Source organism: Phoenix dactylifera, chromosome 1 (assembly GCF_051530095.1).
Source record: "Phoenix dactylifera cultivar Ajwa chromosome 1, Ajwa_hap1_PhDact_Kaust_v1.1, whole genome shotgun sequence".
NCBI classification, from domain to species: domain Eukaryota; kingdom Viridiplantae; phylum Streptophyta; class Magnoliopsida; order Arecales; family Arecaceae; genus Phoenix; species Phoenix dactylifera.
The window spans coordinates 33,855,411-33,927,499 of NC_143190.1; the positions used below are offsets into that span (position 1 = coordinate 33,855,411).

The window sequence follows — 72,089 nt, forward strand, 5'->3', positions numbered from 1 at the left end:
AATCAGATACTATTGCTCACAGTTTTATAATTGTTGGTAGTTTCTAGTTACTTAGTGGCATGTGGATGTTAATAATCTTTATATTTGGAGATGGTTTCATCTTTATTGTTTTAAAAGGTGTTGACAGGTGGACGTGGATGTAGATTTGCTTTTGATAATTGGCAGGCCAAAGTTCTAGTGCATGTAGACAATTTTTTTCTTTTTTTTTTTGCCAATCAACAAGTATATGCTTTCTTAGTTTTATGCTTTACTATTGATGGGTGGATGGTGACAATTTTTATGGTGCAAGGTCTATAGTGTGGTGTTTTTCTGCTGTACTTAATGCAATAGATATTGATAATTTTTATGGTGGCAAGTTTATATGATACATTGGTTTCATGCTTTTCTTTTGGTTGGTGGACACATTTGTATGTTTGTACCATACTATATGGTTGATGGAGTGGATGATGCTCATTGTTATCCTTGCAGATTTTAGTTTCTTAGTTTGTGTTAATGCCTATCATGTTTCTGTGGAGTGATTGATTATAACCCTATTTGATTTTGATGAGCTCAAAGCATTTGAGTATATCTTATGTTATACTAATGAATTCAATCTAGTGTTTCAGTCAAATATTTGTAAATTTATGTTCAAGTGTCTCTAGCTTTGGTTCAATACACTTTGGATAAGTAAGGAATTCAATTTGAACCAAAGTCCGAATCTCGAGTCGACTCCGGAAGATTACGAGTCGACTCCAAGTGTATCAGAAGCTCTGGCACAAGCTCGAGTCGACTCCTGCACATTACGAGTCGACTCCGACTGAAAACAGACAGCCGGACAGAAAGATTCATCTCAGAACCTGTCAACGAGTCGACTCCTGAAGAATTCGAGTCGACTCCGATGCTTACCGAGTCGACTCCAGCATAGTACGAGTCGACTCCATGGAATAACAGACATAAAGACAGAGAAGCCATATTGGACTCTGAGAGCCGAGTCGACTCCCGAAGAACTCGAGTCGACTCCGACGGTTGGCAGGTCGACTCCTAAGGAAGCAAGAGTCGACTCCCAGAGAAATGCAAGGCTAAAAGTCAGAGAGCCAACTTCGATGTCTGAGAGCCGAGTCGACTCCCGCAAAGTCCGAGTCGACTCCAAGGCAGTTCAACTCCAAAGACAGAAGACCGATATTTCGTGTCTGAGAGCCGAGTCGACTCCCGCAAAGTCCGAGTCGACTCCGAGACAGATCAAGTTCAAAGATAGAAGACCTGTCTTTCAGGCTCTGAGAGCCGAGTCGACTCCAAGGAAATCCGAGTCGACTCGAGGAAGCAAAACCGAGAGGATGAGTTTTGAAGCCTGAAGATCGAGTCGTCTCCAGAAGGGAAAGTCATCTCCGGACAATTGGCGAGTCGACTCCAGGTTCAGCCGAGTCGACTCCAGAACGGGACGGCACTCGATTTCAAATTTTGAACAGTGGGCGAGTCGTCTCCAGTAAAGCATGAGTCGACTCCAGCAACACTCGAGTCGACTCCTGATCGAGCGAGTCGACTCCGATCCCAACGGGCATTTTGTCAGGAGTTGCAGAATGTGCAGAACGGCCTTGAATCTGTGTCTAACGGCTATTTTTCTTTGGGAATGGCTTAAATAGCATGAGTGAACAGTAATAGAGTAAGAAGGAGAGACTCCATTCAAAGCTAAAGGGATTTCCACCAACCAAAAGCTCTCTAGAGTGATTACACGAAAAAGAAGGAAGAAGTGCATTGAAGTCGACTCTCCAACTGTCTTCCTCACATTCAAGGCTCTCCTCCTGACAGCAAGTCTACATCAAATTCAAGAGGAGTCAAAGAGTTTGAAAAGCCCCTTCCTCCATCTCCAAAATCAGTTTGAGGGCTTCTTACTCTTCCTTGCTTAAATTGTTTAAATACGCTTTTGAGAAGCTTCCTTTTTGTTTATGTCAAACTATTTGTTACTTACTTGATTCAATCAGGGGATTGAATCAAGGGTGTTAAGGTTTGTTGGTGAGCCAAGGTTAAAACCAAAGGTGTAAGGGTTTGATTGTGATCCCGGAAAAACAATCGGGTGGTTCTAGTCGGTGAGCCTGTGAAAACCGACCGAGTTCGTTGTGATCTCGTAAAACAACAAGTTAGGTTGTGAACTTGTAAAACAACCGGCTGTAATCCGAGGGATTATAGTGAACTCCCAAGTGAGGCTTGGGGAGTGGACGTAGGAGCAAGGGTTAGCTCCGAACCACTATAAAATTGCTTGTGTTTGTGATTGTTTCATTGTCTCTTCCTTTCCCTTCATCCACTGCATATAGCAACTAATTAATCCACTCGCAAAAGTTTTAATTAGTTACTCACAAAGTCTTTTAATTGCAACAATTATTTTAAAACCCAATTCACCCCCCCTCTTGGGTTGTCTATCTGGGCAACAAGTGGTATCAGAGCCGGAACTCTTTTACCAAAAGAGTAAAAGATCAAAATGACAACCCCATTTGGATCTTCTCATATTGAGGGCCAGTCCACCCATAGACCTCCATTCTTCAATGGATCCGACTACTCATATTGGAAGGCTAGGATGAGAATATTTATCCAAGCACAAGACTATGAGATGTGGACCACCATACTTAATGGACCATACATCCCATCAATTTTTGTAGAGGGTGTTACTATACCCAAACTTGAAAAGGATTGGGATGACAATGATATAAGGAAGGCACAACTAAATGCCAAAGCAATGAATGTGCTTTATTGTGCTTTAGACCGAAATGAATTCAATAGAGTCTCTACTTGCAATTCTGCAAAAGAGATTTGGGATAGACTTGAAGTGACCCACGAGGGCACAAATCAAGTAAAAGAATCTAAAATAAATATACTAGTTCATAAGTATGAATTATTTAAGATGGATTCCAATGAAACTATCACTTGCATGTTTACTAGATTTACTGACATTGTCAATGGCCTAAAAAGCCTTGGCAAAAATTATACTAACAGTGACCTTGTCAGGAAGATTCTTCGTTGTTTGCCAAGGTCATGGGAGGCCAAGGTGACGGCAATCCAAGAAGCCAAGGACTTGAACAAGCTTCCACTTGAGGAGCTTCTTGGATCCCTAATGACGCACGAGCTCACAATGAAACAACACAGCGAAGAAGAATCCTCTCATAAGAAAAAGGTAATAGCTCTCAAATCTACTTCTTCTAATAAGGATTTATCTTGCAGTAGCAGCAGTGAAGAAGAAGATCATGAGGGAGATGATGATGAGGCTCTTCTCGTGCGTAAGTTCAGAAAATTCATCAACCGAAAGAAGTCCTTTCATCAAAGAAGAGGTCCCTCAAGTTTCTATTACAAGGATAAAGGTAAGGAAAGGGAAAATGAGGAAATCGGATGCTACGAATGTAAGAAGCCGGGACACTTCAAAGCGGACTATCCTTTGCTCAAGAAGGCCAGCAAGTACAAGAAAAAGAAAGTCCTCGTCTCCACCCTATCGGACTCCGATTCATCATCATCATCATCGGATGAGGAACAAGAAGAAAAGGCCAACCTATGTTTTATAGCAAACGAAAATGAGGTAACATCTGAAACGCATTTAGATTTTACCTTTCATGAATTGTATGATGCGTTTAATGAATTAATGGATGAATATAAGACAATAAATCTTAAGAATAAAGAGCTAAAACTAACCAATCAATCTCACCTCCATAAATACGATAAATTAGTTAAGGATAAGGATTTTATCATTAAAGAAAATTTAGAACTTAAAACAAGCAAGCAAATGTTAATTCAAAAAACTAATACCTTAATTAAAGATAACGAAAAACTAACCAAAAAAATTTCTGAACTTAAAAAGGATAAACAAACTATTAGTGATAATTTCACAAAAGACTTAAATGCACTAAAAACAGAAAAACAAAAGTTGGCACTAGAACTTGAAAAGTACAAACCTTCTGTAGAAAAGTTTATATGTAGTTCTGAAAAATTGGAAATGATACTTAATAGTCAACGAGCTTGAGGATGATAGTGTTATTTTGATGATTAACAAGCAATTATCTAGAGTATATTAAAAGTTAAATTGATACTTCATTTATAAGTTCATTACTCTCAGTATATTTGTATGAATTGATATAGAGACATGTTCTTGTTCATTTGAATGAATCTAACCTTGAGAATGCAGCAAAGTGTGGATTGAGTCGACCCAAAGATTGATTGGGTCGACCCCGGCACATCAAGAAATCATTTGGCACACTCCTGCAAAAATGGCACAGATGAACAGTGAGTTGGGTCGACCCAAGGTAAGCATGAGTCGACCCAACCTTGAAGAACCTCAAAACAGGAAGAAAATAAGCTCTCTGGATTTACTGAGAGGGTCGACCCAAACAGTGGTTGAGTCGACCCAAGCTTGAGTCGACCCAAACCCTGAGAGGGTCGACCCAAAGGCAAGACAGAAAGACAGACAGAAAATGGTTCTCTGGAATTACTGAGAGGGTCGACCCAAGAAGAAGTTGAGTCGACCCAAGTGAACTTTGAGTCGACCCAAAAATTGGTTGGGTCGACCCATGAGAAGGAAGGCTGAAATTCAGGTTTCTGTGGTTTCTGAGAGGGTCGACCCAAGGAATGTTTGAGTCGACCCAAGTAAAAGTTGGGTCGACCCAAGGACAGGTTGAGCCGACCCAAACACGGGCTGAACAGTAACGGCTAGTTCTGCAGATGTACTTTTTGCTCTTCCCAAGGTGAGTAACGGCTAGTTTTTCAAATCTGACCATTGGGGCTTGTCCAAAGAAGGTTGGAAACTATTTAAAGGGGCACTATTCATCAGAGAAAATATCTTTTGGAGAGAAATATCAAGGAATACACAAGAAAACGAAAGTGCCCTAATCTCCTTCATCAAGAGCTTCATTCAACAATCAAAGAAAGGGATTGAGCAGTTTCAAAGAGGCATCAAGAGCTCCATCCTCCCTTGAAGAGTGAAGCATCCTTGACAAAGAAGAGCAAAGCCACTTCAAAGCGATAAATACTTTCTAACTCTTCTTTGTAGTTTATATTGTTTCATATGCTCATTTAGGAGTTTGAATCTTTTCTTTTTGTTTGTCAAACACTTTGTAAAGGTTCGTTGGTTAGCCCGCAAAACCAACAAAGATTTTTGGTGAACCCGAAAAACCAAAGTGTAAAGGTTCGTTGGTGAGCCCGCAAAACCAACAAAGATTTTTGGTGAACCCGGAAAACCAAAGTGTATAGGTTCGTTGGTGAGCCCGTAAAACCAACAAAGGTTTTTGGATTGTGAGCCCGAAAAACAATCCAACTGTAATCCGCGGGATTATAGTGAATTCCCAAGGGGACGCTTGGGGAGTGGACGTAGGTGCTAAGGAGAGCACCGAACCACTATATATTGTTGTGTTTGTGTTGTGTTTGTGCTTACGTTTATTCTTGCATCATCTTCTATCTTTGCACTAGTTTAAATCATTCAAATAGTTTAAGGAAGCATCCACCGCACTTAATTAAGAAAGTCCTTTTAAACACCAAAAATTTAGAAGAAACCAATTCACCCCCCCCCCCTCTTGGCTTGTCACCTTGGGCAACAAGTGGTATCAGAGCAAGGTGCACTAATAGTGCTCGTTGATCTAACAATCAAGAGTTAAAGATCATGACAACCCAAGTGGGATGCTCTATGAGTGAGGGGCAATCCACAAATAGACCACCTCTATTTAATGGCACAAACTACACATATTGGAAAGCTAGAATGAGGATATTCATTCAAGCTTCGGACTATGAACTGTGGCAAATCATCACTAGAGGACCTCACAATCCCACACTTAACATAGAGGGCACTATCATACCCAAACCAGAAATGGATTGGAATGAAAATGATAGAAGATTAGCACAGTTAAATGCAAAAGCTGTAAATATACTTTACTGCTCTTTAGATGTAAATGAATTTAATAGAATATCCACTTGCACCACTGCCAAAGAAATTTGGGATAGACTTGAGGTCACACATGAAGGGACCAATCAAGTTAAGGAGTCTAAGATAAACATATTAGTACACAAGTATGAACTGTTTAAAATAGAATCTACTGAGTCAATAACTGATATGTTTACTCGTTTCACTGACATTATAAATGGGCTTAAGAGTTTAGGAAAGTCTTATTCTAACTCTGATTTGGTGCGAAAAATTCTTAGGTCTCTACCAAGGAATTGGGAGGCCAAGGTAACCGCTATTCAAGAAGCAAAGGACCTCAACACACTGCAGTTAGAGGAGCTTCTAGGATCACTCATGACCCATGAGTTGACAATGAGGCAAAATTCAGAAGATGAGGTCAAGAGAAGAAAGCCCATTGCCTTAAAGACTACCACCCCTAGACAACAAATTGAATCGGAAGATTCAGATGATGATGAAGATATTGATGAAGAAGGGATGGCTGTGCTTGGAAGAAAATTCAGAAGATTTATGAGAGGTAAGAATAGACTAAATAAAAAGAAACCCATCCTCAAAGGTAACTCAAGCAAAGAGAAGGGTAAGGAGAAAGAAAAAGAAAAAGAAACTCCAATTTGCTATGAGTGTAACAAACCCGGGCATTATAAGATAGATTGCCCAGATTTGAAGTGGATGGCAAGAAAGTTGAAAAAGAAGAATTTCATGGCTGAATGGAGTGAAAGTGAGGAATCAAGTTCAGAGGAGGAAGATCATCAAGAGACGGCCCAAATGTGTAATATGGCCAATGACGATGAGGTGTGTCTTGCAGCTGATAAAATGGAAAAACGATGGTATCTAGATTGCGGCTGTTCAAGACACATGACCGGTGACGAAGATCAATTTGTCACCTTGGAACCAAAGAAAGGTGGAGTAGTAACCTATGGAGACAATGGTAAAGGGTATATCATTGGAAAGGATAAAATTTTCATTGCTCCATCTATTTTTATAGAAAATGTCTTATTAGTTAAGGGTTTGAAACATAACCTTCTTAGCATAAGTCAATTTTGTGATAAAGGGTTTAAAGTTACATTTGAAGCATCTGTATGCATAATCACTAATCCTAAAGATAATAGTATTGTACTTGTAGGACAAAGGCAAAGAAATATTTATTTAGTAGACCTTCATGAGTTAGGCAAGAAAAATGGTTTATGCTTAATTACTAATAAAGAAAAGAAAAATGAAACCAGTTGGCTTTGGCATCGAAGATTAGGACATGCTAGTATGAAATTAATATCAAAACTAGTTAAGAAGGAGCTAATAAAAGATGTGCCAAAATTGATCTTTGAAAAGGACAAAATATGTGGACCATGTTCATTGGGAAAACAAACTAAGTCATCTTTCAAATCGAAAAATGTAGTATCAACAACTAGACCATTTGAACTCATACACATGGATTTATTTGGACCTACTAGAACCACAAGTCTAGGAGGGAAGAAGTATGGACTAGTCATTGTTGATGATTTTTCAAGGTATACATGGGTTTCATTTTTGGCACATAAGAATGAAGCATTTTCAGAATTTTTGAAACTATATAATAATATCATAAATGAAAAGAAACTCACCTTAGTAGTAATTCGAAGTGATCATGGTACGGAATTTGAAAATCAACACTTTGAAGAATTTTGCACTAAAAATGGTATATCACATCAATTTTCAGCACCTAGAACGCCTCAACAAAATGGGGTTGTTGAAAGAAAAAATAGGACATTGGCAGAAATGGCACGCACAATGTTGTGTGAGTCAAATCTTCCAAAGTACTTTTGGGCTGAAGCTATAAACACTGCTTGCCATATTCTAAATCGAGTTTTAATACGACCAATAACTAAGAAAACTCCTTATGAACTTTGGAAGAATAAGAAACCAACTGCTAAATATCTTAAAGTTTTTGGATGTAGATGTTTTATCTTAAACAATGGCAAGGAGGATCTAAGTAAATTTGATGCCAAGTCAGATGAAGGTATCTTCTTAGGATACTCCACATCTAGCAGGGCATACAGAGTATTCAATAAAAGAACCTTAGTGGTGGAAGAGTCAGTCAATATTATATTTGATGAGCCTGATAGTGAGTCTGCTAGGAAAGAAAATATTGTTGATGATGATACAGGAATTATCGACTTTGAAAAGTTGAAAATTGATGACGTGCCAAATCAAGACACGGGAGATGATGGCGTGCCACCACAACCTCAAGACGTGCCAAAGGAATGGAGGTATGCACATGGACATCCTAAAGACTTAATCATTGGTGATCCATCTCAAGGGGTAAGAACTCGATCATCTCTTAGAAATTTAAATGATTATCTTGCTTTCATTTCGCAATTAGAACCTAAGACTTATGAAGAAGCTGAAAAAGATACTAACTGGATAAATGCCATGCAAGAGGAATTAAATCAATTCAAAAGAAGTAATGTATGGACATTAACTGTAAAACCAAAGCATAATTCAGTAATTGGAACAAAATGGGTATTTAGAAATAAATTAGATGAAAATGGTTTAGTTATAAGAAATAAGGCTAGACTTGTAGCTAAGGGATACAATCAAGAAGAAGGAATAGATTTTGATGAGACATTTGCTCCTGTAGCTAGATTAGAGGCTATTAGATTACTTCTAGCATTTGCATGTTTCATGGATTTCAAATTATATCAAATGGATGTGAAAAGTGCATTCTTAAATGATATTATTGAGGAGGAAGTATATGTAGAACAACCTCCAGGATTTGAAAATCATGAATTGCCAAATCATGTGTTTAAATTACATAAGGCATTATATGGATTAAAGCAAGCACCTAGGGCTTGGTATGATCGACTAAGCAAATTTCTGCTTGATAATGATTTTTGTAGAGGAAATGTGGATAAAACCTTATTTCTCAAAAGAAAAGACAAAAATCTATTAGTGGTACAAATATATGTAGATGACATAATCTTTGGTGCCACTAATGATACTCTATGCAAAGAATTTGCTGATTTAATGCATGGAGAATTTGAGATGAGTTTGATGGGAGAACTGAGCTTCTTTCTAGGATTACAAATCAAACAAACCAAAGAAGGCATTTTCATTCATCAAACTAAGTATACAAAGGAAATACTGAAGAAGTTTGGGAATGAAAATCATAAGGGAATTGGCACTCCAATGAATCCTACTAGTAAGCTAGACAAAGATGAAAAAGGGAAGAGTGTTGATATTAAGCTTTATAGAGGACTAATTGGATCCTTGCTCTATCTTACTGCTAGTAGACCCGACATTGTATTTAGTGTTGGAATATGTGCTAGATACCAATTCGATCCTAAGGAGTCACACTTAAGTGCTGTTAAGAGAATCCTTAGATATTTAAGAGGAACTACCAATATAGGATTATGGTACTCAAGAGACTCCTGTCTAGATTTACTTGCATATTCAGATGCTGATTTTGCCGGATGCAAATTAGATAGAAAGAGCACAAGTGGCACATGTCAATTTTTAGGAAATAACTTAGTGTCATGGTTTAGTAAGAAGCAGAATTCAGTGGCACTCTCCACAGCTGAAGCTGAATATATAGCTGCTGGTAGTTGTTGTGCTCAAGTATTATGGCTCAAGCAACAACTAGAGGACTATGGAGTTAAACTAGATAATATTCCTATTAAGTGTGATAATACTAGTGCTATCAATCTTACTAAAAATTCAGTTCAGCACTCTAAAGCCAAACACATAGAAATAAGGTATCACTTTATTACGGATCATGTGCAAAATGGAAATGTATGTATTGAGCATATATGCACTGAAAAACAATTAGCCGACATATTTACGAAACCATTGAGTGAAGATAGATTCTGCATGCTAAGGAGGGAATTAGGCATATGTGATCCTTTTTATTGAAGAAATATAAAAGGGAGCCAGTAATCTCATGATACATCCCTCTAACTTCTAAAATCCCATGAAACATGAGTCAAATTTGTTATCTAGAGATTCCTTACTCATGTATCATTGTCCCAGAGAGAATTTATAAGGATTGGAAGCAAGAAAAATTTTTAGAAGCAAAAAGAAAGAGAAATGAAAATGTCTGCACTTGGGTCGACCCAACCCAGAACAAGGGTCGACCCAACGTTGAGTCGACCCAAGAAAAATCTTGAGTCGACCCAACGTCGGGACCCCACTGTTATAAGGGGGCCCGAGAGCATTTCTAGGGCACTGTTTGCTCTTTGTCTTCTTCCGAAAAACCTAGTCCCCACTCTCCAATCTCCACTAAACTCCTCCAAACAGTAGATTTCCTAAAGATCTTGGAGAAATGGGACCCAAACGAGCCGTGGCCAAGAGATCCGGAAGAGTGACTCGGATCCAACGGGAGGAAAGGCAACCTACCGAGCCATCTCCCGTGTCTCCACGACGTGAGGCACGTGCGGAGGCCCCTCCTCCTCCTTCCCCCTCTGTAATACTTGCAAGATTTGCGGGGAGGCCGGTTACAACAGGGAGAAGGATCCATTCCGAGTTCTTCAATCAAGAAGGGTTTCGGATTTGGGAATGGATCCAAAGACAAGGTTGGGAGTATCTTTGCTCCCCAGATGTGGTAATCTACCCCGGTTTGGTACAAGAGTTCTATGCCTTCCTCAAGACTGGTTTGGGAGGGCTTGTTTCAGAAGTTCGAGGGGTTCGGATCCGTGTATCCGAGGAGAGCTTGAGTGAGCTACTTCATCTACCCTGCATAGGAGCCACTCCGGAAAAGCCAGAAAACAAAATGAGAGCTCTACAATTGATCATGGAAAATGAGAACTTCGATTTCTCCACGAAGGTAATAGCTAGTTCTCTTTCCGCTGAAATGAGATTACTGCTCAATATGATCAATAGGATTTTGTTTCCAAAGACCGGGAGATTCGATCTCATCACTGAGCGAGATCTAGCAGTGATGGAGTGTATGATTCGGGGGATGCCCCTAAATCTTCCGGCTATGATACTAAGACAGATGAGGAAAGTAATGTGCAGCAACAGGGTATCATTACCTTATGGTATGATACTCACATTGATTTTCCGTCAGCATGGTTTACCTCTCGAGGAGGAGGCATCCAAGAGTCTGCATCACACTGACACGTACACTGCACGGACACTTATACGCATGGGATATCAGAAAGTGAACGGGCAGTGGATTCACACTGGAGCAGGCATTCAGGATGAGGCACCAGAGGGAGATGCACCAGAGGATGAGGATGAGGAGCATATGGATCATCCTACTGCACCCTCAGAGGCTGGACCATCGTCATCCGTTCCTCAGACAGATACGGATGACTTCTGGAGCAGGATGACTGAGCTTATGTCAGCTCAGGCGAGGACTATCACTGACGGGCTGACGAGCCAATTGGACGCCCGGTTGGATGTCATGTCTGCTGAGATCAGTGACCTGAGGCAGCAGATTGGAGCACTTCGGAGAGAGAGAGAGACCCATGGACCTACTGTGCCACAGGCTGCTGAGTCAGAGATTTTGGCACAGAGTCATCCAGCTCGTCGTGCTCCACGCCAGACACAGTCTCACCAGGCTCGACCTCCCCTCGCCACGTATACTAGGAGGATGAGGACTAGATCCCAGTCATTACAGTCTCCCTAGGCTGATCTTAGCATCTATGTTTAGAGCCTAGGCTAGATATCTAGTTCTCATATGTATCTTGCTTTTCTCATGTATCTTTAAATCTTGATTGAGGAACATTGTATTTATTTTCATTTTGGGCATTACTGTATTGAAATGTTCCTATTTTGATCAATGAAGATTGAAGTCTGTTGTTTGTTGCAACTTTCACATGTATCTTTTTGATGATAACAAAAAGGGGGAGAAGAAAAGAAAGAGTAATCAACTTGTAATCAACTTGAGAAGAAAAGAAAGAGTAATCAACTTGAGAAGAAAAGAAAGAGTAATGAATTTGAGAAGAAAAGAAAGTGTAATCAACTTGAGAAGAAAAGAAAGAGTAATCAATTTGAGAAGAAAAGAAAGAGTAATCAACTTGAGAAGAAAAGAAAGAGTAATTAATTTGAGAAGTAAAGAGATATTGTTCAGTGTAAACAAAGTAAGTAACAAAAAGGAGAGAAGTAAAGACATCAAGTAGAGAAAAAGAAATAAGAATTTATGCAAGAAAAGAGAAATGATGGGGCAAACAAACTAAAAATCATATAAGAAAGTTTATACATCTAAGGGGGAGCAATTTGTAACAATGAAATTGATTAAATCAAAAATCTGTATCAAAATTCAGAATTTGGCACATATAAATTCAAAATTTGGCACGCACCTTTCACACCCCGATACATAACTTGAAACTCACATTTTATCTCAAATTTTTGAAGTTTCATAGCTAATGAATCATAAATGAAAGGGGGAGCAATTCAAAGAGTCAAATTGGCAATATTTGAATGATATAGGGGGAGATTTCACTCTTATATATGAAAAGCTGAAATTCAGCAATTTAAAACCCTCTTATAAACTGATTTTAAAGACAAGTATCAATAGGCTTATACTCTTTATTTTGTAATCATCAAAAAGGGGGAGATTGAGGATGATAGTGTTATTTTGATGATTAACAAGCAATTATCTAGAGTATATTAAAAGTTAAATTGATACTTCATTTATAAGTTCATTACTCTCAGTATATTTGTATGAATTGATATAGAGACATGTTCTTGTTCATTTGAATGAATCTAACCTTGAGAATGCAGCAAAGTGTGGATTGAGTCGACCCAAAGGTTGATTGGGTCGACCCCGGCACATCAAGAAATCATTTGGCACACTCCTGCAAAAATGGCACAGATGAACAGTGAGTTGGGTCGACCCAAGGTAAGCATGAGTCGACCCAACCTTGAAGAACCTCAAAACAGGAAGAAAATAAGCTCTCTGGATTTACTGAGAGGGTCAACCCAAACAGTGGTTGAGTCGACCCAAGCTTGAGTCGACCCAAACCCTGAGAGGGTCGACCCAAAGGCAAGACAGAAAGACAGACAGAAAATGGTTCTCTGGAATTACTGAGAGGGTCGACCCAAGAAGAAGTTGAGTCGACCCAAGTGAACTTTGAGTCGACCCAAAAATTGGTTGGGTCGACCCATGAGAAGGAAGGCTGAAATTCAGGTTTCTGTGGTTTCTGAGAGGGTCGACCCAAGGAATGTTTGAGTCGACCCAAGTAAAAGTTGGGTCGACCCAAGGACAGGTTGAGCCGACCCAAACACGGGCTGAACAGTAACGGCTAGTTCTGCAGATGTACTTTTTGCTCTTCCCAAGGTGAGTAACGGCTAGTTTTTCAAATCTGACCATTGGGGCTTGTCCAAAGAAGGTTGGAAACTATTTAAAGGGGCACTATTCATCAGAGAAAATATCTTTTGGAGAGAAATATCAAGGAATACACAAGAAAACAAAAGTGCCCTAATCTCCTTCATCAAGAGCTTCATTCAACAATCAAAGAAAGGGATTGAGCAGTTTCAAAGAGGCATCAAGAGCTCCATCCTCCCTTGAAGAGTGAAGCATCCTTGACAAAGAAGAGCAAAGCCACTTCAAAGCGATAAATACTTTCTAACTCTTCTTTGTAGTTTATATTGTTTCATATGCTCATTTAGGAGTTTGAATCTTTTCTTTTTGTTTGTCAAACACTTTGTAAAGGTTCGTTGGTTAGCCCGCAAAACCAACAAAGGTTTTTGGTGAACCCGGAAAACCAAAGTATAAAGGTTCGTTGGTGAGCCCGCAAAACCAACAAAGGTTTTTGGTGAACCCGGAAAACCAAAGTGTATAGGTTCGTTGGTGAGCCCGTAAAACCAACAAAGGTTTTTGGATTGTGAGCCCGGAAAACAATCCAACTGTAATCCGCGGGATTATAGTGAATTCCCAAGGGGACGCTTGGGGAGTGGACGTAGGTGCTAAGGAGAGCACCGAACCACTATATATTGTTGTGTTTGTGTTGTGCTTGTGCTTACGTTTATTCTTGCATCATCTTCTATCTTTGCACTAGTTTAAATCATTCAAATAGTTTAAGGAAGCATCCACCGCACTTAATTAAGAAAGTCCTTTTTAAACACCAAAAATTTAGAAGAAACCAATTCACCCCCCCCCCCCCCCCTCTTGGCTTGTCACCTTGGGCAACAGAGCTGTGTTCAATAGAGCTAGTTTAGGGTACAAACCTAAAAATAAGCAAAAGCTCCTTAGTAATTTCTTTGTAAAAGCAGGGGAAAGCAAAACTAAGAAAATAACCTGTTTTTGCTGTGAAACAATAGGACATAAAGCTAATGTGTGTGATCATAGAAAAGAAAAAGCCAAAGGAAAAATTAAAAGGGTTTGGGTTCCAAAAGGAACCAACATTACTAACCATGAAGGACCCAAGAAAACTTGGGTACCTAAAATTGTATGATTTCCTTGTGTAGGAGTGTCTTGCAGCCAAGGTCGACAAAAACTGTTGGTACTTGGATAGTGGCTGCTCAAGACACATGACGGGTGACAAAGACCAATTCTTCACCCTTGAGCCTAAGAAGGAAGGTGCAGTGACATTTGGAGACAATAACCAAGGTCACATCGTTGGTATAGGTAAAGTACAAATCACCTCCTCAACCTTTGTTGATAATGTACGATTAGTAGATGGTCTTAAACATAACTTACTTAGCATAAGTCAATTATGTGATAAGGGTTTTGATATTTTGTTTAAAGAATCCTTATGCATCATAACCAACTCAATTGATAATAGCTTAGTATTCAAAGGAATAAGACGTGGAAATGTCTATGTAGTAGATCTAGATGATCTTGCTAAAAACAGTCCTTGCTTAGTTGCTAGTGATACTAAGGAGAATGATGCAAGTTGGTTATGGCACCGTAAATTAGGACATGCAAGTATGGATACAATATCTAAGTTAGTTAAAAGAGATTCTGTAATAGGTTTGCCCAAACTAAAATTTGAGAAAAATAAAATCTGTGAAGTTTGTCAATATGGCAAACAATCAAGGAACTCCTTTAAATCCATAAATTGTCTCTACCTCTAGACCTCTTGAACTACTACCACTACAGGAAAAAGGACCTTACTCGACGCTTTTGGGGAGCTTTGCCGACGCTAATTAGCGTCAGCTAAAACACCCCCGACGCAAAGCCAAGCGTTGGCAAAGCGTCGGATATACCAGAGTGGCAAAAGTTTTTGCCGACGCTTGAGTAAAGCGTCGGCAAAAACATGGCTTTACCGACGCCTATATAGCGTCGGCGATAAACCGACAGAGCGGTTTCCCCGACGCTTTTTTGCATCGGCAATTCCTGATTTACTGACGCTTGTATAGCGTCGTCGGCATTAACCTTTCCACGACGCTTTTAAGCGTCGAAAATTGCTCAATTACCGGTGGTGCCACGACCTTTTTTACCGACGCTTTTTTGCGTCGGCAATTCCTGATTTTCCCCGAGCGTTTCCCCGATGCTTTTTTGCGTCGGCACAAGCATCAGGGACCTCTTTACTTATGGACCTCTTTATTCCGTGTACAGAGAGCAAGGTGATATGATCCATAGGAGATATCCATCAGAATTCATCCCCAAAACACTGTTTTTTTTTTTTTGTTTGTTTCTTTTGGTGAGCAACGTTCTTAAAACACATTCATTATACTGCCAAATCAGAAAACTAACAGAGTACAGAGAAGTAATAATTAACCACATTTTCTGGACATGACAATCCTTCCTTTCTACACACCGCTTGATTACAATTCAGAAGTGAACAAGACTAAAAAAGTCCTATAGTTTAATCTATCTGACATCACCCAAGATACAAAGCCCCTTACAAAAGATAGTTTCAAAGACTTCACAGAAGACCTCACAGATAGAAATTATTCTCGAACTCCCGCGAGTTGACTTATATAACACTGCATGTCCATGTGGATATTTAGAATTCACACTTCTTCATTGGCATTGAGAGCTCTTTCTAATCGGAATCAGTCCAAGGCCTACACGAAAAATGAACCAAAAACCCACTCCAACAGCACTTGGTTTAGATCAGCTCGGTAGTATCACCTAATGGCATGTCAATTATTCTACCTTCACTGAACCAAAAAATTCATCCAAGAGCCAGGTCTCAAGCGAGGAGAGTGGCATGTGTGAATCTGAGATTGTACTGCTTTCACCTTGGAAGAAGCTTGTTTCAGACATCTCTGGTGTCGACGAGTCCACATTGAGCAATGATTCAAGCATAGTTGGCGCTGCAGTGAGATCATGGTTGGCTGCACTGGCTGATTCCTCGCTGGAGGATGAGTCAGTCCCAACCATATTGTTGATCGAATGTTGCGTAGACTCCGAATTGGTCTGAGCTGCTCTCGACTTGGGTGGATTCTTCATCCACCCTTCGAGCAGTCGTGATATGTTCTCAGTATTTGATGCATAGGGTGTCATCGATGACGATGTTGCCGGTTGGCTTAGTTTTGTAAAAGAGTAGCTGCCATTGGAGGGCTTCAATTCTGCTAGGCAATTGGGCTTGTCTAGCAGACAGTGCCTCTCTTAAAGCTTGCTTTGCCATATGGATGTCAGTTTGGAGCCTCCTCTCCCACTGGCCTTTGGGGACAGATTGATCACAAGAAAGCCCACCACTCATTGAGCTGCCATCACCAGCTTGGAGCTTCTTTAGTTTCTTCTTCAGATGGGTGTTCCAATAGTTCTTGACGTCATTATCAGTTCTCTCTGGGAGATAAGAAGCTATGGCTGCCCATCTAACACACCAATATAGGCATAAACCACAGTGAGCCTAGGACCAAAGTACTTCATATTATATGATAAGAACATATATTAATTTATAAGTTGACTCAAATTGTGCAAAGAAAGCTCATATATTCTAAAGTTTTTTTTTTCGGGATCTAAGGCATGTTTGCTGATATTTTACCTATTGCCAAGAAGTGCTTGGAGATGGATTATGAGCTTCTCCTCTTGTTCTGTGAAGTTGCCTCGCTTGATCCCTGGCCTCAGGTAATTAGTCCATCTTAGCCTACAGCTCTTGTTGCATCTCATCAGCCATTCAGCCCTACCAAACACAAGAGAGGATTTAATAAACGAATAACTACACAGCGTAAACAAAATTGGACACTAAAGACCACCTTTTTAGATCTAGAGTTGTAGACCCTCTGCATCCAAACTAAATTAGGGTCTCAATTAGTAACAAGCTCACCATGTGGAAGGAGAGATTGAAGAAGAAGTCAAGAGGATATCTAATCAACACACTAACACATCACGACAGAATCAAGAAAACTAACCAAGAAGAACTCAAAAGGATATCTAATCAACACACCAACACATCACAATAGAATCAAGAAAACTAACCAGTTCACGGAAGGCCACCCTTTTTGGTGATCCAAAACTACATAAAGCCTCAGCAAATAGCTAACTCATTTTGGATATGATGAGAGGCCATCCTGTCAAAAGGGGACGCAGAAGGGCGTGATAGAGAGGTTAGAGGAGCTTAATTACCAGTACTAGTAGGCACATCCCTCCAGTTCCCAGGGAATTCCTGATTTAAAAAAAAATAAAACAATAATCAGTATTATAAAATACAAATTACAAAACATATATTATAACAATATGAACCTGTATTACATTGATACATTGACACAAATACTCAGATCATTCAAAATATGAATATTGATATATCTGATTAAAACTCCATGTTTTTAACTCATGTATCAGAAAAGCTGCCATACAAATTACAATGTACTCTGAAAAAGCAGAAACATATACATATCAAACTCATAAAAGATAATCTAGAATGCATCAGGGACGGGATTCAGCTCCATCATCATCATGTCTACAAGCGTTTAAAGAATCAGGAATCTACAAAAAAAAAAGAGAAAACATAAAAGTAAGGAATAATGTGATACATTAACTCATATCATAATTGATAATATGTAAAGTATTGAAATATAATAAAGTTAATTACCTGAGAAGGTAGAAATCGTTGTAACATGGATGTAATATTCGTAAGCTGAGACTGCAAATTTGCTTGGTTTTGCTTCAGCTCTTCAATAGTTGCTTGAAGATGACGAACTTCTGCAGTGTTACTACCTTCTCTGGCATTTCTTATATATGTGCCCACTGAAGACAACTGAGTGGGGGTAACTCCAACGCCGTAACCCCGCACTCGACCATAACGCTCTGGGCCCATCAATTCAGTAAGCACTTGAGCTTCAATATGATTGTTCGCGTCGGATGATGATGACCCCCCGACGCGCTCTGAAATAAGATTTGTTGCTCTATCCTATATCTCTCAAAAAAAAAAATCAAATTAATGTATGCGAATAATAGAACCAAAAAAAAAATACAGCACAAGTCAAAGATGAATACATACAACTAAATCTCTTGACTCCTCTCGGACAAAGTTTTCATCTCGGTGGGTGTGAGTCATCCTATAAAACTCCACCCTACCAGGCTCCCTCCCATTATCATCCACCTACAACAAAAAGTATATTTCACGAGTATACATGTTATATGATAGAATAATTTAAGATAAATTTAAAGAGTTTCAAAAAAACTTACGAATTCAGCTCTACGCCTCGCATAACTCATGGAGCCTGAAGTGTGAGGAACAGCCTGCGATGCTCGAGCAGCTCTACCAATATTGAAATATGTCTTCCCCGAAAAACAATAAACAATGTAATTTATACAATGTATAAATTTCTAATCTATAATAATATTAAATACAATCTAAGGTATTGAAAAAATATACACAACCTGAGCTCTCTCGGAAAACCAGTAGTGGACAAGCTCCCTCCACTGATGAGAGATTACATCTGGAGGACAAACACGGGCCACCTCCTCTTCAGTCATGCCCTCGTGCTTCCAATCCGCCTTTAGCTTTGCTTATATTCTTTCCATTTGCGGTTGACGGACTTCAGCACCCAATCATGGCTATTTGCAGGAAAGACAAACTTTGTCTACATCAAAGTCAAAAATGTTATATCAATGTTAAATCAAAAAAATAATTGAAAATAGTAAGCAACTTCAATTCTTTACCTCAACAATTCTAAGAAGCTCAATCTTATACGAAGGAAGCATTTCATTCCATTTCGTATAGTTGAGCGGACACAATTGTCCCTTCCGCGCAACTGATCATAAAAAAGTGGATAAAATGCTTGCAGCATTCTTGATGGGCTGCCCTAGTTCGTTGCAATGGACGACAATCTTCTCATCCTCAGGTAGGCTCCATACGTCCCGTGCTCGAGTGGGCCCTCGTGTTCTTCTCACTCTCCCCAGTCCATCTATAAAATAAGAAGTCCATTAAAGGCAAATGATTTAAAATAGTTAGAACTGGAATGAACATCTAGCCATTAAAAGCAAATGATTTAAAGCAAAATAGTTAGAACTGGAATGAACTCATAAGTCAAGGAGCAATTGATCAGAGCGAATGAAACATCCTTGACTTATAATTATAGCATTCAAAAAATCAACAAGCCAGAATAAAAATATGAACATATTCCTTTGAGCTTAAACTTACTTTTCTTGAAAATATAATCAGTGCCAGCAAACCACATCCCAATTCTCTTTAGTTCATAATCAGTGGCAGGTTTGCTCTTTAGTTCACCATTGCTGTAGTCTCTGCAATCTACCTATCCATCTTCTTTCTTTATGCCAATAACAAGTTTGCTGATGCTATCTTCTGCGTGTGTTTTCTTATTCCCTGCTCTTAAATGAGATGGTGCATCCTGTTTCCTGATTCTTAAAGTGGTTACAGTTTACTAATTAACAAGCGCAACCATTTGAATGCTACAAAACCTAGAAGATTGGCGTCGATCTACCTTTTTTTTTCTGCTGATATTTCAGTGTCTTGGTGGCCAAAGAACCAATACGAGCGAGCTAAAAAATCAGAGGAAAGGACTGAGATATGCCATCTTTAGTTGCAGCGAAAGACCCAAAAGTGCATTCATTACGCACGGATGAGACAAGAATAGCAGAAAGTCCAAATAATTGAAGGCAAAACAGGATAGGGAAAAAGTTGGTAAAGCAAAAGCAGAAAAGTTGCCGTAGGCACATCTCTTTTCTTGTACCACATGTTGGTTATTTCCACAATAACAACTCTGGATGAAGTTTTATACCTTAATATACTGTAATATATATATATATCCCATTATTTATTCTATACTTTTTGATTAGTATGTGAGCTACCTATACACCAAGAAAAACATCAGTATGGGCTAACGATTTTCATAACAATTTGAAATCAAACCTTCTAGTTTGATAAAGAATTAATTTGTCCCAGGTTTTCTCATTCTGATTCTGAAAAGATCCACTGTAGATGTCATCTCATTGTGTGGAAGAAAGTTGGGTCAATTTTATACCAGGAATGATTATGATCACCTACATAGTAACAGAATTCTTCATAGTGGGAGAGAGGGTCAAAAAATTTTCACCTAGATATTACAGTGGATCATCAGTCAACAAATTTTTAGTCATAGCTTCAATCTTATATAAAAACAACCTCCTAAAATGACAGAATTAAATTGCTAAAAGTTTATTGCCCATTTCAGGTGATTAGGGGAAGGAAAAACGGAAAGAAAAGTTTTAAGACTTCTCTAAAAAATATGCCATATGTAAGGATGAATCATACACGTCTAATGTGAATACATCCAAAAAAGTCAAAATACTTCCAATATCCAAAATCATCAAATATGCCATATGTAATGTACTTTTTTAAAGGCAAATGATTTAAAGGCAAAGGATTGTAAATCAAATTACCCAGGACGTCCACGTCATCCGTGTCTGGACGATCTGCAGGTGGAGCGTGCTCCGACTGGGACCCGGACTGAGTATGGGGCTCATCGGGCTACTGGAAACGATCAGAAGTAGATCCCACGGATGTGTGCTGAAACTCAATATTTCTGAAACGTCTTCCTCGCGGCATATTGTAATCTAGTATGCACAAAAAAGAATCAATATTAGTCAAATATTAAAAGTACATTACTTTTAATATATAAAAGAAGCATTTGATGTAGGAAAGAGCTCTCCTTGTCATTTGTTAGGTTGCCTGTACTTGCAGTCACACATAATAAAGAACTCAATCAACAATATAAGCAAAAAAGTTACGATATCTGAAAATCCGGAATAAACACACAACAGCAAAGATACATGACAAAAGCTGAAGCCTCCTTTGTCAAACAGACACCTCGCCAAAATAGATATCTTGTAACAAGTGGGTTTAAGGAGTACTACCATCCTCACACATATGAAAAAAATATAATAAAAGTTGTTCTTTTTGAAGATCAACATTGGACTTTTGATCGAAAAGAATGCTAATTGTTTGTTAATTTTTGTATATGAGTCTTTGGTCCCACGGATGTGTGCTGAAACTCAATATCTCTGAAACGTTTTCCTCACGGCATATTGTAATCTAGTATGCACAAAAAAGAATCAATATTAGTTAAATATTAAAAGTATAGAAATAATTTATATTGCAAAATAATTTAATGCATAAAACTAATGTTTTACTTACCATTAAGAAACTAGCCAGCTCTCATTCAACATCCATCCTAACCAAACTAGTAGAATTCAGTTCATCAATTGGCGGAACATTAAAAGGCATACACTGAGTATAAGTCTCATCATCCTCCTCTGCTAACCCTTTTCCCATATCATACAAGTCCCTAGGTTTAGTCTTAAAAACAACAGACCAATCTTTATCTTTAGAGTCTTGCATGAAGAACACTTGTTGAGCTTGAGATGAAAAAACAAATGGGTCATCTTTCAATAGCACACCAGTATGTATCAACCTTGAAAAATTTACTAGTGTGAAGCCATTTATATCTTGCCTCAAACCTCTAGATGAGTTTATATCCACCCAATCACATCGAAATAATACTACCTTAAAGTTTCCGTAATAATCCAACTCATAAACATCTGTTAGGGCACCATAATAAATTTTTCCGTCCGCCTCAACCATAACTCCACTATTTTGTGTTTTTCTAAATTTTTCACGTTTTTTTGTATGAAATTTAAAACCATTTATAATGAACCCATCATATCTGTTGACAATATTATTCGGACCTCGAGCAAGGACTATTAATTCATTGGAACAATGTCTCTCCATCATGGTCGGTACCTAAAAAAATTTAAGTCAGATAATAATTAATTTTACAAAGTTCCGATCGTAGAATATAATAAAAGACCTAATAGGATTCAACGTCTAACCTGTTTTAATAACCATTCAGGAAATAACTCAACCAACCATCTTTGCTCAATCCTTGGGGTAGGATGAATGTTATTGTTGGCGCTTCGCTGAGCCACTAAAAAATCTCTGCATGAGAAAAAAATTATTTGTTTTGAATATTATATCTGATATGACAGTAAATTGTGATTTCTTATAACCATACTGACCTGCGATACTCGGATATTAAGTCACTGTGAAGTAAGACATAACGATGTGCCTGTGCCAATAATTTATGATGAACTACAGTACTTTCAGCTTTCCCCACAAATCTTCCATCAGATGAGAACTTGTACTCCTCTGCATTATGTATAATATCGTAATTCCTTTGTGGTCGATTAAAAGCAGTTCAACTCCTTCAAGGTATCTCGAGCAGAATGTCAAACACTCATCAGCAATATATCCCTCCGCAATCGATCCCTCGGGATAGGCTCGATTGCGTACATATTCCTTTAAGCGCACAAGATACCTTCAACAGTAAATTTTAATGCTCAACATCAACATCAAGAAAGATAATAGGATATATATTCATATTAATAATAAATATGGACATTAGAGTTTAGAATATCACCTCTCAATAGGATACATCCATCGGTAGTGAACCGGTCCACCAAGTTTAGCTTCCGCCGCTAAGTGAATGAGTAGATGAACCATAATAGTAAAAAACCCAGGAGGAAAGATCTTCTCCATATGGCACAGTGTTAGTGCAACATTAGACTCCAATTGATCAAGCTCCTTGGGATCAAGAACTTTGGAACATAATGCCTTAAAGAAGGATGATAACTGAGTCACAATTGCAAGAACTTGTTTCTGTGTTGATGATCTTAAAGCCAATGGGAAGATATCTTGCATCAAAATATGGCCATCGTGACTTTTAAGATTCGTAAGTTTTCGCTCTTTAAGATTAACGCATCTTGAAATATTCGATGCATACCCATCTGGAACCTTCATATTTTTCAAAACCGTTAGAAAAAGATCTTTCTCTGGAGTAGACATTGTGTAACATGCAGGAGGTATAAAATATTTATCATTGGGTTGTTCTTTCGGATGAAGCTCTTGTCTTATGCCCATGTCTTTCAAATCAAGACGCGCTTTCAAGTTGTCTTTAGTCTTTCCTTCAAGATTTAACATTGTTCCAATCAAATTATCACAAACATTCTTTTCTATATGCATGACATCAAGATTATGTCGAAGAAGATTATACTCCCAATAAAGTAATTCAAAGAAAATGCTCCTTTTTTTCCATAACTGCTTCTGTGTAGATACCGAGTTTGTGCCATCGTCATTTTCCTGTTCATAAATACTGTCATCATTCTCGAAGTTGTCAGCGTCCTCAAAAACCTGTGTCACTGAGCTGCCAACATCCCCCCTTCCCCGCTTCTTTGAACTGTTGGATGCCTTACCAGGTATATAGTTAATTCCATGAGTTTGTTTAAGAACTTCAGTTCCAGTTGGTGGAATAGGTGCAGATCGCAACTCTATGGTGCCATCAAATTGATAATTCTGATGTCGAAATGGATGATTTGCTTCTAACCATCTTCGATGACCCATATAACAGAATTTTCCTCCATGTTTTAACCAATATGAATGAGTTGAATCTCCACAAGAAGGGCATGCAATACGCCCCTTAGTGCTCCAACCGGATACATTAGCATATGCAGGAAAATCATTGATTGTCCAGATAAGAGCTGCACGCAATTTGAATGTTCGGCCAGTGAAAGCATCAAATGCATCAACACCCTGCCATAACTTTTTCAATTCATCTATAAAAGGCTGCAGAAAAATATCTATATCATTACCTGGGCTCTTATCACCGAGAATAACCATTGACAGGATGAGTGAAGACTGTTTCATACACATCCATGGTGGCAAATTATATGGAACCAAAACAACTGGCCAAGTGTTGTATGTAGAACTCATCGTTCGAAATGGATTAAATCCATCAGTTGCCAAACCCAGCCTTACACTGCGAACATCAGAAGCAAATTCGTAATGCCTATCATCAAATGCTTTCCATGCTAAACTATCCGCTGGATGTCTTAACATTCCATCCCTTGTACATCCTTCATCATGCCATCTCATTAAGGAAGCCGTCTTTGATGATGCATACATCCTTTTCAATCTAGGTATAAGAGGAAAATATCTCAAAACTTTAGCCGGAATCTTTTGAGACTGTGCAGCATCCATTTCATTCGACAAATCATGCTCGTCTTCATTTTGTTTTTTCCATCATGAAGACCCACATGTTCGGCACGAATCTTCATTAATATTATCACCACGATACAAAATACAGTCATTTGGACAACTATGTATCTTCTCATATCCAAGATTCAAGTCTTTTACTAATTTTTTGGCTTCATAAGAAGTTGACGGCAAAATAACACCTTCTGGAAATGCATCTTTTAATAATTGAAGAAGCATAGTAAAAGACTTTCCAGACCATCCATTCAAATATTTCAAATGGAATAAATGCACCATAAAAGAAATTTTCGTAAAATTCTTACAACCCGGATATAGTTCTTTATCACAATCTTTCAGCAAGTTATGATACCGAGTTGTGTTATCTTTAGAGTCTATAGGTTCCTCAACATGTATAGATTCAGTAACGGTATGCTCATCACCTATTGGAGCTCCTTCTTGCTCTCCACTAAAATCTGTTAAATTTCTAATATTATGCTCAAGAGCATCTCTGAGTAAGCCCCTCATATCATCTTCTACAACAGGATTTCTGTCTGTGTTACTAGATCCAATACTAGCAGTGTGTTCTATAACTAAGGGTTGGTTAGATGAAGACGACAATTTAGACTCTCCATGAAATATCCATTCTGTATAACCCTTCAGAAAACCATTCCATACCAAATGTTCTTCAACAATTTGTGGAGCGATAGCATAACAATTTACACATTTTTGACATGGACAAAAAATATTCCCATTCATTTCAGATTTCTCCAAAGCAAATTTAACGAAATTCTGAACTCCATTCAAATATTCGGCACTGGATCTCGACTTATTTATCCAACTTTTGTCCATTCTATTAAAAAACTAATTGAACTGCAAGTAATATAAAAAAATATTAAACTAAATTAGGGTATGAATCACCAATACGAAATTAGGGTATGAATCACCAATTTAAACAAGGTGTTTGCACAAAAACCTAGTCTATTTGTATATTGCCAAAACAGGTCACTTTTTTTTATTTTTGCAGAATTTGTCCATCTAAAACTTTACTAGACCATAATGGCCCCATACACAAAGGAACGCACACATTTAGCTCAATGATGCCAAGATACTGCTAATGGGTGCACAGATTAATACAAGCTAATGCACATGTAAAATTATTATTAGCATAGTCATAATAGTAGGCAAGTAATGGTCCGGCAAAGCCAAAAATGAACTTTTCTAGTTTAAGAATACTTGAATAGGATTTTCTGCCAAATTTTATGTAAAAAAAAGAATGTAAAAACATACATTTGTGGTGCCCCATTTATGAATTTAACATGTGTACAAATACATAGATCTAAACATAATAGATTATTGGCAGTTGAATTTGAGGATCCACAATGTTGATCATGAACTACAACATTGAAAATATCCAAAACCCAAAAAGTATGTGTCTTTAAGAACAATTACCCACGCATCATTGGTCAGAAAACATATGATATCAATAATTCTATCATGTTAAAATGGATAACAGTGCATACAGATTTTGGTTACACAAAAGATTATGAGCATATTAAGACATGCCTGAGCCAAAATTCAATAAAAACAAATGATTTATTATTTCTGGGTATTTTTTCCTTAATGTTGCATATCAACAAAGGATACTCTGTTCAAAATATTCATCATTGATTTTGCACTGGAAGAGACTAGTGTTCCTCGCTCTCTACACAGGCACATTCATTGGATTCTGTATGCAAGCGCATGCACATATTTCCAAGTTCTTGCCACATATCCTCTAAGCAAGGTTGTATTAATATCTGAAAGCATCCATATCCAAAACTATCCTAATGCATCCAATACACACACTCTCAATTCTCTTAAAGAGAACAAGACATGAATTGTTATGTTTGTTCTATGCTAGATGTAACTAGATTGTTCAATCATCCCATCTCACAGCAAGTATCCTGCGTAAAAAAGTGCAGAAGACTGGAAGTATTAGTCTTATTGTTCATGGACATGACATCTTCAATCTAAAGTAACTATCAAGTTGCACACTTCATAGAAGGGCATTCACCATTTAATCATTTCTTTCACGATAATCTTTCCCAAACCAATGGTCTCACCTCTTAATGATCCTCAATTCAAAGTTTTATTCACTTCTAGTTTTGCCAATTTACTCCTCATCTGCTGACAGTGTTTTTAGAAGAATATAAAAGAATTAAGCAAGCTATGTCAAATCTACACAAAGAAATACTCCAATGGGGTAGAATCAATTACATCAAGAGTTAGCGTAAACAAAATTAGTCAATGGAAATCATATCGTATTGTATATTGTATTACAAGCAAATACCCAATAAACCCATATATAACATACCAATTTTCTCAACTTGAAAATACCATACAGACTGACATCTTTAACATTAGCAGTAAAAAGAAATAACTAGGACAAGAAAAATGATGGTCAACCAGGGTAGCACTTCTAATTCCAAAATGTGCAAATTAGGAGATAGTTCTTTATAAATTATTATAAAAGTTACTTTCATTTCTGAATTTAGCAAAATGTTTAAAAAAAAAAAACAGAATGGAAAATGCCTTTGTTGTATAATTTTCCAACATTAAATGCTACAATATAATTATACCAAGTGACTCCATCTAATCAGTATGAAGGTACATACTCTTTGTTGTTTATTATAGGCATTTGAGATTAATATATTTTAGAAAATGTAATTTGGCTAGATGTCAATTAGTTGAGATTATCGCAATGTAACTTTCACCATATAAAATTCAAACGTTAGATTTAGATGGCATCATAAAGATCATTTATTTTTATCAAAGTTTCTTCTCGCAAGTTCATTAGGAGATACAACATCTGAATTATTCCTCATGATAATAGTCCTAAATGCTCTCCTTGAGATGATCGGAGAAGAAACTACTACAAAATCTAACATTAGTTGCTTAAACTGTTGAACCCATGACTTAGAACAAAATCTTTCCTTTTGTTTATTAAGTTCGGATCTGTTTAATCATTGAAATATATTACTATTATTGATATATATCTAGGATGTAAAGAACTGAATCGCTCCTTCAAACCTGGACTGATGGATCTGAGCTCATAATGAATATATTACTATTTTTAATGTAATATCAGATGACTTTTATCAAAGATATTGGATTCGGCTATCAATTTAAAATTTCGTTATCTTCAGACCACAAGTGCCAGATATGCAATAAGGGTTAATTTAAAGCATACGCCTCTAGTTCCATGCCCGATGAAAACAAAACATCAAACCAAACAATTCAAAATTCACCAATATAAATATAACTATTTTTTTCATAGCCATCACTACTGATGTTCCATGAACAAGAATACAAGCATCGGATTCAGATTTGTACCTAGCTAGCTAAGACAAAACAGAATATATGTATATATATAACTGAGACTCAACTAGAAAAAAATAGAGAGAGAAATATCAAAATATAAAAGATAATATATAAATTTAACTAAATTTAAATATTAATTTTTTTGCAAAGACATATATTTCTCCTTCAAATTTTCTAATTAACTTAACAAATTTATAAAACAATATTTTAACAAGTCATTTTAATATTTGTAACCTTAAAGAAACGACGACTACCCACCAACTCTTAATATCACAAATTAGAGAATCAAATTCATTATTGAAATAGGCGACCATCATTTATAGAATAGCAATCATAAAACAAGATGAAACTTAAATGCAAATAACATAAAGTAGCCCTTCAAGAGCATAACAGGTTAAAATCCCCATCAAAAGAATGACCCATGACATATAGCAGCCACGGATAGCCATAGAAAGTGCTCTGGTCTAGAAATACTACTAGTCTACCATCCAAAATCCCTTTGCTTTCTCATCTACTGCTCAGCGCTCTCTCTTCCATTGTTCATTGTTTTGCCTAACCCCAATAACAGGAAAATATGTATGAGGATCAAGACGGAGAGTATGAGGATCACTTACCTCAGACGACGGCGATGTCGACGACGACGGAGTAGCTAGGGCTCGCTCGGGATGGAGATGAGCTGTCGGCGCACAGCTAGGGCATCGACCGGCAGAGGATGAGGAGACGGGGCCGGAAGAGAGTTAAAGATAAGAAGAAAACAAAGAGGAGGAGGAGGAGGAGAAGGAAGAGAAGGAGGAGTAGGAGGCTTACCTCAGACGACGGCAAGGTCGACGGCGGCGGAGTAGCGGAGTCTTCGATTGCCGATCGGGGCTAGGGATGGAGGTGAGATCAGTTTGAGGTGGAGGAGGAGGAGGAGGAGGAGAAGGAGGTGGCTTACCTCAGAAGGAGAGGTCGACGGCAGCGGGGAAGTCGGCGCACTCGCAAATAGGAAATGAGGAGAGGGGGCCGATCTAGGGCTCGCAGATACGAAATGAGGAGAGGGGGCCGATCGAGCGAGGGGGTGGGTTTTAAGTTTTCTAACGACGCTTATAAGCGTCGTTGTTTCTCAAACTTATAACGACGCTTTAGAGCGTCGTTGTTTGTTTCGCTTTTCCAACGCTAACCCAAAGCGTCGGAAAAGGTTGGCGCTGAGCCCACCTTTACCCACGCTTTCCCCTAGCGTCGGGAAAAGTCAGTCGGCAAAACTTTCATTTGCTGTAGTGTACACATGGATCTATTTGGACCAACTAGAACCACAAGTCTAGGTGGAAACAAATATGGTCTTGTTATTGTAGATGATTTTTCTAGATATACTTGGGTCATGTTTTTAGCTCATAAAGATCAAGCATTTTCAGTATTTAAGAAATTTCATAAGGAAGTAACTAATGCTAGAGATGCTTCAGTCATAGCTATTAGAAGTGACCATGGAACGGAATTTGAAAATCATCTATTTGATGAATTTTGTAGTAAAAAGGGGATAACTCATAATTTTTCTGCACCTAGGACACCACAACAAAATGGAGTTGTAGAAAGGAAGAATAAAACCCTAGAGGAAATGGCTAGAACCATGCTATGTGAAAGTAACCTCCCTAAGTATTTTTGGGGAGAAGCCATTAATACATCATGTCATATATTAAATAGAGTTTTATTAAGACCCATTATAAAGAAAACACCTTATGAACTTTGGAAAAATAGAAAGCCCAAAGTAAACCATTTTCATGTTTTTGGATGTAGGTATTTCATTCATAATAATGGAAAGGATAACTTAGGTAAATTTGATTCTAAATCTGATGAAGGTATCTTTTTGGGATATTCTACATCAAGTAAAGCATATAGAGTATTTAACAAAAGAAATCTTGTTATTGAAGAGTCTATACATGTTGTTTTTGATGATACTAGTGATATCTCTTCTAGCAAGAGAGTTGTTCCTGATGATGATGCAGAAATTCTTGAAGAAAAGATTGATGAGATGACATTACAAGAAGATGAACAAAAACTAATTGGAAATGCATCAACAAGCCAAGAGGCAATTGTGGATCATGGGCTGACTAAGGCTTGGAGGTATGCTCATGGACATCCTAAGGAATTAATTTTAGATGATCCATCTCAACCTGTTAGGACTAGAGCATCTCTTAGGAACTTAAATAATCATCTAGCATTTGTCTCACACTTTGAACCTAAACACATAGAAGAAGCTGAAAAGGATGTAAATTGGATAAATGCAATGCAAGAAAAACTAAACCAATTTACTAGAAACAAGGTATGGAACCTAGTTGAACGACCCTCTGAATATTCAATAATAGGTACTAAATAGATATATAAAAATAAACTTGATGAAAATGGAATTGTGATTAGGAACAAGGCTAGACTAGTAGCAAAGGGCTATAATCAAGAAGAAGGTATAGACTTTGATGAAATCTTTGCTCCTGTAGGTAGACTTGAGGCAATTAGATTGTTGCTAGCATTTGCATGCTCTAAAGACTTCAAATTATTTCAAATGGATGTAAAAAGTGCATTTTTGAATGGGTATATTAATGAGGAGGTGTATGTAGAACAACCTCCTGATTTTGAAATTCATCAATACCCCAATCATGTTTACAAACTAAATAAAGCACTTTATGATCTAAAGCAAGCTCCTAGAGCTTGGTATGAAAGACTTAGCAAATTTCTACTAGACCATGAGTTCTCTAGAGGAAATGTAGATACAATACTGTTTTTAAAGAAGAAAAATAAAGAAATGTTAGTAGTGCAGATTTATGTTGATGATATTATTTTCGGTGCTACTAACAATCGCCTCTGCGAAGAATTTGCTGACTTGATGCAGAGTGAATTTGAAATGAGCATGATGGGAGAGCTGAACTATTTCCTCGGGCTACAAATCAAACAATCTAAGGAGGGCATCTTTATCTGTCAAGCGAAATACATCAAAGAGATGCTCAAGAAGTTTGATATGGAAGGAAACAAGCCAATCAGCACACTCATGGGTACGTCATACAAACTTGATAAAGATGAATCAAGTAAGTCAGTAGATCAAAAGATGTATAGAGGTATGATAGGATCTTTATTATATCTTACTGCAAGTAGACCTGATATCATGTTTAGTGTATGCATGTGTGCTAGATATCAATCTAATCCTAAGGAATCACATTTAATAGCTGTTAAGAGAATCTTTAAATACCTAATAGGAACAAAAACCATAGGTCTATGGTACTCTAAAGATTCAAGCATAAATTTAATTGGGTACACTGATTCAGACTTCGCTGGTTGTAAACTTGATAGAAAAAGCACCAGTGGATCATGTCAATTCTTAGAAGAAAATTTAATCTCTTGGTTTAGCAAGAAACAAAACTCGGTTGCATTATCTACAGCTGAAGCCGAATATGTTGCTACCGGGAGTTGTTGTGCTCAAATCTTGTGAATTAAACAACAACTTGAAGATTATGGCATTAAACAAGATAAAATTTCCATTAACTATGATAATACAAGTGCCATTAATCTAACTAAGAATCCAATTCAGCACTCAAGAACTAAACATATTGAGATAAGACATCACTTCATAAGAGATCATGTACTGAATGGTGATGTGACACTTCAATTTGTGTGTACTGATGATCAACTTGCTGATATCTTCACAAAACCCCTATGTGAGGATCGATTTTGCATACTTAGAAGAGGGTTAGGAGTGATTGATCCATTCTCGTGATACTCTCCTCTAATTCATAGATTTTGAGGATTAGTCTAAGGTAAACATAGGACTTCTTATCTATGATCATCAATTCAGCTCCTAAATCATGGATAAGTCTATAACTATCTCTAGTGGCACGAAAATAACATGATTTTTGGGTGCGTGCCAGAGTTCGAGTCGACTCGGATACATTTTAGAGTCGGCTCATGGGGGAGTCGACTCGCGCATATTTCGGAGTCGACTCGAGGTCGATGGCATCATGGGGGGAGTCGACTCGCGCATATTTTGGAGTCGACTCGAGGTCGAGTCGACTCGCGACTTACTGGAGTCGACTCGAGGTCGGAAATCCGATGTTTTAACCCTAATCGAAATGTTCAATCGACACTTCTATTCACCGCCGTCACTGTTTCAAAAACCCTAGAGTCGTCTCCGACCCTTGTTAGGCCATTTCCGTCGAGTTTCCCTCCGTCCCTCGTGTCCTTTCCCCCTCCTTAGGTCTAGGATGCCTCGCAAAGCCACTGTCCCGAGCCGGAAAAGGCCCCATTCCGCGAGCGGCACCGAGCGACGGTCAAAGGCTCGGAATGAACCCGCGAGGCCACAACCTCTGGTTCCTTCCCCGCCGAGGCCGGTTCCTCGCGTCCGTGCGCCGGGAAGGCGGTCTCCACCGGGAGAAAAGTCAACTTTGACTTCCTCTCCCGGGAAGGCTTTACCCTAGGGCATCGGTTAAGGGCTCAAGGGTTAGAAAGGTTTTGTTCCCTAGATCTCCCTACTTACCCGGGGTTAGTTAGGAAATTTTACGGTACTGTAGCTAGGGGTAATGGTGGTATTCAGGGAACTGTAGCGGGTGTCCCTATATTTATTTCGGAGGACTTCATTGCTCAAGTCCTTCATCTTCCCCAAGTAGGGGTGTCTCCCTCTCACCCCGCGAATAGGACTGAGGCCCTTACGCCCTTACGGCCATACTAGAGAGTCCACCTCAGTCCCCCTTAGAAGAGGTGTCTGCAAATCAGCTATCAGCTGAAATGCGGCTCCTCTTAAGTATCATATCTAGGACCCTCTTCCCCAAGACAGGCCGTTTTGATTTTGTGTCTGAGAGGGACCTAGCCCTGATGTTCTACATACTTCAAGATACTCCAATCAACTTCCCAAAACTCATCTACAGATACATCTGTGAACCATTAGATAAGCCTAGATTGAGTCTCCCGTATGGTATGCTATTCACCCTCATCTTTAGGGAGTTAGGGGTTCCTATTCCTGAGGGAGAACCCTCTCGCTTACTGCGTCACACTGACCGAATGGGTGAGGGGACTCTCCATAGAATGGGGTTCCATAGAGTCGAGGGAGTCTGGGTACGGAGATCGTCCACTTCCACACCTTCTGACTCTACTACTCGACACTTCCCCAGCCCTGATCATGACTCAGATTTTCCCACCTATCCCTCCACTTCAGCACCATCTACTTCAGCCGGACCCTCCACTGCACCACCTTCTCAGCCACTGGAGGTCCGGATATCTTCTGAGCAGCTCCGGGAGTTGCGGCAGGAGATCGTGAGGGAGCTACGAGACGACCTACTGAGGGAGCTCCGAGGTCCTCAGAGTGCTCCCTCCACCCAGCTAGTACCCTCCTTAGCAGCCGTGACAGAGATAGTTGCAAATCTGAGGGAGGAGATATTCAACATCCGAAGCCTAGTTCAAGGACAATACTGGAACATAAGTGACGTCAAGGACGACACAAGGGAGATGCGAGATAGCATCAAAAAGGAACTAGGCAACCAGAGTCAGGGTGCTGAGAGACTAGCCAACACACTGATCTTCAAGCTCGACACCCTCCAAGAAAGTGTGAACAACATATCAACTATTCAGTCTAGAGCCACCTCGGAGATTCTTGAACAACTGGGAAACATCAATGAGGGGCTAAGCATGGTCATCAAACACACTAGACTGAGCAAGGGCTAGAGTTGTATATTTTTCTTTACTTTATGTTGTACAGTCCCTTGAGGACTCACTTGATATGTAATCACACTTGTACTTAATTTTGGATAAATACAATGAGTAGAACTTCTTTTCAAAAATTGTGCATTCTTGAGTTTTTGCATCTTACTATGCTTTCTGCCTTTTTGCTATGATGACAAAAAGGGGGAGAAAATATATTGAATAGACATGTAAAGGGAATCAATAAAAAGAAAACTTTTAAAGCACAAAATAATTTGTTCTAAGTGGATTCGATACCTCGAGGCTCATTATCTCTCTGTTGGGGCTCCTAAAGGAGTAATCTCCAGAATCTATTCAAGGGATATTCGGAGATTAGTTGAATCATACTCAAGAACAAATTGGCAGATTTTTCCTCTAAAACCAAAAATTTAAGTTCAAAAGCTTCAATACACTAAAAGAAAATTCAGAGAATCTAAACAAAGTTGAATGCATGTGTTGAGGGAGAGAATCTGAAATCTTAAGAAAGCAAACTCATTAAATATATATAAGCCAAACAATTGATTGCATGACATGAAGGCTTATATAATTCCAAATGAAAGGGGGAGCTTTAACTTCAGAATTTACTGTTTCACACCTTTCAGTTTTGGATAAATTAAATAACTAGATACTTGAATTCATTTTAAAACTTTACTATAAATCTCCTTTTTGGTTGAGCAATTCACTTTACAAATACTCAATGTTTTGTCATCATCAAAAAGTGGGAGATTGTGGAGTGATTGATTATAACCCTATTTGATTTTGATGAGCTCAAAGCATTTGAGTATATCTTATGTTATACTAATGAATTCAATCTAGTGTTTCAGTCAAATATTTGTAAATTTATGTTCAAGTGTCTCTAGCTTTGGTTCAATACACTTTGGATAAGTAAGGAATTCAATTTGAACCAAAGTCTGAATCTCGAGTCGACTCCGGAAGATTACGAGTCGACTCCAAGCGTATCAGAAGCTCTGGCACAAGCTCGAGTCGACTCCTGCACATTACGAGTCGACTCCGACTGAGAACAGACAGCCGGACAGAAAGATTCATCTCAGAATCTGTCAACGAGTCGACTCCTGAAGAATTCGAGTCGACTCCGATGCTTACCGAGTCGACTCCAGCATAGTACGAGTCGACTCCATGGAGTAACAGACAGAAAGACAGAGAAGCCATATTGGACTCTGAGAGCCGAGTCGACTCCCGAAGAACTCGAGTCGACTCCCGCAAAGTCCGAGTCGACTCTAAGGCAGTTCAACTCCAAAGACAGAAGACCGATATTTCGTGTCTGAGAGCCGAGTCGACTCCCGCAAAGTCCGAGTCGACTCTGAGACAGATCAAGTTCAAAGACAGAAGACCTGTCTTTCAGGCTCTGAGAGCCGAGTCGACTCCAAGGAAATCCGAGTCGACTCGAGGAAGCAAAACCGAGAGGATGAGTTTTGAAGCCTGAAGATCGAGTCGTCTCCAGAAGGAAAAGTCATCTCCGGATAATTGGCGAGTCGACTCCAGGTTCAACCGAGTCGACTCCAGGTTCAGCCGAGTCGACTCCAGAACGGGACGGCACTCGATTTCAAATTTTGAACAGTGGGCGAGTCGTCTCCAGTAAAGCATGAGTCGACTCCAGCAACACTCGAGTCGACTCCTGATCGAGCGAGTCGACTCCGATCCCAACGGGCATTTTGTCAGGAGTTGCAGAATGTGCAGAACGGCCTTGAATCTGTGTCTAACGGCTATTTTTCTTTGGGAATGGCTTAAATAGCCTGAGTGAACAATAATAGAGTAAGAAGAAGAGACTCCATTCAAAGCTAAAGGGATTTCCACCAACCAAAAGCTCTCTAGAGTGATTACACGAAAAAGAAGGAAGAAGTGCATTGAAGTCGACTCTCCAACTGTCTTCTTCACATTCAAGGCTCTCCTCCTGACAGCAAGTCTACATCAAATTCAAGAGGAGTCAAAGAGTTTGAAAAGCCCCTTCCTCCATCTCCAAAATTAGTTTGAGGGCTTCTTACTCTTTCTTGCTTAAATTGTTTAAATACGCTTTTGAGAAGCTTCCTTTTTGTTTGTATCAAACTATTTGTTACTTGATTCAATCAGGGGATTGAATCAAGGGTGTTAAGGTTTGTTGGTGAGCCAAGGTTAAAACCAACGGTGTAAGGTTTGATTGTGATCCCGGAAAAACAATCAGGTGGTTCTAGTCGGTGAGCCTGTGAAAACCGACCGAGTTCGTTGTGATCTCGTAAAACAACAAGTTGGGTTGTGAACTTGTAAAACAACCGGCTGTAATCCGAGAAATTATAGTGAACTCCCAAGTGAGGCTTGGGGAGTGGACGTAGGAGCAAGGGTTAGCTCCGAACCACTATAAAATTGCTTGTGTTTGTGATTGTTTCATTGTCTCTTCCTTTCCCTTCATCCACTGCATATAGCAACTAATTAATCCACTCGCAAAAGTTTTAATTAGTTACTCACAAAGTCTTTTAATTGCAATAATTATTTTAAAACCCAATTCACCCCCCCTCTTGGGTTGTCTATCTCGGCAACAGTTTCCAATATTACATTCTACTAAGCTTGAAAATATGTTCATCCATGCTTGGTTTGTGATAAGATCTGCAAGGCAGGTCTAGTTGATAAGATATGCAAGACACTGGTGGATTGTTAGGAGGGTGGAGAGAAAGAAAACAAGAGAGAGCGTGAGAAAGGGGGAGAGAGAGAGCACGTGAGGAAAAGAGAGGCGTGAGCGAAAGAGAGAGTAAGTAGAGAAATTTCAGAATTATTATTCCTTCCCTCAATTGAAAACGATTACAATTTTTATAGGCGTCGGGCGCCCCTATACCAATTAGACTCCTACCTAATTTGGACTCTTATTATAATGGAAAGACAATATTCTTAATTGAGAAAGACAACGAAATAAAAAATAATTAATTGATTACTCCGAAATTAAGGCAATTAAGACCTAATTCCATCTGAATAAGGAATCCAACGCCTTCTATAGTAGACGTGCACAAGTGGAGGTGGCCTAATTGAGAAGGACAACCAAATAAAAGACAACAAATTGAATAATCCCAAATTAAGGCAATAATGACCTAATTTAGGTTCCAATAAAAAATCCGATGCCTCCAATGGTATACGTGCACAAATGGAGGTGGGCATAAATCTTGGCATCTATCATTCTCCTCCCCTTCAAGACGAACCTTGTCTTCAAAGTTTAGATGAGAGAACTGTAACTTGAGCTTGTCATACTCCTCCCAAGTAGCATCTTCCTTTGGTAATCCCATCCACTGAATGAGGGCCTCTTGCACATAGACCCCTTTCTTTTTAACCCAATGGAAATCAGAGATCTCCATTGGCTCCAAAACCAGTTCTCCTTCTGGAGAAAACGTGGGCAACTGAGGAAGCGGTCTACCTACATCCCCTATTTGCTTCTTGACCTGTGAGACATGGAAAACTGGGTGAATTCAGAAGTCTTTTGGCAGCTTAAGCTTGTATGCCACTGATCCAATCCTCTCAATCACCTAGAATGGTCCATATAAACGAGGTGCCAATTTCTTATTAGCATGGATCTGTATTGAAGTCTGTCGATATGGTTGGAGCTTAAGGTAGACCCAATCCCCAATGCTAAACTCGAGCTCCTGACGATGCTTGTCCAATTGGACTTTCATCCTATTACGAGCAATCGCCAATTTATCCTTAAGAAGTCGTAGGACTTCATCTTTAGCACGCAACTTCTGATCAACCAGTGCTACTGATCTGGAGCCTGGTTCATAGTGGTGCACTAAAGGAGGTGGTCGTCCATAGACTACCTCAAAAGGAGTCATATGAGTAGCGGACTGATAAGAGGTGTTATACGAAAATTCTGCCTAAGGCAACCTTCTCACCCATTGTTTCTGTCGTATGCCTTCAAAACATCTCAGATAGGTCTCCAAACACTAGTTCAGGACCTTCGTTTGCCCGTCGGTTTGGGGATAGTAGGCCATTCCCGTCTTCAATTTTGTGCCCTATAATCAAGAAGTAACCAGTTGAACACGGCAACCCCTTAATGAAATCCATTGAGATATCCACCCAAACCTGCTCTGGAACCGATAACAGCTGCAGCAAACCAGCAGGGAGCATTGTTTCGTACTAGTTATGCTGACAAATATTGCATGCACGGACATAATCGTTCACATCCTTCCTCATACCCTGCCAGAAGAAGTTGTTGGCCAGCCTCTTGTACGTTCTTAGAATGCCAGAGTATCCCCCAATAGGGGTGTCATGGTACTCATGCAACAAGTTTCTCTCTGAACTAAAATCTGAAGGCAACACTAGACTCCCTGGTACCACAGATCTCCATCAATAAGGGCGAACCATTTAGAAGGGTCCTCCCTCGCCTGAACCCAGTGTCGAATCTCATCCAATTGAATGCTCGCCCTCACCTCCTCGCACAAGCTAGCCAACCAATCTGAACGTGGGATAGTGATAGTTGCTAGTTTTCCAGCTTCATGTTGACGAGATAGTGCGTCTGTTGTATTATTTTCATGCCCAAGCTGGTACACAATCTTAAAATCGAACCCCAACAACTTCACCACCCACCTCTATTGGTCCATAGTCGAAGTCCACTGCTCCAATAGATACTTCAAGTTGTGGTGGTCTGTACGAACAACAAATCGACACTCGATCAAATAGCTATGCCACTTGTTGACAGCATGTACGACGACCATCAGCTTCTTCTCGTAGGTGGATCACCCTTGACCCCTTTCTAACGATGCTTCACTATAATAGGCAATGGGTCTACCCTCCTGCATCAGAACAACCCCAATGCCACTTCTGGGTGCACCCGCCTCTACCATAAAGGTTTTGGAAAAATTCGGAAGGGCTAGCACGGGTGTAGAAGACATAGCAACCTTGAGATCCTCAAAAGCCTTCTCTGTTGTGGGTGTCCATTGAAACCCATTCCTCCAGAACAGCTTGGTCAGTGGCTCGGCAATCTTTCTATATCCTTGCACAAATTTTCAGTAGTAGCTAGTCACCCCAAAGAAACCCCGTAAAGCCCGTATATTTTGCGGTCTCGGCCAGTCCACCATGCTCCAGATTTTTTTCTGGATCAGCTGTTACCCCTTGAGCGGATATGAGATGCCCAAGGTAGTCGACCTTCTACTAGTCGAAAGTGCACTTCTTCCAATTTGCAAAGAGGCAATGCTCCTGCAAGGTCTAGAAGACGTATCGAAGATGGCGCAAGTGGTCCTCCCATGTCTTGCTGTAGACCAAAATATCATCAAAGAAAATGAGAACAAACTTGTGCAGAACAAACCTAAAAATGTTGTTCATTAAGGCCTGGAAGGTAACTGGAGCATTGGTGATACCAAACAACATCACCAAGAACTCATAGTGACTGTCATGGGTGCGAAAAGTTGTCTTTGGCACATCCTCTAGAGCAACTCGAATCTAATGATAACCAGACTTTAAGTCTAGTTTAGTGAAGAATACTGCCCCATGAAGCTCATCCAGCAGCTCGTCAATCACTGGTATCGGGTATCAGTCTTTGACTGTGATATCGTTCAAGGTCCGATAATTGACACAAAACCACCACAAACCATCCTTCTTTTTCACGAGCAGGACCAGAGAAGAATATGGACTAGTACTTTGTCTAATGATGCCAGCGTCCAATATGTCCCGAACAATGTGCTTGATTTTCACTTTCTGAATATGCGGATAATGTTGTGGCCTCACGTTAGCTGGTCCAACTCTTGCAACAATCTCGATCCCATGGTCATGCGATCGAGAGGGCAGTAGACCATGTGGCTCCTCGAACAAGTAGCTGAATTTCTTTAGCAAGGGGTCTAGGGGGAATCATGCTCCTCACCGTTCAGGCTCCCTTGTCCACTATGGCCTGCTATCATAATGTATGCATAGGCTCCTTAACATAGGAGTCGCTAGATCGAATGCAAGCTACCCGACAGCACGGGTGCCTTCGAGTCGCCCTCCAATTGGTATCGAATGCCCTGCACCTCAAACTGCATAGTGAGTTTCTCTCAATCATAAAGGACCGGTTCCAAACTCCTAAGCCACTGAATGCTAAGGACGATGTTCGACCCTTGGAGACCCAAGGGATACATGTCAACCTAGAACAAGTACCCTTAAATTTGAACATCCGCAGCCTTGCAGACCGCCTTGCATGCTAAGCAGTTGCCATTAACCACCTTCACCGTGAAAGGCATTGCGGGTGCAATCTTACAATGAAGCTTCCGAGCCAACCGATCATTGATAAAATTGTGGGTGCTACCATTGTTTATCAAAATCAACACCGGTCGACCCTCTACCGTTCCGACTACTCGTATTGTCTGAGGTGAGGTACATCCCGACAAGGCATGAATCGAGATCTTGGGGTGGTCGAGTAGGTCCTGCTCCCCCTCTGCAATCGTCTCCTCCTATACCAACGCCTCCTCTTCTGTCTCCGATATCAGCAAAAACAACTGCTGAGATTTGTAGACATTTTTTCGTAAGAACTTCTCATCACAGTTGTAACACAAGCCTTTCTCCCTATGAGCTTGCATCTATTCCCAAGTCAGGTGCTTGAGGCAAACACCTGTCGGAACCTATGACGAGGCCACCGGGGGTGGGAGTCAGCCTGGCCCAATGTTCCCGGGCCGGTCTGGCCGCTAGCAGGGCCGACGGTGGATTCTGCACTAATGTAGGAAGTAGACCCTGACGAGGTGAGTTGCGTCTCGCGCGAAGGATCTTATCTTCCTGTAGTCGCGCCAAACTCAATGCATGTGTCATCGTCTTTGTTCGGAAAAGCTTAACCTCCAAACGAATGTCCTCCCGAAGGCCGCCTATAAAACTCCCTAGAAGAGCCCCTTCTAGCCAGCCTTGAACCTGGAAGCCAACCGTTCGAACTGGTTCTGATAATCTCGCACCGACCCTGTTTGTTGTAGTTTGGCGAGAGACTTATCAAAGTTTTCATATTCAGATAGCCCAAAATGAACACAGAGGGCTTGTGTGCACTCTGGCCAACTCACTCGGGGATGCATGGTCTCATACCACTGGAACCATTGTAGGGCCTTATAATGGAGATGGAAGGAAGCCAACAGTACCTTCTCCGCATCTGAGGTGCCTTGGTAGCAGAAGATGCTCAGCCTTATAGATCAATCCCATCGGATCTTCACCTGTAAGTTTCAAAAAATCCACCCGTGCGAGCCGTGGTTGAATTGTTTCACTGTTACCCAACAGAATCCGTCGAGTCGGGCTCCCTAGAGATCGAGGAGGCAGACTCTCCCCATTTTTCAAGAGGAGAGTTATGTTAGAGGAAAGGGTCTCTAGGTTGGCATTAGTAGATTCGAAAGCATCTGCATGTCGGTATATGGTAATGTTGATGTTGTGGAGCTCGACCTCTACCCTCGACACGAGATCTTCATCTATAACTGAGCACGTGGAAGCCATGCTAGATGCCAATCGGATACTGTAGCGAATCGGCTACTATAGTGAGTGGACTATTGCAGCAAATTGGCTACTGTAGCTCTGATACCAAGTTGATAAGATCTGCAAGACAAATCTCACTGGTGGATTGTTAGGAGAAGAGGGTGGAAAGAGAACAAAAGAGCATGAGAAAGGGAGAAAGAGAGAGAGCACATGAGGAAAAGAGAGACGTGAGTGGGAGAGAGTACGTAGAAAAATTTCAGGATTGTTATTCCTTCTCTCAATTGAAAACGATTACAACTCTTATAGGGGTCGGGCGACGCTATGCCAATTAGACTCCTATCTAACTTGGACTCTTATTATAATAGAAAGACAATATGCCTAATTGAGAAAGACAATTAAATAAAAAATAACTAATTGACTAATCCACAATTAAGACAATTAAGACCTAATTCCGTTCGAATAAGGAATCGAACGTCTCCTATGGTAGACGTGCACAAGTGGAGGTAGCCTATTTGAGAAGGAAAACCAAATAAAATACAACTAATGGACTAATTCCGAATTAAGGCAATTAAGACCTAATTCCGTCCGAATAAGAAATCGGATGCCTTCTATGGTAGACCTGCACAAATGGAGGTGGGCGCAAATCCTGACGTCTATCAGTTTGTTTAACAGGTTTGTTATTGATTATTGTGAAATGTCATGTTTTTTTTTTCCTTTTCAACAATACAAGTTGGATGGGGGGCAAAATGGATCGTCCAGCCCATAGATAAAAGGCCGTCCAGTTTCGACCCAATAAATGCCAACGCTGACCGGTTGAATCCTCACTTCGGCCCAGAATCAGCTCGACTTCGGATATTTGCCGACTCCTCCGACCAAGTTTGGGGTGTCTCCAGTGTTCGCCGACCCGCCCCGACCAAGCTCGGAGCACTTAGTTCAGTAGTACGCCCCGACCCTCGAGCTCAGGACGCTCCACCGGCACACCTCGGAACCCGGAAAGCCGAGCAACCCTCAGCACCCATCTAGCCGACCTCGCCAGACACACAACGCGACCTCTCAACAGCCTTGGCCTCGCCAACAACCGCATCCACGTGCGTGCCTACGCCCTCCTACGTGGTCGTACGTTATAACACTATCGTGCCACGCCTCCACAGCCGACCCTCAACAGTCAAAGGATGGCACCATGACTACTCCAGCCATATCCTGCTGCGACTGTCAACACCTTACCATTCTCGAGAACGGACAGCACCACACGCCACCAACCAGCCTTAGCTACGCGCCATTTAGCTCACAGCCATGCCCCCTCATGATGAGGGCGGACAGTGTCTCTGCCACCTGGGTCTCTCCACCGGGACTATAAATAGCCCGATCAAGTAACTTCTAAGGGACTCTTGGCTGGATCAAATTTACCCCACTCTAACTTGATCGTCGGAGGGTCCTCACCGGAAACACCGGTGAAGCTTAGTGCAGGTCCGCCGCCGTCGCGCAAGAGGTAGCTCCCGTCTTCTTCTTCCAACCACCGGCGGCTCCTTCAACTCCTCCGGCGTGGTCACCCTCGAGCCAAATTTGAACCACAACACAAGTAAAAATACTTGCGACCGTATTTATACTTGGGTGTTGAATGCTTTGTTGTCAATTGCAGCGGTCTTTCTACTTGGATTGTTGACCAGGTATGTTATTATTGATCATGGCCGCCTTGCTACTTGCCGGTGGGCGTGTTGATGCTGGATTGGTTGTGTTGGAATCTTGGTTTCTTTGTAACATGCTTTCCTATCCTTCTGTTGGAGCCTTGGAGACTTGTCTTAATGCAACTTGGATGGCCCTTGGATATCGTTGCATCCATCAGTCCACTCTAGTGATGATAAAACGAATTATGGTGGAAAAGTTTTGTAGGTACACCGTTGGGTATGTTTCAACTAAAACCATATAACAAGTCCTAACCAACGCACACAGGAGTAGCTCAATATATTTGGGGGCATAAGGCAAACTCAAAGGCTCCAACATAAATGTATTTGGAAGCCTTAATGCATAAATAAGAAAAGAAATAATAAATTTCTTTAGATAAAAAATACGTCCCAACATAAATGCATTTAGAGGCATCAATACATTTATAGCTATAAAGATACATAGCATGCTTCCAAATTCATTGGGTCTACCTTGGAACTCACCATAATAAATGCATTTGAAAGCCGGAACCTTAGGCAACTGCCTCAATCACCAAGCCGGCCCTGAACGAATGCTTCGGCACTTCTGTAGGTTGGTGACATGGTAGACGAAGGTGGTGGCTACCGGATGGAACTTTTAACAAGTCAGGGAGCAAGCATAGTCCATCCAGCTTTTGAACTGCTGTTCGCTGATTACAGTAGAACCTTGTTTTTCTCTTGGAATCTTCTTTCAGATTAACTGGTTTACAGTAAGATGGGTGCCATCTTTTCTTTTTTAATTGAAAATAAGTATAAAATTCAGTTGAAAACTCATCCACCTTGTTACTTATTGAAAGAGTTTCATGAGTCCTATATGCATGATTTTTTAGGATAAATTGTAAATACATGATATGTCTAACATTTAAAAATATTTTTTTTTTTGAAAAAAAATATTGTTTCAAGGATCTAATGTTTGTTGAGAAGGTGTCATATTAAGAAAAGCCTTAATTTTATTTTCAGACAAGAAAGACCAGGAGGGGTTATTCCTCAGCTGCTGCCTGGACTCGAGTCCCAGGCTGGCGAGTCAAAGCTCATGAAACTTGAGCTCTGGGGGTCGAAGTACTTGAAATCAATCTGTGCCCCTTGCCCAGGAGGTGATAACACCCAAGCAAGTGCTCCGCCATGACAAACCAAACACAGCCACAAGCTACTTTATGCGTTAAATTCCTAAAATCAAAGAGACAAAAAGTTTCAGAACTGAGCATGGCATTTGGACCAAACATGCTGAGGCTGGTGGTGACTTCCGCAGAAGGTGCTTTTCTCTGCTTCAAAGGAATCATCATAAAATAAAAATAAAAAATATAAAAAAATGCAAATGCTGCATTGTTTATTTCAAATGCTAGTAATGTTTCTTTCAGTATACATTATTAAAAAGATCGACGTGACAATGGAGAATATACCCTGAAATTTGTTCATCTGCAATACATGGTTCTCTGCAGAACTGTTATTGCCATATTCTCCTCTGAGAAGCAAGTATAATTTTGTTCAATAAATGCTGCAATACATTAAGCCTGTTTGCATAACTGCTTCCGGTATCTTCTTCTACGTCTTCATGCCACTGCTAAGCATGCTACTTATCCTGGACAACAACATATTGTAAATCTTGCAATGCGTGAACAAGAGAAACAGACAACAGGTGATAGAGAACATGCAGAACCACAAGAATACGAATCACTAAAATACAGACTTACTGTAAGTAATTATAAGAACAGATTCTTTCATTATACTGTGTACATTGAAATCTCATCTTCATTTCATAGAAGGTTCAAATAGGATCCATGGTGCAAGTGCACATATCCATATATTAGGTTATGTAGAAATTTCAATTCTACCAGCACAGAATGTTTAGAGCCACTTCCTTAATAGATAGGTTTTAGAGTTGAGGAGAATGGAGAGGAGCCCACATTTTGGTGCGCCCATCCATGCATGAATCATTCTGAACAAATTTTCAGAAGGATAAAATCACCTTTTGAGGGCAAGAGAACAACCTTCCTCAAAAAGGGATGATAAAGAGTCGAATAATGTCGAAAATGAGGGGCTAGTAACATTCAGTCAATAAACTGGTAATATGGAGCCACTCAGTACCATTGATTCAATAGCAATGATGAGGTGCAGAATAAATGTAGCAGCAGATTGGAATAGTTAGATGATATTCCTGATAACAAGGGTCTACATGACAAGGACAAGGATCTACATGATAATGACAGTGTAGATTATGACACTAAAGACAATGAGATGGTAGTGGTTGTGAAGGCAGTGATGGTAAACACAGTAATGCTCTGATCATATATTTGTGTTTTCAGGAGTAAACAGCAACAGCCACAACATTTATGGTTTTCTTGTAGGAAGAGGCTATGATACCCTATTTAACTAACATAGCTTAGTAATTTAATTGAGTAATGATTATTTGTTCATGTCATTTGACCTATTAGAAATTTCTTCAGGTTATATTGCAAAGCAATTATGCAATATATGGTAGCCTAAATTTATTAAGCATGTGAATATTGTATAATTATTGTCCATAAATGGTACCTTAAAATATTGTATAATTATTGTCCATAATAATGATTCCACAAATTTTCTACTTTATTGTGATTTTATATTGGAGAAATGACAGGTTATAGTTCATGTTGGTTAAAACTTTAATTCATAACTAATTTATGCAGTCATATAACCATTTTAAACTTTGAAGCTAGTTTATTCGTATTATAATATAACATCTTATAAAATTATTGCATCAAAAAAACTAAAAGATGATTCTCTCTCTCTCTCTCTCTCTCTCTCTCTCTCTCTAAAGTTAGTTTATTTGTATTATCATATATGGTCTTGTAAAATAATTGTGTTAAAAAAAGTAAAAGATGACTCTCTCTCTCTCTCTCTCTCTCTCTCTCTCGCGCGCGCGCGCTAGGATTGGGGCGTTGGGGGGTGGGTGAGGATTATTTCTTGGCCCTTGGTTCAACTGTAAGCATACCCCCCCCCCCCCCAACACCCACCCCTCCTTTTTTATGCGTACACTGCATTTTAAATAAACCGGACATGGGCCTCTCAGGTAAATGATTTTTTTAAAAGCAGTCATGGAGGTGCAGACGGTAATGGAAGCATATACAAAAGTTGCCCTCTAGTTAATGATTATCTGATGACCAACACCTCCCATTTTCACCATTCCTGGCCTCTACTTTCTTCATCATAACCCATGAGCATTAACCAGTCATTTCAACTGCACTCAAGACAAAAACAGCTGCTTCCAAAGCCACTCTAAATACAAATGCCAGTCCATAAAAGTACATTTTCACTCACCCAAGACTCCAGCTTCAATGGCCTTCTAAACTTAAATTGAGTTTGTGTATAAGGCATTGCATGATTAGGCTATTTTGGGTTAAGAAGCTTGTTTTTCTAACCAAGTTAGTCTTTAAGGTTATCGTTTGACTAATTATACTAGGCTTGGATTGGTCTAAAACCCGACTTGCCCAAGGTGCATTCCTAAAAAAATCCTTACCCATGAGAGTAACTATCATTTTTGGTATTTTCAGTTTTACCTCTTCTACCACGTTGGGAGATAAAATTACAGAGAACTGCAAATAAAGAAGCAGACTACTCAGCATAATGTGATGCAGGTCCCGGATATAACTTTCACCATGTCAATAGATATAATAAATGCAGTATTACATGAAGCATGCAACAGTAAAATGGGAGTAGCGGGAGTATTATACCTTGACACTGAATAAAACGGTGGTGTCAAAAACCTGTTGACCGGCAGCAACTTGAAGCCCATCCACATACCCAGCACGGGGTGACTTGACAACATGCTGAAAAAACAAGGTGATAGAAAAACATTGAAATATGATTGACCAATGAAAGACAATCAGTGAAAATGACTAAAAGGCATGCTCATATTAACCTCCATTTTCATCGCTTCTAGAACCAAAATAGGCTGCCCTTCCTCCACTAATGCACCATTCTCAATCAAAACCTTAACAACCAAACCAGCCATAGGTGCTACAACGCTCCCTTTAGGGTGAGATGCCACCTGACGACTGGGTTGATGCTGAGAGCCATCATCAGTAGATTGTTCATGCCTGACATTTTGTCTATAATGATGATGATGCTTGCCATGCCAAATATGTATGTGCTTGCTAGTATCCTGAAGACATTAGACATGAAGACGCCAATTAACAGAAGGGAAGAGCTTAACGTCTAAAAATTGTTTTCTCAAGGAAGTAAAGTGACAGTTGCTGGCTTTCTAGCACTACTACTAGAGCTCATCAGTCGTTACAACTGTAAAGTGAACAAGAGGAAAGAAACTGACCTTGCAATAAAGTGTTAAAGTAACATAGCTGTGCAGTTGATCAGCATCAACTCTGAAATCATGATTTCCTACATGCTTGACTTTAACCTCCCAACCAGGGGAATCACCATCTTCGATCTAGTCAAATAAAAAACTAGTACATTAAGATCTAAAGCCACAAGTAAATAACAAGACTTCATAAAAACTGAAGGTAACATTAGATGCGTTATGGCATCTAAATTTGTAGGCACATAAATTACCAAGACAGTGACTGGTTTACTAACGTAATGAGTGAGTTAATTAGATGAACTATAGGAGTTCCACAAATTATGGAAGTAATGAAGAACTGATTGAGATGGTAATGAATGAAGATCTGAAAAAGCCTCAATAAGGAGAGAAATTTTAATCTTTGTTTAAGGATTTAGTAAGAGTAGGGGAAGATCACAGCAAATATGGATACAAGTCGTGATTAAGGGCATGAATGTTTGCAGTATCACCAGAGCCAACACTCAACAGGAATAATTGGTGAATGAGAAACCGCAAACCTGACTCCAGGAAGGCTTGACAGTTATAGTTGTACTTAGAGCAACAAAACACTAAATGGTTTAGAATTATCATTGGCAAGAAATGATTCAAAAACAAACCTAGCCATCACAGTGCCTAATGACATAATTATGTAAACTCTACATGGCTAGTGACAGAGAACATATTGACCTACACTCTGTAGCCAGAGTAGCATCCAAGAGACCTGGTTTCCTTCATTGTCTATCTGCCTAGGCTACAGTCCATTACCTAATTGAAATGAATGTTACGTCTACAATCAAGGTACAGAATAATATAAAATAAAATAAAAGGGAAGCATGTAATAGGCATCGCATGAGAATCAGCAAGATGTTTGTGTTCACACTGCTGCAATCAACTTCTGATTAACAATCCTATATTGACTGGCTTGCTGAAGAATAACATATAAGTTGAAGAAGAAGAATAACAGATAAGTTAGAGGAAATCAAATTATCAACATTAAATGAATTTCTAGGTATCGTTTCTTCAGGAGGCACCAGTACTGCTGCAAGCCTCATCGTGGACCTGCAGAGGTCTATGAAGCTTTGAATATAACATAGCAGAAATGAGATCAAATCAATCTGAATCTAAATGAGTTAGAATGGTTGGCAGTAAAGCATAAAAAACCATAGAAAAGTTTTTGATAAATAAAACCATAGAAAAGTTAAAGTTATAAGCATGTATATGGCTACATGATTTTATGAAAATGGCAAGCACTGCCATAGCCATTTTTAGAATACTGTCATGTCTTTAAAATAAATTAAAGTAGGTATTGGTGGCAAAACCCCGTACCAGCACCATGCTAGTACAGTGTCATTACATCCGGTATAAGGGTCGGTTCGGTGTACTAAGACTTGGTAAGTCCCCATATTGAGTCTCAGTTTGGTATTAGTATAGTAGAGTATGCCCAAGATGAGGCAAAATGCACCAGTAAAGCAAAACTTGGGTGGCATAATATGAAAAATGCGCAGTTCATGCTAACACAGTGACATATCTGCTTAGAGATATATAATGCATTTGTCAGATGATATTATCTATCTGCCCACATGAAAAACAAGTTGTACACATTTTTCAAAAATATATATATTTAAGAAAACATCTCCAAATTTACCCATTCAGTTCCTGAATCAAAAAAGCATCCATCCAATACAGAGGTAATCGCAAGTTTAAGTGAAAATGACCCATCATGTATTGTTTTAATAACTACTAGCAGTGACATGGATACGCATTACCTCAATGAAATAGCTTCCATCAGACTGATAGGTAATAACAATTTTCAAAAGCTCCTGGCAGCTACCATTAAGTTCTCTATCCCACTCTAATTCCATTTTCCGCTTGGCAGAGTGATGCATTCGGAAAGGTGGTTGAATATACCAAAGTGAAAGTAACCTGTTACCATCTGTATATGCTGATTAATCAGAAAACAGTAACCTATCATACAGAACACCTGGCATTGCCAGCATGCAGAAGCACAGAGACGATAAACATACCAAGGAGAGTTTCTTTCGAAGTAACATGCTCCTTCTCACAAATACATGCAGCAACCAAGCTTGCACCAAGCTTAGCAGCAGCATATGCTTCGGCAGCTACCTCATCAGCCGTGTCAATGAAAAGATCATTTTTAAAATGTTCAATGAAATGTGTTTCGACTAAGCCCTTCTCAAAGGCCCAATGATTTGCAAGACTCTGGAGGAAAGAGATATTAGTCGGCAAGCCCGCAACCTGCAAAGAGAGCAGTGGTGGTATTTGTATAAAGAAAAGACCTAAGTAAGACAAACAATGAGAAAGGTACACCTTGGCAAGTAAATCCACTATGTATTCTTTGTTATCTGAGTCAACATATGTAAGACTCCAGCTATAAAACTTATTTTATTTTTCTTACTGTGCTCTGAAGAGAAACTCAACAAGACAGAGGGGCATCTGCCAAACTCGCTGAGTCCAACCTCAGGTTCAAAACAAAAGGCAGCAGAAGTTAGTGATGATTATACTTCTATTTTTAAATATGATTATATTCCTATGGATATACATATAGAAATATAAAAATTATTTTTAAATCATGATATAATAGGCATCATGTCTTACGTTAAAAAAGCCATGTGTCTCATATTTATGAGGGTCAGCAGCTGAAAACACATTTTATAATTTTATTTTCTATTTAGAAAATATCTTAGAATTGGAAAGATAATCACTGAATGCACTTAAGACATACTTCTCGTCAAGCTTAATCAAAACAGTAAACAAGCATCAGAATCCAAGACCCTCATCTAAGTAAATGCAACACAGCCCATGGGCTGCACCTTGCTGGAGCTGAGATGAAGCTTGCAGAAACATTAAAAATAGATTACCTATGAATAGCATAACCATGAGTTAAAATGATAGATGCACCTGAAATTTTAACAAGCAGTTCTTTAGTTTAACTAATGCTGCATTGCGATTTTCTCCCCATACTACAAGCTTAGCTATCATGGGATCATAATGCATGCTGACAGCGTCTCCTTCTTCTACCCCCGTTTCAACACGCACTGGTTGGCCATAAACTTTCGATAGTAAGCAGTTTTAGAAAGTATAAGCTATTAAATATGTTTACTACCTTGTTCATGCACATTACCTGATGGTGAAACAGGGACTGGCCGGTAATGATGTAGGGTTCCAGTTGCAGGAAGAAATCCTCTTGAAACATTTTCAGCATATATTCGAGCTTCAAAGGCATGTCCTGACATCAAAATAAAGAGAACATCACAGAAGAATTTGAATTATCACTCAACAACTATGTCATAAACTTGAAAATAGATACGACATCATGCAATATTCTCCAACATTGCAAAACAATAGTTGTGCGGGGATCTGATATCATAAACTCCAAATAGGAAACCACACAAGCACCAGATCACCGAAGGGTACAGAGACAATCAGAAAGGACTCTCAGCACCCATTATGTGCCCAGTAAAGTCATGAGAATAACAAATGGGATGATATTTATGACATCATCAGAAACTCACTATACAGGTGCAACTAAGTGCTGGACCTACACAAATGCATTTCCTCCCAAGGCCCCAGTTGTGGTGTTGCAGCTTTTCATGAGAACATGTATTTCTGTCTAGAGGGAAGCAGTTCGGCAGGGTAGGCAAAGTTTTGGGACCTGAGTAGCATTTCTTGCTCATTGGAGGGACTTGCACTGTGACCAACCAACTGCTCTAGGGCATTAGGCGTGACTATTTTGGGAGTTCCAAACTATAACTGGCTACCCTTTTCATTATCTCCTTCAAATATTTAACACAATAGAGTTTCCCATGAGCAAGATTTTATCCTTTTCTTTTCTTAAAGTCAAATAAAGCTTGGTATCAATAACTATATGTCAGAGGAACAGAGGAGTGTTATGTCTATTAGGAGAGGGCCACCACAATTTCATGTCCAATCGAAGGGACAAAGGATGCATACGAAGTATAAAAGTTGTACATAGCACTGTGTCTTGATTGTTGTTAGCTGTACTTTTCGTACACAGTTGGGCAAATAATAAAATGAAACAAGACAGGTACAAGATGCTAATCTAAAAAATAAATAAATAAGAGAAAAAATTATATCCATAATCCCTGAGAAAACAAGATGCTTAAATAATAAAAATCTCAAATCAGAGATTCTAAATTTCATGAGAATGGAAGTAGAAACTAATTTCGCAAGGCCAACCCAATCTGATAGCTACAGATACACGTGTTCTCTATTTGATCCCTTCCTATACTCTTCTTAATTAATATCATAACCAGATAGACACTATCAATGGGGAAGAAAAAGATCATTTTAGCAGGGAAACATGATAAAGATGAACCAAAACCATGAAGCTGAATTCGTACAGAAATGGAAGGGGAAAAGTTATGCTGAGTGTAGTAAATCAAATCAGATCTTCTTGAACAGCTGAAAGGTCAATAATTAAAGAGTATTAAACATTAATTATATATTTCAAGCACCATAATTTTATATGTCAGGCAACTCATTTATTTGATTCCTGAACTTATGCTTATAATATACAAATTCATCATAAGGCATTATTCCCCTAGGGAAAATTAATTGATCATCATCTGGAGAGGAAAAAAATATTATTAGGATTGTAGCAGGTAAATCTACCATCAGCATTAATATCTTATCAATATTTTCATTTTTTTCTTTTTTTTGAAAATGTTACAAACAGCATGTCAATATTTCAAGTGTGTTCGGTACCCACGCTTGCTGCCTTTTTGCTAAGAGCTTTTAGATTTTTCAATAGATGGAACCGTGGTAAACATCACCTGCAATTCAAATATATGATTCACCGGAGAAAGATTCCTAAAAAGATTGATCCAGCCTATATATATTTGAAAAAGAAATTTATGATTTACAATGTTAGACATATAGCATCACACAAAATGAAGAACATTTAGAGATCAGAATAGCAGATCTTCAATTACATAGACATATACTAAAAGCAAAACTATCAACCCTAAATCTGCAGCAGCATTATTGTTTAACAATATACCATTTAAGATGTACCAAAAAAACAATATACCATTTAAGAGCACTTGTTCCTGAGTCAGTGGTAGAGGTTCTCCATTTGCAACATGAATCTGCCACTCCACAAGATCTTGACCAACAACCATCTCAGTCACAGGGTGCTCAACCTTCGAAGTTCATATATAATGTCATAAGAGCTGTTATTGTACCATAATACTCACTTTGAAATTCAAATATACAGAAGCTTCTTGAGAGAAGGTGCTAGATCAATTACTATGACTGCCTGTTACAGTGCAGTTACACCAACCACCTATTCAATGACACATCACACATTTGAGAATTCATGATAATAAAGTTAATCAAAGTACCTGAAGACGTGTATTCATCTCCATGAAATAAAATTTGCCCGAGAGCGTATCCATTATAAATTCCACCGTTCCAGCATTATGATAACCAACTGCCTTCTCATATAATTAATTTTAAAATCAGAAATCAATTCAACAAAACCACAGTCTGAAAAAGTAAAAACTCGTAAAAACTTGTGACGTGAAACAGATAGGAGGCAAAAAGGGATAAGTGATAGAAGCAAGTGAAAATATATTAGAGTAACTACATATGGCCAAACACCTTGATGAAAAACAATTAAATATAAACAAAACAAAGATACTTTTTTTAAAAAAAGAAAAAATAGACAGGTAAGAATACAGCTATTTGTGAATTTTACCACTCAATCACTAGGGATAGAAATTTGTAAACTACAAAATAATTTTTCTGTATACCTCCAAAAATGACATTTATCAGAGCACTAAAAAAAGCTGTCTGGTCTGACCAACATATCAGCACATTCATCATGAACATCAATAGATTTGAAAAGGCATATTTAGTGGAAAAAATTACTAATTGTCACAATATACAAGCAAATAGGCAAATATGCATCAGAAAAGAAGACAAGAAATTCTAGGACTATTTATCAAATCTGGTGCATGCTACATGCTTGAAAACTCAAAGCAAATTCTAGATATATTATGTAATTATCCTGTGAATCAGAATATCAATGGCTCTGCTACCAGTTCAATTACGAGCCATATTCTGATAAAATCCTTAATGATAACAAATGCTGGTTGTGTGACACTATATTTCTTAATGAAGTAGCAGATAGTCATAACACTCTTGTATTATCTTCTGTATCTTTACCAACTTCCAAGACAACACATGCTGAACTTCCAAGCAACATCTAAGGAAGGTACAGAAAATCTTACAAATAGTGGAGTTTCTTAAATAGTAAATACGGGATGGGCCTCTTGTACACTTTGACGCCAGTGTCTATAAAATCAATTTCCTCAAAAATCAGACATTAATATCAGCAGACATGAAAAAGGAAGAATAGAAAATAACCATTCAACTGCAGAACGCGAGATGATAATGGATGCCAAAAATTCAATCAGAAAAAGGGGAAGGGGGGAGGAGAGGGGGAAGAAAATGGATATCAAGAAGGAATGATGTAATACGTAACACAACATCCTTGTCCCATCCTCTCCTAAAGTAGCATAGAACCATGAATTCTTCCCAAGAAAGTTTTTCTTTTTTTGTACTGACATAATATCTATCTTCAGCTGATGACAAATGTTAGAAAAAAAAAAATAATAAGAAAAGGTTTTGCAACTTGGAAAAGAGGGCAATCATTTTAAGCTGATGAAAATCCTTTGTACGAGCACACAAAAGCATGAGAATTGATATGCAACAGTGTAATTTTAACAGCACAGATTGCATAAGATGATCCCTTTTAGCATATCTTGAAAAGACAGGAATTGTTCCTGATACTATAAGCATGAATCAAGATTTAAATGAAAAGAAGTAAACACATTATAAAAATTTTTAAGTAAGGCGTGCACTATTTGGTTGTCTCAATCCAAACACAGAACTTAGCAAAATTGCATTTATTGAGCAGAATTTAGAAGCACGTCACCTTGGCAGCAGAGACAGCAGCTTCACCCAAGCGGAAGCGGAATTCATTAGTAACATTGGGCTGCACATATGGAGCTATCAGAACTACGTTATTCCTTAAAACAATAATTTAAAGCAGTGACAGGACATGCGAGCTTTACTGCAGGAGCTTCCTCAATTATCTTCTGGTGCCTTCTTTGCACACTGCAATCTCTCTCATTTAGATGTATGACATTCCCATGTTTGTCTCCAAAAACCTGCACCATTCAGAAACCCACAAACAAGCTGTCAACTAAACATGAAAGCAACTCAGCTGGCAAACTCATTCATCATAAGCTGTCAATTATATAGCACAGACCAGTTATAAGAAGGGTAAAGAAGTTTGATTCGTAGCTGTAATGCACATGATAGATGTTTGAACTAGTTTTCTTCCATAATTCAAAAGGAAGAAGCTAATAGGACCAAGATGATGGGATGTTACTTCTATAAATATTATAAACAAGATGAGCACCAATTAATTCGTAACCCGCAAGTACAAAAGTATTTTGAGAAAGTATGTAGAAATTATATGTCAAGGTTAGTTTTCTTTCCAGATCAGATTTCAGTCAGACTGTCAAAATCAGTAGATCATTATCCAGAATGCAATGATAGTAACAATAAATAAAAAACATTAAGATACTTTAATATGCTTGAAATACAAGCATGCAAAAATTATTATTATGTAGCTACAGATTTCCCTCTCTTGGAAGAGTTGTCAAGGATTTCTATAAATTTGGCAGTATGTTTACAAGACAATGTTGTCCACTAAGTCCCACTTTCTATGCAGCCCTTTGTTATACAATGGTTGATGGCAGTAAGTGGTAGCAATATCTAAGATGATGTTAAAATCAAACCTTATTGTAGTGTTGCTTGTTTTTGTCTGGGTTCATATCTCCTCGTTACTTTTCAAATCAAAGAGCCCTTCGTACAGTAAAATGAAAGTTATCTTTCTTTTTCTTTAAACTATAAAAGTATGCTTATGAACCATGTAGGAGAGGTACATAAGAGATTTTAATATGCTACAGCCACCTTCTACAATTGATGCAGCTGTTATGAAAAATACTCGACAAAACTTCTTGTGAGACAATTAATGGACACTTTTATAGAGATGATGAAGAATACAAATACTTCTTAAATCAACTTAGTTAATATACAAAAGCATTTCAATAAGGATAAAAAATACATGTTTATCCAGGTTGAATATAAAGTATTGAAGATGTGTGAGAAAATACTGAAGGTCTGGAGGTAATATATATGTGAGCGGGCCATTGTTATGATGGAAGAGACAGAAGACAAACTTAATGTAACAGAATGAAACTTGATGGGCAATTGGTTGACTGGATCTAATAAACAAATTAGTGCATCAGAATTGTATTGGATGCAGTTATCAATCAATACTGAAAGTACAGTATAAGCCTCATATGCAAAAATTATAATAGAGCTTGTGTGAATTCAGTAAACGGATATGTGGGACCTTTGTATGTGTAAAGAACATTGTGCTTAAAGAAGATGGTAAATGTATGACAACTATAATATGTAGATTAGAGGGCCCTCTGTGACCTGCAAAATAGAAATATAAATTGTTTAAATTGAAAGGTCCTAATTGATGAACTACATAACAAAGACAGATGATTGAGCATTCATGCACTAGTAGAATGGCTGCACACATAAAATTTAATTACATGCTTTATTGTAAAGCATAATGTGACACAGAAGGAACAAAAAACCAGATTGTACCATGCAGAACATATTTCTCTTCAAAAACAAATAAAGAATACAACACATGCAAAACATACATTAGAATAGATGAAAAACTTTTAAGCGTGCATAAAGTACCAAGCAAGGTAAAGGATTTGAAAGCTTGTACCTGGACTTCTATATGCCTGGGCTTAGTTATATATTTCTCTATTAAGATGGTGTTTATGCCAAAGGAAGCAGTGGCTTCACGTTGTGCTCCCAGAAGAGATTCAACAAATTCATCTGGCCCTTGGACTATTCTCATGCCCTGGAGAAGAAGATTATCAGCAGAAAAATAATCCAAGAGACTTTGACAACAAGGTGTTTTCCATGAGATATGTTTCTAGTAGACATGCTTTTCAGTGGACTCCTTTGAGGCATTACTCATTCCCCTTCTGCATTATATTAGCAATGCGACAAGAATGGGGGTTTTTTTTTTCAATAAGTTGAGAATAACAACTACACCACCATGTGCTTCAGCAACATCTCACAGATTACCAGATGAGTATGAAAGATGAATTTAATATTTAATCATGTCCGGACATCTACACAAGGTGTAAACTTTAGAAAAGAAAGTATTTGCTAAACATTTGATTGCAATCCATCAATAATAGCTCTCTAAGCTTGTGCAATGTAGATAACCTAGGTGCAAGACAAAGAAATCTATAGTTCTGAAAAAATTAAAAGATTTTAGTCATTTAAAGTTTTAATTTACACCCGGAACACGATATTGAGATCTTAGCATTCTTCATCAAGATGAAATTAACAGGTAATAGAAACATAAAAAACCACACAACATATAATTTTAACATCACATGCAATGTATAGATACTCACATATGAAAGTTTGTTGAAGAGCATACCTTCCCCCCACCACCATGTGTAGGCTTTATCAAAATGGGATATCCAATCTTTTCAGCTTCTAATTTTAAGAAGTCAATGTCTTGTTCATTGCCATGGTAGCCAGGAACAAGTGGTACACCTGCTGCACCCATGATCCTCTTTGATGCACTAGTAGAGATGTTTTGTCAGAATATAAATGACATCCTGGAGTACAATAAAGGACAGCAATACCATGTAAAAGGAGAAAATGAGAAAAAGACAGAGCCTGGGACTACCTCTTGTCCCCCATGTCTCGGATAGCAGATGCTGGAGGCCCAATAAATGTAAGCCCTTCAGCTTCACAAAGTTGGGCAAAGTCAGCACTCTCTGAGAGAAAACCATAGCCTGGGTGGACAGCCTACAAAATAATAAAAGCATCCTAAGAATTAAGAAAGTTGATCTAAGGCATGAAACGCATCAAGTAATTTGCAGTGAAGCAACACTGACAATTTTTAAGTCTTAAATCCAGATGTAATATTTTTGTTTGCAAATCAAATTTATAATAAATTGATTTTTTTGAATTGTGGAAAAAAAATTCTCAAATAACTTGCTAATGCATTGCCAAATGGTTCTCCAAATTGTTACCAAGTAACTTAATTTTTCATGGACTGTTTAATGATAAACATAGTTCGCAAGTTATTCTCATTTGCTTTTTATAATGTCAATTAAAGATGTTATCCATTACTAGAATTGCGGCCATGGATATCATCTGCTGCTCTTTGCTTCTCTCATGCTTATTCTTGCATCTACTAGTGGGTAAATATACCATTTAGCTTGCATGTTCTTCTCTGATTTCTTTTTTTCATTTCCCAATTCTTCAGAAACTTTTATCAATCTTTCTCAATTTTTAAGATTCTGAGTTGTTCTTTTCTAAACAAATTATTCCCAATTGCGACTGTAGACCATGGATACATCATTCTTGAAACCAGAGCATGGAAATCTTTAAATAATTTCAATTTATTTAATGTTATAACCTCAGCCAGTACATTAAAAGGACATGAATCAAGTGCATGAAGCATGAAAATTGACTGCTTAAGAATTCCACAATACTGTGCACTGTATCTGTCATGACAAGTAGAAGGTATGATGCTTATACTGGACAATATACGAGCTGTGAACTGGATTTCGTGAGCCAGCCAAGTGAAAACCATTATGAAATAATTTCAGTACCATAAAAATGAGATTATCATTTTTTTTGTAAGTAGGGAACGATGAACTGTTAGGTACATTGTTTACTTTTTCTAAAGCAAGGTTCAAAAACCAATATCAGGCATCACATCAGCTAGGGCTGACAGGGTCATCAGAGTACCAATACCAACTCAAGTGACATAATGATGTGAGCAATTCTAAAAATGTTATATCCCTTGCAGTCAAGCTACTGACATCATGAAATGGTCATATACTGTTCCCATGCTCAAATACCAGTAACATCCAGTGTCTACTCCATATTCCATAGACCATGGCAGTCCACTTTGTTATGGCTCTAACTCTTGTTTAGGTAGCCTTTCCATGTAGCAATTCAAAATCCAGTCACATTAGGTGATGTTGCCTCATGGCGACACTAACTCTAATTCCATCAGGTATCACCTTCCAAAGGTGCTTTATCTTTCCCTTAAAAGTTTTTTTCCCAGTACTCCTATTTCGATCCTTTCTAAACCTAAACTAAAGTCATCAGGCTGGCTCTAATACCAAATGTAAAGACACGCCAATAAAACAGAAAAGCTTATCATTGAAAGTGTGTAAATCTTTGTTTTCAACATATCAAGATAACAAATTGGATATGAGCGCCTATTTCAACTAAAAAGAAAAAACTTGGTTACTTCATTCCCACTAATTTTAAGGACAAACCACTTATATAGAATATTATAAAACAATTATATGAATCATAACCACAACAGAAAAAGCTATGCCTCATGAATTTCTTAGCCAATCTCATCAAGGATTAAATAAACTTAATTATTGAGATAATTTAGAGTTCTGATAATATCATATACAGAATTAAAAATGTAAAAAAAATTGAATTGTATTTGACTTCTAAACACCAAAATCAATGTTTGAACTGAAATTGGTGCTGCAGTAGTTTGTCAGAAATACCTTAATGTTCAACACCAACTTTGTTACCTGAACTGAACTGCATGCTGGGAACACAAAAATGTCACTGTATTACCTTTGAGTAGGAAAAGCTCATATTTTTATTAAAAATTTACATAAAAGTTTTCGTATAGCATGACGTTTTTAATAAAAATTTAAAATATCCAACCATGTTTGCCAATATCAACTCACTTATCAAACAATCATGTACTAATTTAATAATTCCAATTTTCATTTTGTGAAGCAGAACACGATCCACCATATGTAAAATTGCTTCTCTCCCAAATACTAAGCTATAAGAATGAGTAAGCTATATACAGTTGGAGTAAAACAAAAAGAATGAGCAAAGCAAATGATGTATAGACAAATAGTACGATCATGACTATGATTAAATTATTAGATATACCAAAAGGTCGCATTATTCAAAAAGATCCCAAAGTTACAACATTAAAGACCCTCCGAGTATCAAAATACAAAATTGAAAAGAAAAGGATCTCAACTAGCATCAAGTTCCGCAAAAATAGAGACAGAAAGAGTAAACAGTGAAAAAGAAAGAGAGCGGAAACCCGCCGGCCCCGACCTGGGCGCTGGTTCGAAGGGCGGCCTCGACGATGGCGGAAGCGTTGAGGTAGCTGGCCCGGGCGGGCGGCGGGCCGATCCTAACTGCCTCGTCGGCGGACTTCACGTGGAGGGCGTCCCGGTCGGCGTCGCTGTATACGGCGACGGTCCGGATCCCGAGCCTCTTCGCGGTCCTCATGATCCGGCAGGCGATCTCCCCCCGGTTCGCCACCAGAATCTTCTCGATCGCCACCGCGCTCTTCTCCCCCCTCCCCTCTGGCGACGAGAAGATGAGCCTCGACGGCCAAATTCGAGGGTTAAGGTTCCAAAACGGAGGTTTTTGGGAGATGTTTCGGCGAATTATTGACGCCATTAGCGCCATGTTTTGGAGCTCTCTCCGAAGTGATCCGAGGGAACAAGTCGGATTGGATTTAATGATTTTGGGGGCGGATTGGGTGTCAGTCTTATATAGCGTTTAGATTTGTGTTTACTATGCGAGCCGATATAAATTGGAAGGTTGAGATCTTTTCGTCGTGGCTCCGAATAAATATGTTTGTGGATAAGGGTCTCCTAGTCCTCGAAAGCAGATCTCGATCCGACGTGGCAGAAGGAGTGCGGATGGGCTGGTTGACAGTACACGCAACAGCGAAAAGATGAACCAGGGAATGACACGTGTAAGAAGCTGGGAGATGCTTCATGGACACGCCTAATGCCTTGTTAAATCCACCATCCATGTTTACTCTATTCACATGATGCAGATCGCATTCTGTTCGAGGAAGATTCAGCTACGGTGATCGAATAGTTTTAGAGTCAGTACTGCGCTACCAGCAGGGTGCCATTACTCTATGATATATGTAGATTTTTAAAAAAGTGTGACTTCTTCCGAACCATACGTGTCTACAAGAAGCACATAGTATAGCTGATTGGGTTGCTTCCTTATATGGCTCATCACTTTCGTGGTTTTATTCACGTATCTGTTTCTTCCTCTTTGCGCATTCTCTTTTTTTTAATCTTGTTGGTTGCACCTACATCCATCGTGTGTGAGGCATTGTTGTATCATAAAATATAAAATATATAAAAAAAACACCGAGAGAGAGAGGGAGAGATGGAAATTTAAAGAATTATGATCAAGACATAAGAAAGAGTGATGTATCCATATAAAAGCCCCTTGCATGATTTTTTTTTTTTTTTTTACTCTATGCTAGAGATATAGGACTGTCCGCATCGTGTAGGTTTATTTTTCAATTATCTAAATATAAAAAAGAAATAACGCTCTTTAAGAAAAATTAGACTAATGGTTGTGATTGAAGAGTGTAATTCCTTAGAATCTATTCGAAACATTTTGCGTGTAGACACTAGTGGAAACTAGAAAAAAATCATGCAAGGAGGAATCATTATCAATCAAAGTATGGTTATAATCTTAATCATAATTTTAATTATCAAAAAATTAATATAAATAAAAATTTAATTAAAATATATTGATTGCTTTCTTTCACTAAATATTTTTAATTTATAAAAAATATGATAAATTAGAATTGCCCTTAATGGATCCTGATATTCTAAAACTTTCTCATGTTTTTCTTGTGATCTCATATATATTTCTAAAAATAATAATGATTCTAAAACTCAAAGCTTTAAAAGCTGTATGGGATTCATCTTGTTGATTTTAAGGCTCAAATATGATACCCTAAAAAAACAAACATCAATTTATTTATTTTAGACTCGGTACTTCGAATCCTACACGTTGCCAAGAACCAAGAGAAATTCTAAATTAATTGAAGATATGTTTTAACTAATCTCTATCTAGTTATTTGTCATCTATCTCCCATATCATTCTCACCATTATATGAATCAAATCCTCATGCACATCAATTCTCCTTTTTAACTTTTTGCTTATTATGCACATAAAAGACTAGTTCTAGAATCACAAACTTGGATTTCACATGACCCAAGAAAAAAATATATTACAAATAGACACAAAATATAAGGCAAACGGGAACTGGAATAAAATGTGAAGGAGACTGAAGATTGAATCGCAGCGAGACTCAAGAAAGAGAACGATCACAAGTGGGGGAGGTGATTTGAGTTATAAGGGAAGGAGGTCAGAAAAGACAATGTAGGAAGCACGCAGGAGGAAGCAAGAGAGACGTGGAAGGAGAAGACATGTCGTGCGGGGCACGTCTAATGCAATGTAACAAGTGGGATTTTAAATGAATCCACCATTAGATCATCCACTGCACAAATATCAAAGTACTCCGAAGTCCATCATTCAATTGCCGGCATAGATCTCAAAATAAGCACATGATGATCCAATGGTAGATTTGCCTGACCCATCCTATGATGGGATGGCAGTCGGGTTAGGTCTGGTCGAAAATGGATCAAGTTGGATGCAAGTTAGATTAAAAATTTCTCAACCCAACCTTAACCACTTTATTAAAAAAACCAAAAATTTAAATTTAAACCTGACATATTTATTAAACTCGTAGCCCAAGCTCAATCCAACCTACATAAATTGTTTATTAGATAGGTTCCAAATTAAATATATTAAGTGGGTTTTTAATAGATTAAATGAATTTACGCAGGATTAAATAGGTTTGACACATCCAATTAAAAAGGACAAAAAGAGGTTAAGCAAAGTTTAAACGGATTAAACAAATCTTAAACAAATTAAATAGTCCGGATCACAGTCCTACTTAATTATTAAATAGGTTAATTAAATGAATTAAAGATCTAAATCCGAATCCCACCTATTTAATAAACAAGTTTGTTGATCTATTTATGATCTAAATTCATTTATATCAAATCTGAATCTATTTAAAGCAAATCCTTTGCCGATCTAATCGATAGATCAAGCCATAAATTACCATCCTTAAATTTTTATCTTACTTTTAATTGTCCTTGAGTCAAAACCACTACGAAATTAGCAGCTAAGGAGGGCGCAACAGAAGAATCAGCGGGCCTGCATTAAGTTTCTTCTAAGGCTTTGAAAGGAGTCGAGATGCGACACGTACGACCATTTTCCAGCAGTAACACCATGTAAACTCACAAAAAATGGAGCTTCTTGTGGTACTTTTGCCTCTTCCAACTTAAATGAAGTGTTTACATCAAAGAAAATAAGAAATGAAAGGAGTACCCTTAATGGTCTTGGATACGCTTTGCTTGGTCTTGAGGCCCTCTTGGTTCCCATTGATTCCTATCGAGGCGTTTTCCAGAGCGTGGAAGCAACCCTGGTGATGGAAGACATGCACGGATTATGGAAACAATGGCCATATAAACTATACATGTGTAGAGTAATTTATAAGATTGGAATCGGATTGGATATAGATTGAATATAGATTGGATATAGATTTGTTTTATTTAACGAATATAGATACGGATACAGTTGTTGTTAGTCGGATGCAAAGGTTTATATTTATATTTATTTTAAACAAGAATGGATACAAGTCGGATATCGAAAGTATGAATATAAATAAGTATTTAAATCAGATAATTAAACTTTATGACTACAGAATCAAAAATATTGCAAGGTGGATAATAAATCAAATTAATAGCATGTTAATATGATAATTTATTTTTATTAAGAGTTCATGAGTGCTATATAAAATTAAATAAAGCTACAAATGGAATCGGATATTTGAATTCGGATTGGATAGTTGTCTATCCATATCCATATCTATTTTTTTACAGATATGGATATGGATACAAATATTAGTCGGATGTTCAAATTTCTATCCATATTTTAATAGTTTTAGATACAAAAATAAATTCGGATGAAAATTATCTGATCCACTTTCACCCTTAGTAACTCATCAAGGTGATCGATGGTCCAAGCGGATTGAGGTCCAGCACAACTCATCTTAGCTTTTCCTTCATCTCTCGACAAGATTAGTAGAACAAAATTTGAGAATGGAATATGATTCTAGGGCGAAACTTCTCTTTTGTTGATATATAGTTCAATTGAGCAAATTGAGTTTTAATTTTGTTTTTTCCTGCAACAAAAGGACACTAGGATCGTGGGTGTCATTCTCAATTTGATGGAAATCATTCTTTTAACTTGTTGGAAATCATATCTTGATTATCTCGGCACCAGATTAGGTAGATATGTGCAGCTATAATTCTTTGATTTGATGAAAATTATTTCTTGATTCTCTTAGTACCATATTGGATGGATATGGGCAGCTCTATAATCCCATGTAATGAAAATTATTTCTTAATTTTGCCAACTATATATATATATATATTTGTAGATCTTTTCTTTATATGGATCATATCGTTCATAGAGATATTGTTCTCTTTGATACAGAAATATTGATCCCATATGAAGTGTATATATAAGCATGACATCATAGCTAATGAAAACCAAACCTTTTGGCTACAAATTACTTCCTTAACACGGATCATAAAACAACCATTAGATTCACATAACAAGATTAACAAGTTCAGTATTATATCATCGCCCACTTCTCTTCTTTGAAAGAAATATGCATACAAGCAAATATTTGGTAGCTTTCTCAATAGTGCTGAAATATGCACTATTCTAGTTGTTCTCCCAAGGCCCAGTTTCCCAATTATCTTTCCCAACAGCCCCAAAAACTTACATTTTAACCCCAAGGGCAAATTTCAGAGACAAATTTTTCTAGCAAGGATCATCACCCCTATCCAATCCTCCAAAAGGCAGTTTACTCTTGTGGTGTAACCAAGTCATTCATGCTCTTTGATCAAAACAACTTAATTGGTTTTATTGGTGGCTTGCGTCACTGCCCAAGTATCTTTTAGGCTTAGACCCTGAGATTTTGGCATCTATCAATTTATGTTAGTGAAAAGTGGATGGTTGTGTTAATAGAGTAAACATGGATTAGCCTAGTGGTACTGAGCAGAAACTCTAACCTTAAGGTCCCAAGTTCGAATCGCTGCGGCGATGATTAAATTGTGGACCGGAGCTCACTACTTTGGCCACTGCTTGGACTTGAGGTATAGGACCGCTCTTGAACCGCTAGTAGCCGGGGTGGTGCCGGGTGTGACGTACTCACACTTGGGACTCGAGTCAGAGCCCAGAGGGGTAGCTGAGCCGGGCCCATGGGTGGGGGGTATGAGCAAAACCGGTCGGGGTGCCCAACACACGGCCATTTCTGCCCACATCGAACATTCTTCTGGCGGGGCGGGGGCCCAGTGGGGGCTGCTACGTGGGGTTGGACTTGTCCCTTCCTCCCCCCTACCCCTTTTCTTTAAGCAAAAAAAAAAAAAAAAAAAAAGTGGATGGTTGTGTGCCGTAAAAGTTGCTAGTTATAAAAACTGCACAATAATCTAATATTATTTCAAAATGTTTGTGAATATAGATAGGCCTAACTCAGTTTTTTTTTCTTATGATTATGCTGAATTTACTGATCTAATTTATTATTTTTATAGGATTTTCAGCCTCATCATCCAAACAGGCTCCAAAAAGTTGCACCGAAATCTTTCTGCAAATTATGGATGCCATTATTGCAATTTTGGGGGCGGTCGGACTTTGGGGGGAAAGAAGACAATGCGAGATTGCTGTGTTTGGGTGCATGATGGGAGACAATTGTAGAGAAAAAGCTAAGGATCACCCACCAGAACGGCAGAACACCATTCATTTTACTGGTTTGATGTGGGGGCTGATGATTCTTTGGGGGATAAAAGCAGGGCTCGACTGGCACCACCAATCAGTTCATTTGCTAAATACCGGCTCCAAGGCGGTGATCTTATGGTTGATCTCCACCAGCACTTTTTTATCAGTAGATCTAAGACTGCAAATAGGCCGGATTGACCTGTGATCCGACCCACTTAGATCCGATCTGACTCGACTTAAAGAACATGTAGGGCCGGATCGGGTCCTAAAATTGGACCCGTTCTATTTTTCGAGTTGGGTCTAGATTTATTAAATTCTAACCCGACCCGACCCGACATGTTTGAATGAGGTCTTTTTTTCCTTTCTCGTTGAGAGGAATCATTATTTGGCACTGGCAGGATCGGAGGACTATTCGATGGACCTTGGTGGAGGATTTAATCAAGTTTGAGTCTGTCACAGGGATTGTTTGGGCGATTGGAAAGATGCCGATCGTGCTACAAAGGTGAAATGGGATCGAAGGGTCGGGGCTTGATAGAGAATCTAGGGCTTCTCGATCTACGAGTCGCCGGAGCGGCAGCAGATCAATTTGCCGAAGGAGGAGGAGGTGGCGGAGAAAGGGCAGGAGGAAAAGTTGTGTAGCTCGTCGATGGATGGAATAGTGATTGCTTAGCGGCAGGATTGGGATTAGATATGGAGGAGTCTGGGGAGATGAGGTGTAGAGCAGGTATAAGGGGTCGTTGGAGACCATGGGTGCACTAGAGGAGTTGCTTTCGATCAGTTAGTTTTTTCTTTTCTAGTTGAAAGTTTATAACTTTTTTCTTTTTACTTTTGTTTAGTGATTTTTTTTGCTTTTTTTTCCTTTCTTTTTTGATTAGGGTTGCAATTTCTTGAAACATACTGGAGAATTGTGACGAAAAGTGGTTTCAAAAGAATTATCCATAAAACAAGATGATTTTTTTAGTCTTTGCGATACTTGAAAATTGTTATGGTCTTGATTCTTTATTACTATGTCTCTATGCCGAATTTATTCAGATATGGGTTTATTTTGTAAAGTTGAATGGACTCGGATCCAACCCGAAGCGGACTCGAATTTTTTAGGTTGTGACCGGATTATACATAGACCCGACCCGAATGACCTGTTAGGTCAAAAATTGTAGTTATGAATCTAATCCAATTCGATCTTTTATTGGGTTGGATCTGGATCTATAATTAGAATCCGATGAAAAAACCAAGTTGGATTAGGATTATTTATGATCTGGTCCGATCCGATCCAACTCATTTGCACTCTTAAATATACGAGAGATGATGGGAGCTGGTTGGAAAGTTGAGCTGGTTCTCGGCTAAAAGGAACAACCGGAGAATCACGCGTGTGAGAAACGTAAGGGACGCTGCTGGTCTCGGGGAGTCCTGGTCACGTTTTCCTTTGGTCCGCTGATGTATGTATGTACTCGTTGCACCCAGCGGGCGCTTACCAGCGTGCAAACTTTTACGGCATCGTCGTTGCAGGGTCATAAATGTGGCTTCCAATTCCCAGTCCTCTTCTTATCCTCCTCGTGCGGCAAATGTGAGTTTGTACGTAATATACGGAGAAAAAGCTCTGAGGCATAGAAGAGCACTGGCGATGAAGAGCTTTTCTTGGCTGTTCTACAGGAAAAAAAAAAAACAAAAACAAATAGCAACTGCAAAATAATGGTATCACTCAGGTCACCATTCACAGTTTTTTTTTTTTTTTTTTTTGGTTCAACACCATTCACATAGTTGATTGTGATGTGTAATTTCATAAGAGTGCCTACTTAAAACATCAAAAATGATGCTTTATTATCTTAAAGACATAGATGTAATTTCCAATATTATAACAATTCTTATAAGTTATGACATGACAAAAAAAAAAGGCATTTAAAATCATTGCATGACCATCATTATGTTACTGCACTTGCTAATGCAAAGAGAGTCGCCACGTTGACCTTACAGACCCATGCACCTGTGCCCAGTTACATGTGCTACTACGGGCCTATAAAGGCCCCACAGTTGCCCAAGCACCTTGAAAGGATGGACTTCTCCCTCTGTCAATTAACCTTGGCACAAGCCCATGAATTAATCAATGGGAGATGACTTTGGAACTTTTCAATGGGGACTTTAAGAATACTTCTTGGTGTGGATGTGGAGTTCGGCAATCAGGTGTTCTTTTACCTCTTTTAACAAGAATGTTTCTACTATGGTATTATATTTAATGTTATACTTACAATCATTTCATTTAGTAGAAAACATGAAATATTACTATACTATCAGTTGTCGCCGATCCCATGACACAGACATGGACTGCCTCCATAGACCTGTGAGACAACGGCGCCGGCTTGACTTTGGCTAGATCCTTCGATCCTTAAGTTTAGATGCGGACAAAAGAAAGGAGAAAGAATAGAGAGACAGAGTCTTCCTTGGCAATGATAATTTTCACACTACCTTCTTGTTGGAGGACCAATAGATTTATTTATAGCTAGGATCCCGCATCTACAGTGAATTGTATTCCAATAAACTCAGGGCGTGTCTAACAAATTGCAAACGTAGCGTAACAATCTTGAGACCTTGCCATAATAACTTAACACATGATAAGATTGCTGAGACTATATATAAGTTTGAGGCAGAAGGGCTGAGCTGCTTCCTACACGGAAAGATCCTGCTCGGCTTACATGGCCGAGGTGACCGAACTAAGCCAAAAGATATCAGGCTTGGAGGTTCGTCGCTTTAGGTCCGCTAATCTCGACAAAGGAGATCCAACCATAATGCGTTACAGAGTTTCTAGATGCACCTGAGCTACCATGAGTTTTGAGTTGGACAAATCTCATCATGCCATATTATCTTGGTCATTGACCGCCATAACACAATCTATTTAGCACTCAAGTCGGTAAGTATTGTTTAATATATATCAGCTCATCCAAACTCTCATTTCATGTTTGAAAGCTAAAGATTTCCTTAATAAATCTGTGGACCCTTGCATATCTCAAAAAGAAAGAAAAGAAAAGAAAATCATCCTCATTTTAAAAGCAGTAATATTATATCAATAAATTTACTTTACATATTGAAATGAATTGGATATCTTTATCTTGGCAGGCGGTTCCTTTATTCTGATCAGAGATTGCTCTGCTTTACGTTCATGGAACACTCCATATTCTCTTCCATCTAGTTATAATGTCAGGGTCTCTGTGGCAAATATAATGAGCTATTTTGCATTAAATACAAAGCCGCGGGATTGGAAGCTATCACTTAGCCTTGCTAGAGTGATGGCACCAATCTTGTAACCTTGTTCTTCTTTAATTACTGAGTATCTCGCAAATCTCATTGAGATTGAGAAATTAATGGAGAGTTTAGCAATGCTTAGGAAGATGACTCACAAAGCCGAGAAGGTATATTTAAAGTTTCAAGAGATTGTACTTGCAAGTAATGACACGACAAGCATCCGTTTCATGATCCCATGAATCGACCAAGTCATCCACAATGTTTTTTTTTTTTTTTTCATAGCAATTCTAATCGTCCAACAATTTGCAGGCATTAATGCTATAATGGTTTCCATACTTGTCCTACTTTAGATAATCGGATTTAAAAACAGGGGTTTTGCTTCTGTGCATATTTATTATTTTTATTCAGAAATTAAAACAAATGCCACACATGAAGTATATTATAGGAAAAATACTAGGGTAACCTGTTGTCGACTAATTATATTTTCATATTTCTACAAAAAAGTTGAAGTAGAAAACCTCATATCAAAAACCCCTTTGCCTACACCCTCCACCACTTTGGTGGATATGGTTCGATATTGAGAAACCATGCATCAAAAACCCATTAATACCCTGTTAGACTCTATTAATATAGTATTTATGATTGGATTTAGACTCCTAATTCAATAAAGACATCAAGGCTTAAACAAGAAGAACTTATAAAATTTCATGTGGGTATATTTTTATTCCTACAACGATTATACACCTGAATATTGATACATAACTAAAAAACCCAATTAATACCTTTTGTCCATCATTTTGATGCGATATCTTAGGTTGTGATAGAAGTCTTAACTCAATCAAATCTTTATTTTCTCATCTCGAACAAAATTCTACCTTCGGGTCAAAGCTCTAACTCATAACTAATGCATTTGAAGTTTGGGCAAAGAAATTTGACCCCTTTCTAGTCCCAATTAAACAACCTTTGACCCAAACCAAGTTGGATTGGGTCAACTTTTATTTTCAGGTTAACAGTTGCCACCCTTTGGGCTAAGATTTGCAGCAATCATTGCAGCAGCATAACGTTATTTAGGGGAACTCGCACTGAACCAGGCCATCCTTGTCGCACTGAATCGCAATGTTTTTTTTTTTTTGAGTGGAAAAGAGAGGATAAATGGAGCCACCTGGCTTTTATTGATTAAGATGAAATAATCACAACTTAGAAGAGAAGAAGATCGGTTGTAAGTGAAGAGAGATGAAAGTATATAGCAAGAAGAAAATTCTAGATTACCAGAAGTACAACTCATGAGAAGGATTGGATGGCTTCTTCCATGTTGTCAACTCTTTCCAAAGAATACTGAAAAAAATTCTAGTAGCTTGATCTTCAGGAATATCCTTGATCTTATTCCATATCCCCTAAAATACTAAAATGTTGGCACCATCTTATGATTGAATAAAATAGCCCATTCTTTGAAGTTATGAATACCAACAAAAGATGGAGAAGGGAGGGGTTCTACGCCTACTTTTGTAGTGCCTCGAACGATGTTTTTTACCTAGAAGCTCTTATCCTGAGTTTCCTTAAGGTCAACTTCGATGGATGCATGCTTGATGATGACAGAATAAGTGTACATGCTTCATCATTAAGGGCTTTGATTCTAGGGTGATTGCTGCTAGCGGTTGCCAAATCTTCGACACCTCTATTCCGGAGGCGGAGTTGAGAGCGGTATGGGCATGTTTGGGTTATGTATGGTGTGTTCTGCAAGTTAGAGCAGTCCTGCTGGAGGGTAACTCAGCTACAGTGATCGGCTAGATCTAGAAAGGCACCGATGGCGTGGGTGGGTGCCACCCATGCTCTGGAACATCCGGGCCATGGTGAGAGGTGATGTTGTGTTCCATGTCAAACACATCTACATAGAGGCTAATGGGGCCGCGAATTGGGTGGCCTCGTTCATGACTGATCGCTCTAGAGGAACTCTATATGTAAAGACTTGAATTTTGGGCCTGTTATTGGGCCCAAAGAACTGAAGTCGGCAATGGATGCCGACTTCAGTTCGCTCTTCGTGTCGCCCCACGAAGACCACGCCGGCCGAACGGCCAGCAGGATCTTCGCAACCCCCCCCCCCCCTCTTCCCTCTTCCCCTCTCTCCCTCTCTCCCTCTCCCTCTCTCTCTCTCTCTCTCTCTCTCTCTTTCTCTTCTCTGAGAGCCCCATTCCTCCTCTTTCCCCTTCCTTGAGAGCCGCTGCCGCCGCCGGAGCCGCCGCCGCTGCCGGAGCTGCCAACGCCGTCGGGGATCCTTTGGTCGACGACCGGAGGTGAGGAAGATATGTTTTTATCATTGTTTTTGGATTTGAGGGGAGAGAAATAAGGGGAGATTATTCGGTTTCACTTCCCCTGTTTTGGGGAAGTTCATTTTTTTGGGATTCGGCCGGCCGACGGTGGCCGGCCGGGGTCAATCCGGCCGAAATGGGTTCGGCCGGAGGTGGGTGAACGGGGGCCGGGTTTCCAGCCCCGGCCTCCCTCTCTTTCCTCCCTTTTTCTTCCTCTCTCTCTCTCTCTCCTTCTTCTCTTCTTCTTCCCGTTCGGTGCCGCCTGTGAAGGTGGGGTAGCCGACGGCGGCTGGCCGAGCGCCGCCGCCGAGGGCCACGGTCGGCCGCCGAGGGCCGACCGGAGCCACCAGCCACCCCCCCCCCCCCTTCTTCCTTTCTTCTTCTTCTTCTCCTTCTTCTTCCTCTTCTCCTTCTTTTTCTTCTTCTTCTTCTTCTTCTTCTTCTTCTTCCGGCTGGGTGCTTGTCCTTGCTTTGATTTCCGTGCCTCAAGTGGGGATCAGACCATGAACCGGTTTAGATTATGAACCGGTTCCACCTAATCCTTGTATTGGGTTTGATCTGAATTTGAGTGAATAGGTTTGGGTTATGGTTTGGATCTGAGTCAGAAATTGGGGTTAGCCTGATTTGAGTGTAATCTGGTTCGTCAAGATTTAATCTAATCTGGTCTGGTCAGACCTGGTTTGAGTTGGGCTAGGGACCTGTTTTTGGGCTGAGTTGGGTCTGATTGGATTTGTGGGCTGGTTTGGTTTGGGCCCGAGATCTGATTTGGACCTGTAATCTGGTTTGGTTCATCTGGGCCTAATCTGTGTTGGGCCACAATTGGTTTGGGTCTAAAGAATTCTGATTTTTGGGATCTAGTTTACTTATTCTTGGATCTATGAACTTAGGAGTTTAGGGGATTGGAATTAGTTTAAATTATGTTTCTTAATTAATTAAATAATTAATATTTATGTTTAATCAGGGGTTCGTGATATCTGTGGCAGGAATTTTTAAGCGAGCCCAGGTAGGTAACCTTGCTCAAAGTATGATTTACATGTATTATGCATATGTGTATGATTATTTCCAGCATATTGATATGTTTTATATTCTTGGCATCATTATTATTTAGAAGCATGTTTTTGACTGGAAATCGATCATCTGAAAATCTATTATGTAGATATTGGTTTTGAAAACTTATGTTTATATTAAGTTTGATTGTTGGAAATTGTGGATGTGATTTTGGAGACCGCGTGACTATTGTCTAGGATTCCCGCCAATGGGGTGGAAACGTTGGCCCTGTCGACTTGTATGAGGAACTAGTTCCGGCACTATGGGGTGTTTTGGCTCTGCGGAGCATGCTCTGAGGAGCAGAGATTGGGCACCCTGGGGTGCAGCACTGCGGTGCAGGGCTCCATTAGGAGCAGAGTGTTGACACTTCGGTGTGACCATGTCACTGGGTGATGTGGCCGTAGTCATGCGGTTTGATCTGTGGATTATGTTATGCGTGATGTGATAGACTGAGATGGTAGATATATATTACTTGAGTATCGGATTGGTTTGCGGATCATCATATTTATTTTGTACACATGACCTGTAGTTACATTGCATATGCTTTAATACATGTTATCGTGACTTTATGCATGTTGTTACCTACTGAGCTGTTGTAGCTCATACCTATTTTTGACATAATTGCAGGAGATGATTTATGGGGGATTCGGGAGGAGAGGACTTATGACACTGGACATAGATAGATTTAGATTCATTTTGTCATAAATAATTGATCTTGTAAATAAATGTTATCAACTTTATTTGAGACATTTGAAATTGAATTATTGATTTGATTATCATAAATGATAGATTTTTAGTATTGATATTGTGATCTGATGTTGTGACTTGAGTGTCTGATTATTCAGCCTTGCACGCCCGCGCGGTCCGTCGTGCGGGTGTGCGGCGTCTGGCGCGTCCCGGGCCTAGGTTCGGGTTCGGGGCGTGACAGATTTAGTGGTATCAGAGCTTAGGTTA

At 38.9% G+C, this 72,089-nt stretch overlaps 2 protein-coding genes, 2 long non-coding RNA genes and 1 pseudogene across 15 annotated transcripts; all 5 read right to left on the reverse strand.

The window, feature by feature from the left end:
• Positions 1-15,505: 15,505 nt before the first annotated feature.
• Positions 15,506-17,513, reverse strand: LOC120105901 (myb-related protein 306-like; annotated as a pseudogene). The gene is made up of 3 exons (XR_016410917.1): positions 17,193-17,513; positions 16,759-16,896; positions 15,506-16,588 (listed from the first exon to the last, which is right to left on the reverse strand). The product of XR_016410917.1 is annotated as a myb-related protein 306-like (transcript).
• A 1,379-nt stretch (positions 17,514-18,892) lies between these two features.
• On the reverse strand, positions 18,893-22,320 carry LOC149768579 (uncharacterized). Of its 2 annotated transcripts, XR_016410939.1 has the most exons (4): positions 22,047-22,312; positions 21,352-21,957; positions 20,598-20,771; positions 18,924-19,123 (listed from the first exon to the last, which is right to left on the reverse strand). It is a non-coding gene; the product is annotated as an uncharacterized LOC149768579 (long non-coding RNA). The 2 variants fall into 2 exon arrangements; XR_016410933.1 differs by having other exon boundaries at positions 18,893-19,123; positions 21,352-22,320.
• Positions 22,321-27,919: 5,599 nt separating this feature from the next.
• On the reverse strand, positions 27,920-28,568 carry LOC149768580 (uncharacterized). The gene is made up of 2 exons (XR_016398470.1): positions 28,411-28,568; positions 27,920-28,293 (listed from the first exon to the last, which is right to left on the reverse strand). It is a non-coding gene; the product is annotated as an uncharacterized LOC149768580 (long non-coding RNA).
• A 7,703-nt stretch (positions 28,569-36,271) lies between these two features.
• LOC149768581 (uncharacterized) lies at positions 36,272-37,100 on the reverse strand. Its single transcript, XM_089930516.1, has 3 exons — positions 36,825-37,100; positions 36,414-36,713; positions 36,272-36,301 (listed from the first exon to the last, which is right to left on the reverse strand). The coding sequence occupies exons 1-3, from the start codon at positions 37,098-37,100 to the stop codon at positions 36,272-36,274; spliced, it is 606 nt and encodes a 201-aa protein (XP_089786642.1).
• A 6,419-nt stretch (positions 37,101-43,519) lies between these two features.
• Positions 43,520-59,398, reverse strand: MCCA (methylcrotonyl-CoA carboxylase alpha chain). 10 transcript variants are annotated; one of them, XR_015987194.2, is made up of 17 exons: positions 58,981-59,398; positions 56,546-56,667; positions 56,291-56,438; positions 55,559-55,696; positions 53,814-53,909; positions 53,675-53,734; positions 52,077-52,169; positions 51,764-51,875; positions 49,835-49,939; positions 49,612-49,748; positions 48,717-48,948; positions 48,459-48,634; positions 46,687-46,803; positions 46,279-46,521; positions 46,091-46,186; positions 43,781-43,959; positions 43,520-43,642 (listed from the first exon to the last, which is right to left on the reverse strand). XR_015987194.2 is itself a non-coding variant. In XM_088721991.2 (17 exons), the coding sequence occupies exons 4-17, from the start codon at positions 56,420-56,422 to the stop codon at positions 43,951-43,953; spliced, it is 1,746 nt and encodes a 581-aa protein (XP_088578117.2). In that variant the 5' UTR covers positions 56,423-56,428; positions 56,546-56,667; positions 58,404-58,447; positions 58,981-59,367; the 3' UTR covers positions 43,683-43,950. The 10 variants fall into 10 exon arrangements, 8 of the variants coding, with proteins under 8 accessions (XP_088578117.2, XP_088578111.2, XP_088578109.2 ...); XR_015987199.2 differs by having other exon boundaries at positions 48,459-48,625; positions 58,981-59,397; XM_088721991.2 differs by lacking the exon at positions 43,520-43,642 and adding an exon at positions 58,404-58,447 and having other exon boundaries at positions 43,683-43,959; positions 56,291-56,428; positions 58,981-59,367.
• Between the last annotated feature and the right edge of the window lie 12,691 nt (positions 59,399-72,089).

Bases quoted from the DNA above. Each gene is read 5' to 3' on its own strand.
- LOC149768581 (XM_089930516.1), bottom strand. From the start codon at position 37,100: ATGACTCCTTTTGAGGTAGTCTATGGACGACCACCTCCTTTAGTGCAC. The intron at 36,714-36,824 runs GCACCTCGTTTA...CATGTCTCACAG, and splicing joins TCCATGCTAATAAGAAATTG to GTCAAGAAGCAAATAGGGGA. The intron at 36,302-36,413 runs GTATACCATTGG...CTTCTCAATTAG, and splicing joins GCCCACCTCCATTTGTGCAC to GCCACCTCCACTTGTGCACG.
- MCCA (XM_088721973.2), bottom strand. From the start codon at position 59,340: ATGGCGCTAATGGCGTCAATAATTCGCCGAAACATCTCCCAAAAACCT. The intron at 48,949-49,611 runs GTGCATCTATCA...CTCTCTTTGCAG, and splicing joins ACTGCTTGTTAAAATTTCAG to GTTGCGGGCTTGCCGACTAA. The intron at 46,522-46,686 runs GTCAGTTTCTTT...TAATGTCTTCAG, and splicing joins CTTTAACACTTTATTGCAAG to GATACTAGCAAGCACATACA.